Here is a 71,740-nt window from a genome sequence, read left to right as displayed (position 1 = left end):
TCTACCCACCTCCTCTACTTCCCCGGGGGGAAGCAGCAGGGACCCCACCTGCAAGCAGAGCAGGATTTTCTCCTTTCTCTCCTTTCTCTCTAAGGAGAAATACTCAAAATTTCTCTGCAGAAAACAAACAAACAAAACAAACAGAACAAAAATTTCTCTGCAGAGCTGGAGGGACAACACTAGCTCCCACCACTGGGTACAGACACGGGCTCCACCAGCAGTGAACGAGGGAACCTGCCCCTACAAATGGCTGCTGGTGCCTCTGGGAAGTCAAGTGGAGCTCCCATTGTTACGGCTCTGATTGCTGTGATGGATCTGTACAGTTACCGATTCACAATACCAGGTCTGGGGTGGTTGTGCTGATTGGCCAAGCCTGGTCACATGCCCAGCCTTAGCTGCAAGGGAGGCTGGGAAAGGGAGTATCTGGCATACTTAGCCTCAGGAATGGAAGCTGGGCTCTTCCTCATGCGTGAAGAACACCCCACACAAAGGAAGGGGTTTCAGTTGCTGGATGGCCAACAAGAATGACAAATGTCCGATATGCTACCTTATGGGGATGTTGGTGAGAATTAAATGATTGATTCCATGTAGAAGTGTTTAGCAAGGCATCTGGTGTAAAGAACATGCTTGGTAAATGTTAGTTCTCACTCTATTACACTGTAAGCTCCATGGCGGGCAGGAACTGGACCTCGTTTTTGCTTTCTACTGTGTCCCTAGAGCCTAGCATGGTGCCTGGCATGTAGCAGGAGCTTGACAAATGTTTGTTGTATGAATGTCTTGCTCCTCGAAGCTGTGCCCTGTCCAGCCTTTCTCTCCTACCCTTTTTCTCTTCGCTCTGACCGTGACCACAGCATTTTCCAAGGAGGTGGCACATGCCAGAGCGGAAAGAGCACTGTAGCAGGAGTCAGGGACCCACAATCGGCTCACTGTGTGAGGCAAGTCACCATCCCTCCCTTGGTCTGGGTTTCCACACCTGCAAGATGGGTACAGCAACCTTAGCTGCTGTGCCCCATATCTCTGGTGTGAGAGACAAATGAGAAAATGTGAGAGGTTGATTGCAAAGACACAAAAAGCCTTCTGCACCAAAGCGGGGGAGGAAGCTGCTGCTCAAGCCATTCACACAGAAGTGTTAAGACCCCGCCCCAGAGGATCTGCCTTTTGAATAGGGGCCAGGGGAATATGTGTGGGGAAATGGCCTTCCTCTTCCCTCAGTGGAAAGGCCTGGTGCTCATGCATCTGTGAACTGAAGCTATTTTTATGTAGCGCAACTGTGATTATGACAGGGCCTCTTCCGGAAGGGGAAGGGTGGGGAGTAGACCTGATTCATCAGTGGGGCTGCACAGCTGACACAAGTCTGCCATGAAAATCAGCCCTAACCCCAGAAGTGACGTTGCCCTTTTGCCTTCCTCAGGGAGAGGTGCCAAAGAGAGCCGTGCGGTGGACAACCTGCTCCAGGAAGGACTAGGTCAGTCATTGGGCTCAGATCCTGTCAATCATTGTTGATCTTCCAGTGAGCTGTGGGCCGGCGGTATCCCTGGGCAGGAACCTGAGGACCCACTGAAAAGAGCTGGTAGAACAATGGAAACGTGCCTGACACATCCTTCCTGCCCACCGCAGGCTCGGCCGGCGGGACTTGAAGTTTCACGTAGCGTTTATTGGGCACCGATTGTGTGTCCGCACTGTGCTTAGGGGCTTTACATCTCCTTTTCTTGAATTCTTCCAACACCCTCCCCCTTAGGTAGAGGTGACTTGCCTCCATTTTATAGATAATGGCGCGGAGGCTCCGTGAGGGTGTGACTGACTCAGCTCCACAGCACTCCTGACTGTGAGTCCTGGGTTGAGGGAGCCAACAGGAAGGGTGATTATTTTCTTTACTGGAAGGACAGGGAAAGGCTTCCCAGAGAGGGTGACATTTGAGCCTGGCCCTAAACAATGAGCAGGATTTAGCTAGGGGTGGGGGGTGGGGGGCGGGCAGGGAGAGGGGAGAAGGAAAGGCATGTGACGTAGAGGGACAGGGCATGGACAAGGGCATGGAGGTGTGACAGTGCATGGCTTGTTTGGGGGTGTCAGGTAACTCTTCGTGGCTGGGGAGCGGCAGGGACGGAGGGGAGGGCCTCGCATGCCAGGCTAAAGGCTCTTTGGGTTTCCTGCCGAGCTGTGCAGGCACAAGGCATCCTCTCAGCAGTGCGGTCATGCAGAGAGGGGAGGGGAGCTCACACTGGGGGAGCCCACACGGGGAGGAAGGCGGGAGGCTGTCAGGCCCAGAGGAAGCCGGGTAAATTTCCTGCCCTAGAGCCTGAGCTCAGGCAGTGGTGGGCCTGTGCCTTGCAGGGCTGCTGTCCCTCCATCAGAGCCTTGGAGCCTGGCTCCGCTGTGTCCCCCAGGGCTCCTTTCCTCTGCCGTTCTCTGAGTGCCTTCTCTGTGCCAGCGCCTTTGCATACTGTATTCCCTTTAATCCGCACAGCCACCTGCAAGGTGAGTATCACCCCCATTTCATGGGGGAGGAAACAGGTGTAGAGAGGTTAGGGGACTTGACCCAGATCACACAGCTTCTCTGGGTGACCTCATGGGGCCTCCACCATCATCCTTCAACAAAGGGATCCTCTCTGAGCCCTGCTTTTAGTCAGGGCAATGACAGCCTTCTTCCTTCAGTGAAAAGGGGACTCTGAGGCCAACCTAACTGTAACTCATCTGCCTCCCAGGCACCCGCAGTGCAGACTCAGATGTTCAATCCAGAGAGCCCCTTAGAGATCATTTTGTCCATTCTGCATATTACAGATGGGGTAACTGAGGCTCAGAAAGGAACAGACTTGCTTGGAGTCCCACAAATGGCCCTAGAGGTGACTGGCCAGCCTCTTTTGAACAAGAGTCTCTCACTGGAGCTCTAGCCCAGCTGAGAAGTTGAGCAATGAGGGACAAGTGGGTTAGAGCACAGATCTGGCGGGGAGTGGTGGCTTGTGGGACAGGGGATGGCTTGGGGCTTCTTGGAGATCAGAGCCCAAATGCACTCAGCCCCTTCATCCCACTCGGCTCACTTCAGACAGATGCCCCCTCTCAGGAACTTTACTGCCATCTGCCTGAAAAGTGTGCCAATAACTGAAAATTTTGGTGACTTTGACGTGACTGCGTCCCCTAGAGTTGTGCAGTGCACAACTTGTACAACTGTGAGTGGCTGCCCAGCCCTGAAAATGGAGTGAGTTCTCTGGCACCTCTTCCCACTTCTCTATCCCCTCTATGCCCTCTCTTCTTTCCCCTACCCCTTCCCACAGAGCCAGGGAGCAGGGGGCCATGTCCCACCACGGTGGGAGAGGGAAGGAAGGACAGAGACAAGGGAGGAGGAAGGAGAGTAAGGCGGGCAGCAGAGGGAAAGGGCAGGACTCATTTCTGCTCTCAGAAACTGAAACCAAAAGTCCTGGCAGGAGTCAACGTGAACAGCAGATCTGCAGCAAGAGGCTAAGATTGCAAAGTGGCACTGAAAGAGCACAGCCTTCATATCTGACTGGTCAGAGACTCCCTAGCTGCAACCTTGGTGTCACCTAGACCAGACCTTGCCCTTCATGCTGACAAGAAGTGTGCAAGGACAGAGGCTCTTTTCTCTGAGGATTCAAAAGGCCCCTCCAGACATTACGGTGCCTAGCACGGGGGTTAGGATCTTTGCTGAAAGGGGGAAGGGGCACTCCTCAAGCCATGGAGTCACCTAATGCCCCAAGACTGGGTGACCCTTAGCCTTGGCTGGTGTTAGTGTCTTTTGTGGACATGCACACATCCACGAAGCGGGAACAGCTGGCATCTCTGTGCCTGGAATAATGGGGACTCTATTTTCCCAAGTCGAACTCAGGACATGTGAAGTCACATGGAGTTTTGTGACCCATCTAGCCGTGAGAAGTTATTTAGATGCCACAATATTGGATTCTTTGGGGCTCTTGATGCTTTATTCCAACAGTGGGATGGAATATTTGAAACTTGGATTGTCTTTAAAAATTCAGGTTGTATGTTTACCATTTCTTATGACCTTTGTGATTCAGTGGGCCAGTCCTGTATCAGGGACCCAGGTGTCACCCCTCCACAGAGGTTTCTGGATCCTTTATGTAGGATACTATTCCCAGAGTGCTGTGGCTCTTGGCTTCAGAATGGGCAGCCTCTTTTGGGCTTGTGTTTAATTAATCTTTGTATCTCCCATTATGACAGGAGCCTCCCCTCCCCTTGGGGGTTCTCAGAGTGTAAGCTCCTGGCTTCTCCATTTGTGAGCTGACACCTACTCTGTGCTGGCCGTATAGAGGCAGGGAAGAAGGGGACAAGTGCAGGGGCAGGCACAGGGGAATTGGGCTCCACCATTTCCCAGCACTGTGGCCTTGGACAAGTTCCATTCCTCTCTGAGCCTCAGTTTCTTCATCTGGAGATGAGGACAACTTAAACAGCTGACTTTTCTTGAGTACATACTATGGGTCAGGCACTGTGTTAGGCATATTATAGGTAGTGACTTATTCAGAAAGTACTTACAAGGGCTTCCAATGTGCAAGGGACACCACGAGGTCAGCTGAGGAAGTGGGGGCTTGGAGAAGTTAGGTGACTCCCCAAGGTCAAGTGCAGGTGAGTGGCAGAGCTTGTGCCCCAGAACCCACTTTTCTAACCAACCCTCTGTACTAGATGGACCCCAGAGGGCCTGTGAGGATAGGCTTGCAGAGAGCTCAGCATGGAGCTGGCCCAGGGAAAGCGCAGAAGGGTGGTGCTGTTATCTGTGGAGCCCAGGCCCGGCTGTCCCAGAAGGTGCTCAGCCTGACTTCATGGGCTGGGGCAGGGCTTGACCCAGCCAGGTGACCCCACGGGATGCTGTGGGAGGAGGTCCTCCAAGCCAGGATTTGGAAAAACCATGGCCAGCAGGAGGGGCAAAGGCTCAGGGCCCTGAGGAAGGGAGTTGGGCCACCCCTGAGCGGGACCTTTACTCTCCCCTCGCCTTGGATGCCCCCACTGAGGGCTGGAGCCCGAGAGGAAGCCAGCCGAGTGAGTGATGGAAGAAGGAGCAGGTCACATTCAGTTCTGGCTGACCCCCAGAACCCAGGTTGAAGAGCGTGGGTCCCTTAGAGGATAATTTGGCACTCAGCAGTGAATTTAAGAATGTGTGCACCACATGGCTCAATGCAGCATTTGCACATCTGAGTGCATACCTAATAGAACTCTTACACGCGCATACAAAGAGACACACACAAAGAAGCATTTCTCCTTAACAGCAAGATCAAGGGAATAACCTGTGTATGTACAAGTAGAGAAATGGATAAAAACATTCATATGTTAGGCCATGATCTCAGGATGGAGCGTCATAAAGCAGAGAAACTGTGGATACATCTCAAAAATATAATGCCGCAAGAAGTAAAAGGATCTATCTATACATCATCTTTTAATGTGCGGCAGTTAAAACGTACACCAAAAATAATACTCTTGGATTGTTTGTGAATGCGTTCCTCTATGTGTAAAATGGACTAAAATGATAAATACTAAATGTCTGGTATTGGTTGCCTCTGGAGTTGGAAGAAGAATAGGAATGTAGATGTTGGTAAAAGGAAAGGTTAGTCATATCTATAATAGCCAGAGTGTATAATAATAATAATCTCTTTAGATTAAAAAAATCTAGAAGCAAATATGAAGAAATGTCAACCATTATTAACTCTAGGTCTTGGATATATTATTGTTTGTAATTCTGTGTACATTATCTTCCTCAAAAAATAAAAATAGTACCTTCTCTACATTAAAAAAAAAAAAAAAAAAAGAGCGTGGGTCTGGGAGTGCCCCAGAAAGCAGGTCACCGATACGGCAACTCAGTCAGCTCACTCACTGGGGCTGCTTCTGGGGATCTGGCTTAGCTTCCCTTCCCAGCGCCCCAGGGGCTGAATCCACGGCTGACCCTGAACCAGGGACGTACAGAGAGATGGCCCTGAGCAGAGGGGGCTGCGTCTTGCTCAAGGACCCCTCCTGGCCAAGGCTGGCAGACCTCTAAGCCTGCCAGAGGGGAGATGGGTCTGCAGTGTGCAGCCCCAGGGACTGGAGACACGCATGCAAGCATGCGCGCGCACCTGCAGCACTCAGAGGCCCAGGCTGGGTGGATGCAGAGAAGCCACAAGAAATCCAGTAGCCCAGCTAAATCCAACAGGCCAGAATCCTTGGAGCACCTTTGCCTCCGTTGTCTCACACCCCACATCCAGTCGTTAGCAAACCCTGTTGGCTCATTCCTTCCCCACTGCCAACTGAGCCACCATTGTCTCTCCCCTGAGACTCTGCAATAGCCCCCTCACTGGCCTCCCTGTTTCCACGCTAGGCCTCCATAATCTGTTCTCAACACAGTAGCCAGAGTGATAACATTAAAGATCATATCACTCCTCAGACTGAAGCCCGCCGATAGCCCCCTTTCCCAACACATGTCGCTTAGATACCACTTCCTACTGCTCCCCTCACTCTGCTCCGGCCACTCTGGCCTTTCTTCAAAAAAGTCAAGCATACCATCCTATCTCCAGTCCTTTGCATGGGCAGTTCCCTCTGCCTAGGACACTCTTCCCTTGGATATCAGCATGGCTTGATACTCAGCCTGCTCAAATGTCACTGTATTTCTCAGCGTTTCAGCAGAATACAGCACTTAAGTTAGGATTACTTGAGGACTATCTGCAGAAGTGTGGATGGGACGTAAGGAAACCCCAAGGGAGAGTGCAGCGCAGCGTGGGGCACCTTTGCTACTCCTTGGCCTGAGCGGGAGGGAAAGCAGTGGCTGCTAGAATCGGAAAGGAGAGCTTGGGGGCGAGGGCCACCTGGCCAGAGCTGTGACCCTCCCAGGGAAAGGCCCTCCTCTCCTCTCCTTCCTGCCTCCCCTGCACAGGCTGCATCCAGCTGGAGGGCAAATGCACGTCCCCCAGTAACCTCTGCTCCTCTGCCCCCAACTCCCAAGTCCTCTTACTTGGCCCTGTTTTCTTCCAGGGTACTTCTCCTAACATATTTACATTTTCACTCTGGTTATTTTTATTGTCTGTAAGCTCCAGGAGGGCAGGAATTTTGATCTCTTTTATTCTCTACTGTATCCCAAGAACACTGACTGGCACATAGTGGTCATCAATAAATAATCCCTGAATAAATGAATGCCCACTCAGTCTCCCTAGGCACCTGGGGGAAGGCCTTTGGGTCCCTTGGGCCCTGCCTGGTGAAGGAGTGGGTGGAGAACGCTATTGTCTGGGGCTCAGGATCGGCCCGGCCGGCGGAGCCTGACTGGGGTGGGAGGCAAGCCTGAAGGCCTGTGTTCAGAGCAGCCTCCCCTATCTCTGGTTCCCAGAGCAGATCCCTGCCTCTCCCCAAGGTTGTGATGTTGAGACCAGAGGATTGTCCTTGGCAAAGGCATTACTGTGTTTGATCTCCTGAACAAGGCACCACTCTGTGAAATCTCCTACCTTGTGAATCAGCTCTCTGAGGGCACATCTGGCCCCTCTCCTGGGCCTGTAAGGAATGTTTCTTTCAAGGAGGCCTGAGTTCACCCTGCAGTGGAGGTCTAGGAGTTATGGCCAGGCCTCAGGTTCCCACAGAGAGGGCTGTGGGGAGCCTGTCTGACCCCAGGGCTGCCCTTTGGGCTCTTGGGTTCTTTCTCGATAGGTACCCAGAGTGCTGGGGCTCCCCGACATGGCACTGCCACCCCCTCATTAAGCCTCGATGTCCTATGGAAGAGAAGATTCAAAACAAGGTGACTTCCAGCCCCGCCCTCCAATTGTAAAGTTGTGCGTTTTCTTTACAGGGTCTGTCAACTGAAAGCTATTTCAATCCAAGCACCAATAGGTGCTTCTGAGAGGAAGCCTCAGAAAATGATACGAATCTTCTTCTGGAAAAATAAACATTTGAAACTAGCAGGAAAATTCTGAAAAAGGAAAGGAACGCTCCACATAAAACTCAGAAGTCTTAAAGTAAAAGATTGATAAATTGAACATGTAAAAACATTGAAAAACCTGAATGGAGAAAATTACAAAAAAAGGCAAAAGGCTATAAAAACTATTTGTAACACAATGTCAGATAAAGAGCTAATCTCCTTAATATACACATTTCAGAAATCAATATAAAAAAAAAAACCAAATTTAAAAATGGGGGCTTCCCTGGTGGCGCAGTGGTTGAGAGTCCGCCTGCCGATGCAGGGGACGTGGGTTCGTGCCCCGGTCCGGGAGGATCCCACATGCCGCGGAGCGGCTGGGCCCGTGAGCCATGGCCGCTGGGCCTGCACGTCCAGAGCCCGTGCTCCGCGACGGGAGAGGCCACAACAGTGAGAGGCCCGCGTACCGCAAAAAAAAAAAAATGGGCGAAGTATGTAAACAGACAATTCACAAGGAAAGAAAAAATTTTAATGAACAGTTATTACATGAAAAGATACCCATCTTCACTCAAAATTAAAGAAATGCATAATGAAACAGCAATTAAATATACCATTTTCAACTGCCAGATTGGCACCAATTAAAATGTTTTACAATGGATAGTGTCAGTGAGGTTGTCGGGAAAGTCAGACTTGGACATTTTTGGTGGAAATGTAAATTGACCAACATTTTGGAGGGCGATTTGGAAATAGCTACTGTGGTGAAGTAAAGGTATCCACAAATTCTTTGACACTTCTCCCACAGAGAGATGGGGTCTAGGTCCCCTTCCCTTGAACTTGGGCTAGTCTATGAGTTCTCTGACTAATAACCCTAAATCGAAGTGTATTCCCTTAACTTGTCCAGTGGGTTCCACTTCTTACCTCTTACTTAAACTGTGATTACCTGACATCACCTGCTCGTATGAAGGTCAAACCATGTGGCAAAGCCCTGGAGGATATAACAGCATGTGGAGAGAGAGGGGTCAATGAGCACTGAGCCTCAGTTATGTAAGTGATGAAACCAGCTCGGAAGAGAATAAAAGATGAGCCATCCAACTGAGCCCTTTCTGACCTACCAAATCATGAGTAAGATAAAATGGTGCCATTAAACACTGAGTTTTGGGGTAGTGTGTTATACAGCCATAGGCACCTGGAACAGCATCCAGATTTAAAGGTATTCTTTGAGCAATTGCACTTCTATGAATCTGACCTACTGAGATGTTTGCACAAGTGCACAAAAACACCTGACTGAAGAAATTCATCGCAGCATTGTTTGTGATAGCACAAGACTGGAAAAATCTATCTGCCCATCATTAGGGGAATGGCTAAATCAATTCTAATATATCTAGTTATACACTGTGCCCGCTGAAATCCTGAGACAAGAAAAAGTCTCATTCATGGTCCTGTGAGCTTCAGGTGACATAACAGAATAGTTAAGAGCATAGATTCTGGAGCCATAGACCCTGTCTCTGCCATAATTTATGATCTGTGTGACTTTGGGAAAAATTGTTTAATCTCTCTACACCACATTGTCCTCATCTGTAAAATGGGGATGATAATCATCGTACCTACTTGATGGCTGTGGTGAGAAATAAGCGAGTTAAAATGACAAGCCTGGTATGTATCGTGCTTTGAAGATGCAAAGAACTTGGAATTTAACTTGGGTTGGACAAGACTGTCAATATCCTAAAGGGATTGCATAGCAAAGGATCTGCCAGATTGCCATCCTAGGACAGGGAAGGGAGAGTCAACAAATAAAGGCTTGAAGGCAGTGGTGGGAGAATGTTTTTCAAGAAGTGGACTCATCCTGGGACTTCCCTGGTGGCGCAGTGGTTAAGAATCTGCCTGCCAATGCAGGGGACACAGGTTTGATCCCTGGTCTGGGAAGATCCCACATGACGCAGAGCGACTAAGCCCGTGCACCACAACTACTGAACTTGTCTAGAGCCCTTGAGCCACAACTACTGAGCCTGCATGCCACAACTACTGGAGCCCCCGCACCTAGAGCCCGTGCTCCGCAACAAGAGAAGCCACCGCAATGAGAAGCCCGCGCACCGCAATGAAGAGTAGCCCCCGCTCACCACAACTAGAGAAAGCCTGCGCGCAGCAACGAAGACCCAACACAGCCAAAAATAAATAAATAAATAAAAATTTAAAAAAAAGAAATGGACTCATCCTGTACTTTCTATTCTGCATCTTGCTATCTTTCGGAGATTCTTCCTACCTCAGTTCTTTTCAACAACTGCTCAGCATTCCATTGAATGGCTGCACCTCAATTTATTTCACCATCCTCTGTTGATGGACTCTTGGGTTGGTTCCAGCTCTTTGCTATCATTACAGACAATACTGCAGCAGACATCCTTGCACATTTATCTCTGCCCTCTCACTGCTATTACTTTTGTGGTGTAGATTCTTACAAATGGAGGTGTTCAGCATAAAGTCTACGTACATTTTTAAAAATTCTGATAACTCCTGTCAAATTGTTTCACTATCTGGTCCCAGTTTCCTTCCACTGCTTTTGTTTCCATACCTTTACTGTCTGTTTTCACATGTTTGTTTTTTTAAGTGAACTTTAGTATCGTTTTGCCAAGTATTATCAGGCCTTGTTTTCGAATGAGTTTAGGGATGAATCAGCCACCATGCATGCCTTGAAAAGTTCACCGTCTGGCAAGGAATGGAGTGGAGAGAGCAGTGTAGTGGGGGATGGTAGCTGCAAACATTTATTTCCATCAAGGCCAGGGCTGGCACCAAAGGCTGGACCATGGGCTCTGGGAACCCCCAAGAAAGAGTAGCATTTTGGGTCTGGGGCAATAAGGGAAGTCCCCACTGAGAAGGTGTCCTGCCTAACCTTTGCCCTGGTTACAGTGCACTTTTAGAACACTGACTCATTAAGTTCTCACAATAGCCCTTTGCATTAAGTAGTAGTATTATCTCCACCTTTCAGATGAGGAAACTGAGTCCTGGAGAATGAAGGTCTTGCCCAGCTCCATCCTCCCAGCTCTTAAATGCCTTTCCCTTTCTCTTTGCTGTGCTTCCCCCATCACCTCTACCCCCAGCCTCCTGCCCCACATCCTGTGCCATGCTGGCTGGGCTGACAGAGCCCTGGGCTGTGGGCACTTGCCTATGGACTCTGCCCAGGGCTGGGTATCCTCCTTCCAGAGGCCTTGGACCCAGACCCCACTGTCCAGGTGGACTGGGCTTTCACAGCAGGCTCGCCCCTGCCACTGCTCTGAGGCCCAGACCACACGAAGCTGCCTCATTTCCCAACCCAGGAATGCTAGGTCATCCTATCCCATCCCTTCTCCAGGCAAACATCTCCTTCAGAAATTAGGCCTTCAGAAGTTCTTTTGGGTTAAGCATTTGCCACATTCTACATTTTTCTAAATGCACATCACCCTGACAGGAACCCACAGTAATTCCCCAAAGTTCTGTGTGAATAAAGTCATTCTGTCTTTTCCCTCGGGTTAAGAAAGGCCTGAGGCTCTCTGACAGGTCCTTGTGAAGTGGGAAATAAGGGGAGTGGGAATTAAACCGGCAGTTAACCCCACATTACTAACATCTCTGCCGCAACTCTTTCTCCCTCACCCCGGCCTCACCCAAGTACTTAGCCTGGCGTTCAAGGACCTTCACTGGGAATTCTGGGGAAAGCCTCATAAAGCAGAGCAGCAGGAAGCCCGGAGTGGAGGACCCAGCAGGGAGAGCCTCCTCCTTCACTGGAGGACATGGCCAACCTCAGGTCAGACTACAGCCTGTGTCCATCAGCCTCTCTGGTGATGGGAACAGATTACGTACGCGCACACTGGAGGGCATTACGGTATTTCCTGACTGCGGCTCTTTGCCGGCTCTGGCTCCCCAGTGTGTCCAAAACAGGAACTGCAGTCGAGCCAAACCGGCTCCGCCCACTTCCGGCGGAGTTCCTGGAGGAGGCGCCGCTTCTGGAAGCCGGGCCGTCACGCGCGAGGTAACTCTCTCGTCTGTTTCCTCCGTACAGGGGGACTTGCTTGCGCTGTTTTCTGAGGTTTCCCCCCAAGTCGCTTTCCTTCCTGACGACAGAGCTGCCCCCTAGAGTTGGGGTGCCCAGCGGAAGCTGGCCCGAAAGACGTCCTCGGGCTTCACCTGTAGCCGCTCCCGCGGCCCTGCCCGGGACCAGCACTGGCTGCGGCGCCTTGGGGACCACTGAGTTCGCCTTTGGAGAAGCCCACTCTGAACTCTTCAGTTGCTTGCAGTGTGTCTCTGGGCGAGTCATTAACCTTTCTGAACTTCACCTGTCTCCTCTGTAAAATGGAGCTTAGATTTACTAGCCCTTGGGTTGTAAGGTAACTCAGTGGGATGATCCAGGTGGCAGGTGGAGAGCAAGATAGTAATCACCACCATAATGGGACACTCACTGTGTGCAAGGGACTGCTCTAGGCATTTTGAAATGGCCCTATAAAAAGGTATCATCCACAGATGAAGAAATTGAGGGAAGAAACTGAGATTTAGTGATTTTCCCAGAGTCAGACGTCCAGAGAGGCAGAGCTGGGACTGGACTCAGGTAGACATGGGTACACAAGTGCTGGGGGTGTGGGTGGTGGTCCAAGGTGTGTGAGTTTAGGGGTGTGCTCAGAGGCCTGAAGAATATCCAGCTTTGCCTCCTTTTGTGTCGTTAATCAATGCTGGCTTATAATGAATTATTCATGCCTTATTGATATAATGCCTCAGTGGGCAGGGACCTAAAAGACCATCCATGGGCTTCCCTGGTGGCGCAGTGGTTGAGAGTCCGCCTGCCGATGCAGGGGACGCGGGTTCGTGCGCCGGTCCGGGAAGATCCCACATCCCGCGGAGCGGCTGGGAACCGTGAGCCATGGCCGCTGAGCCTGTACGTCCGGAGCCTGCGCTCCGCAACAGGAGAGGCCACAACAATGAGAGGCCCGCGTACCGCAAAAAAAAAAAAAAAAAAAAAAAAAAAGACCATCCATGCCTATTTCCTTATGAAGAGCCAGGGAGAGACTTGTCCAGGGTCACATGGTCCGGCAGCTCAGAACTGGACTGGAGCTCGGTTCTGTCCCTGTGCTCCTGCTCTTCCACCCATCCTCCTGATTTGGGGGGAGCAATTCTAGGAGAGGGGGAATGCTCCTTCCCACCCACAATCAAACTGCCCACTCAGTACAGGCTCCTCTCCAGGGGCTGCCCACTGGCCACTCCTGTCCCCACTTGTCAGGACCTTCTGCCACTCCCTTCTTCTCCCTCCTGCACACACTCTGGGCCTCTCTCCCCTCACAGGGGTAATGCTCTAAGCAGAGAGGAAACCAGTGCAGCCTCTGGCTCTCAAGGGCTGGCACAAGATCAGCCAATATTTTACCACTGTGTGTGCTTGTGTGCCTGCGTGTGCACTTGTTGTCAGAAAGGGGCTAACATATATAGCAAGTGACTGACAGTGGCATCTTTGGGTAGATGAATTGTGGGTGTTTTTTTCCTTCTTTGCATTTTAAATTTTCTTTAGTAATAAACAAACATTATTAATAAGACAAGAAATAAAAGTTGCTCTAAAATTCTGTTAAGAAAAAGGCTGGGACTTCCCTGGTGGCGCAGTGGTTAAGAATCCGCCTGCCAATGCAGGGGACACGGATTCAATCCTTGGTCCGGGAAGATCCCACATGCAGGGGAGCAAGACTGCGCAGCAACGAAGACCCAACACAGCCAAAAGTAAATTAATAAAAATTTGAAGAAAAAAAGGCCAACAATCATAAAAATGAGCTAGAGGTAAGAACAGATTGTTCGCTGAAAAAAAGAAAATGTTTCTTAAACATAGAAAAAGACTGCTCATAATGATAGAAATGCAAATTAAAATTACACCGCGTTAGCATTTCTTACCTATCAGATTGGCAAAAATCCAAGTTGGACAAGTTCTGTTGGGAAGGCTGTGAGGAAACACTTTCATACATTGCTGACGGGAGTGCAAAATAGTCTAGATCCTACGTAGGGCATCTGGCAATAGCTAGCAAAATTGCGTGTGTAGTGTGTATTGACCCTTTGACCCAGAAATCCACTTCTAAGAATAGATCCTTTAGATGCACTGGTTAAAAAATTACCAAATGATGCTTGCAAGAGGCTAGTCACCATAACGCTATTGTAATAGCAAAAGACTGGAAACAGGGCAAACATCCATCAGCAGGAACTGGTTGAATAAGCCACATGCTGGAGGACTCTGAGGCTGCAAAAGGCATAAGAAAGCTTGTACGACTGCAGAGAGATGGCTGAGGTGAGCTGTTCTGTAAATAAAGCAAGGTAGGTGTCCAGAATAGGCAAATCTGTAGAGACAGAAAGTAGATTAGTGGTTGCCTGGGGCTATGGGAGGATGGGAATACTGGGGAGGGGAAGGAAAACTGTAGGGTATGTGGGTATGAGGTTTCTTTTGGGTGATGAAAATGTTCTAAAATTTACTGGTGATGATTACACATGAAAACCATTGCATTGTACACTTAAATGAGTGAATTGTACAATATGTAGCTTATATCTCCATAAAGCTGTTACTAAGAAAAGACAATGTGAGAAAAGTGTGTATAGTATGCTACTGTAGGAAAGGGAGAAAAAATTATGTACATATGATTGAATTAAACAATATAAGGGTAAGCAACAACAACAATAAAGGTTTTATCAGTCAGGATTCAGTTGGGGAACAGAATCACTTTGAGGTTGTGGTATGGAGGCTTTTTAAAAAAATTTAATTTATTTATTTGGGCTGTGCTGGATCTTCATTGCTGTGCACAGGCTTCCTCTAGTTGCGGTGAGCAGGGGCTACTCTTCGTTGCAGAGCGTGGGCTTCTCATTGCGGTGGCTTCTCTTGTTGTGGAGCACGGTCTCTAGGCGTGCATGCTTCAGTAGTTGCGGTGAGTGGGCTTAGTAGTTGTGGCTCACGGGCTCCAGAGCGCAGGCTCAGTAGTTCTGGCGCATGGGCTTAGTTGCCCCATGGCATGTGGGATCTTCCTGGACCAGGGCTTGAACCCATCTCCCCTGTATTAGTAGGCAGATTCTTAACCACTGGACCACCAGGGAAGTCTGGGATGGAGGCTTTTTGATGGTAATTCGCTTTGCACAATTGTGGAAGAGCTGGGGAAGACAGAGACCAGAAGGGGAGTAAGAGCATCAGAGGAGGCACTAGCCACTCTGAGAAACCAAGTTGGTCCAGCTGTGAAATGCAACCAGAGGTGAAGCTGCAGGAGGTCTGTGGGAAGCTGTTTCCTCTGTGTAGAGGATGCCACTGGGTCTGCCGCTGAGCATCTGTGGTGGCAGGAGGCCACTATTGGTCAACTGTGTCATCAGCTGGGAATAAAAGCTGGATATGGAGTGAAGGAGAGAGAGAATAAGGTGGAAGCTGCAGGTCTTAGACAACTGACTATGACAACCTTCAGAGACCTGACTTTGAAACTTGTAAACATTTTACATAATTCTAAAACAAAATTTATGTTAAAAAATATCTAAAGGGCTTCCCTGGTGGCGCAGTGGTTGAGAGTCCGCCTGCCGATGCACGGGACGCAGGTTCGTGCCCCGGTCCGGGAAGATCCGCGGCTGGGCCCGTGAGCCATGGCCGCTGAGCCTGCGCATCCAGAGCCTGTGCTCCGCAACGGGAGAAGCCACAACAGTGAGAGGCCCGCGTGCCGCAAAAAAAAAAAAAAAAAAATCTAAAGAGTCACTGCTGTATGTTATATATCGTAAGACTTCTCATCACAGGGAAAAAAAATTTTTTTTCTATTTCTTTAATGTTGTATCTACTTGAGATGATGGATGTTCACTAAACTTATTATGGTGATCACTTCATAATGTATGTAAGTCACATCATTATGCCATACACCTTAAAGCTACACAGTGCTGTATGTCAATTATAGCACAATTACAGCTCAATAAAACTGGAAGGAAAAAAAATCTAAACAGCAAAATGAAACAAATAAGCCTATGCCTGTTGAGTTAGTAGCATAATCACATAGAGAGGAACTGTTCCAAGTGGTTTTAAAACAGTAGTGTGACTATACAGTTATCCCTCGGTATCCTGGAAGGATTGGTTCCAGGACACCTGATACCAAAATCTGCAGATGCTCAAGTTCCTTATAGAGTGGCATAGTGAAACAGGAGGGAAGGGGACAGGGCACGACCTTTAAAAGAATGACACAGCCATAGGACATGACAAAAACTTGTTAGAACCGATTAGGTCCAAGATGGCAGAAGATTCAACTTCCAGTGGACCTTGAGCCTCATTACATGCTCCTTGTAATATGTTAGCATGTAAATAACATACCCACCAGCGCCATGACAGTTCTGAGGCTGACCATAAAAGGCCAAAACGTGGGCAGTGGTCCAATTTCTGGAAATCCCTGCCCCTTCCTCAAAATAGTTGTAATAATCCTCCCACTCATTAGCCTATGAAATTACCCAGTCCATAAAAACTAACCACGCCATATTTCAGGGCCTCTTGCCTTCTGAGATGGCCCACGCTGTCTATGGAGTGTGTTTCTCTCTAAATAAATCCACTTCTTATCTATCCCTTTGTCTCTCACGGAATTCTTTCTTCGAGGAGACATCAAGAAGCTGAGCTTCATTAAGTCCTGAAACCAGATGTGTGATCTCAATTAAAAGACCTACAAGGAGTAGGTCAAGTCCCAATCTGGGTTTTGGCAGGGTTCGAGTCCAGGTACGTGGGTTCAAGTCCCAATAGGAATTGCACGGTTTCAATAGTATTTGCATATAGCCTACCCACATCCTCCCACATACTTTAAATCATCTCTAGATTACTTGTAATACCTAATACAGTGTAATGCTATGTAGATAGTTGCCAGTATGCAGCAAATTCAAGTTTTTTTTTTTTGAAATTTTCTGGAAGTTTTTTCCAAATATTTTCGATCTGGGGTTGATTGAATCCTTGGATGCAGGTCTTGCAGATATGAGGGCCAACTGTATGCCCCTAGTGGGATATATCCAAATGACCAGACAAACTTTAAAAACAGTTTTCAGGAATCATGTTATTGGTTATTATGTTGAAATTGTTATTCCGAGACTGCTGTGAGTAGATTATAGGGTAAAGTGAATGCAGGATTTCCAACATGGGAGAAGGAAAACACAGATGTAATTTTGATGATGTTAGGTAAAACCCTGTTGTCTTGAATTTGAGTTGATAGTCATGAATATGAATTCATGATGCATTTTATCAGAAGAAAAACAAATGAACAAACATTTCCTAGCCCTATCCACTGAAAGGTCCCAGAAATAAGACCAACCCAGTAGCAGTTATCATCCCTATGTTTACCAATGTATTATAAAAGGATATAACCCAGGAACAGCCAGAGGGAAGAGATGCACAGGGCAAGTATGGGAAGAGGGTGTGGAGCTTCCCCATCCACTCTGGGTCGTTGCTCTCCTGGAATTTCCACGTGTTCACCAACCTGGAAGCTCTCCGAACGCCCTCCTTTTGGATTTTTATGGAGGCTTCATTACATAGGAATGATTGATGAAATAATTGAATACTGTTGACTGATTCAAACTCCAGCCCCTCTCCCCTCCTCAGAGGCTGGGGAGGGAAGAGGACTGAAAGTTCCCACTGTCTAATCTCAATTGGTTCCCCAGGCAACCAGACCCCAATCTTAGGTCACCTAGAGGCTTCCCAAATCACCTCACTAGCATAACAAAAGACACCTTTCTCGCTCTCCACACGTGGGAGATTCCTAGGGTTTTAGGAGCTCTGCTCCAGGAACAGGGAAAAAGACCAAATGTATATTTCTTATTATGAATCACAATATCAGAGTGGTTAAAAAAATGGATTTAGGAAATCATCAACGGCCGCTAACATCACACAAAGAGGGACAAGACGTTGTGTATTTTCTGATAGAAAGGAGCCTCTCCAAAACTCCGTTTACAAAGCTTTGATCAATCTACCAGTTTATAGGAGACACAGGCGACAGAGGAACGTGTTAAATGACATCCTAGGGAAGTCATCAGCAAAACAGACTGTGGGAATCTCTACAGGTTACACGACCCAGTACAGTGAATCAACAAATAAATTGTGAGAGGGAGGGAGGGAGGGTGGGAAGGAGAGAGAAAGAGAGGGCGGGAGAGGGAGGGAGAGAAAGGGAGTGGAGTGGAACTTGTAGACTAAGAGACAAATCAGCCAATTTCCGTGTATGGAGCTTGTTGGAATTCTGATTCGAATAAACTGTAGTAATTGGAGAAAGTTGAACACCGACTGAATAGTTGATGATATTAAGGAATTACTGTTAGTTTTTAGGTGTGAAAATGGTATTTTTATTATGTTTTAAAATGAGGCTTTACTTACAGAGATACTCACCTTTATGGATAAAATGGTATTTATGAATATGCTTCACAATAATTCAGGAGGAGGAGAAAGTTCGTCATGGATTGTTAATTGTTGAAACTGGATGGTAGATAGGTATGTGGGGTTCATTATATTATTCTCTCTATCTGAGTATATTTAAAAATTTCCGTAGTATTTACAAGACTTATATCTCTTAGATAAGATAAATATGGCAAAATATTAATATGTGGTACTATTCTTTCAACTTTTGTGTAGGTTTAAATTTTTCTAAACAAAACATTAGGAGAAAAGAAATAGTTGCTTTGTCTTGATCCTTTTGCCCCAGCAGGAGTCCTCACAGCCCAGACCTTGTGCCCCCAGGGGCCCTTCTGAACAGTCCTTTGGGCTTGGAAGAAGTCTTATGGTCACAGGATACCACCTGGAGCAGCCTCCCGACCCAGCAAGGTCAGAGCTAGGAATAAAATCCAGGCATTTCTGGACTCCTCCCAAGTGTTGCCTGGGGCACCTGGAACTTCAGACCTTCTCGTTCAGGGCTCCCATCAACTTAGAGAGTCCTGTACAGTTGAGACTTGCCCTCCACTGTCCCTCCCAGTGATTTAATGGTGAACAAAAGTGCTTAAAGGGAAGTAGGGGAGGTAGCTAACAAGCCAGTAAACAAACATTCACGTGACATATTCAAAAGTATTAAGCTGGGAGTCTTCACAGCCTCTGAAGGAGGAGACTGGCTGCTTGGGGGTACCCCACAGGGCTGTTGGGGCAGTGGAGGAGATCCCAGTGGCAGGAAGAGGTGCGCGGTGCGCGGGCCTCTCACTATCGCGGCCTCTCCTTGCGGAGCACAGGCTCCAGACGCGCAGGCTCAGTACTTGTGGCTCACGGGCCTAGTTGCTCCGCGGCATGTGGGATCCTCCCAGACCAGGGCTTGAACCCGTGTCCCCTGCATTAACAGGCAGACTCTCAACCACTGCGCCACCAGGGAAGCCCGGCTTTTTTTTTTATAAAACATCTTTATTGGAGTATAATTGCTTTACAATGGTGTGTTACTTTCTGCTTTATAACAAAGTGAATCAGCTATACATATACATATATCGCCATGTCTTCTCCCTCTTGCGTCTCCCTCCCACCCTCCTTATCCCACCCCTCTAGGTGGTCGCAAGACACTGAGCTGATCTCCCTGTGCTATGCGGCTACTTCCCATTAGCTATCTATTTTACATTTGGTAGTATATATAAGTCCATGCTACTCTCTCACTTTGTCCCAGTTTACCCTTCCCCCTCCCTGGGTCCTCAAGTCCATTCTCTAGTAGGTCTGCGTCTTTATTCCTGTCTTGCCCCTAGGTTCTTCAGAACCTTTTTTTTTTTTTTTTTAGATTCCATATATATGTGTTAGCGTACAGTATTTGTTTTTCTCTTTTGGACTTACTTCACTCTGTATGACAGACTCTAGGTCCATCCACCTCACTACAAATAACTCAATTTCATTTCTTTTTATGGCTGAGTAATATTCCATTGTATATATGTGCCACATCTTCTTTATCCATTCATCTGTCAGTGGACACTTAGGTTACTTCCATGTCCTGGCTGTTGTAAATAGAGCTGCAATAAACACTGTGGTACATGACTCTTTTTGAATTATGGTTTTCTCAGGGTATATGCCCAGTAGTGGGATTGCTGGGTCATATGGTAGTTCTATTTTTAGTTGTTTAAGGAACCTCCATACTGTTCTCCATAGTGGCTGTATTAATTTACATTCCCACCAGCAGTGCAAGAGGGTTCCCTTTTCTCCACACTCTCTCCAGCATTTATTGTTTGTAGAATTTTTGATGATGGCCATTCTGATAGTTGTGAGATGGTACCTCATTGTAGTTTTGATTTGCATTTCTCTAATGATTAGTGAAGTTGAGCACTCTTTCATATGTGTGTTGGCTATCTGTTGTATATCTTCTTTGGAGAAATGTCTATTTAGTTTTTCTGCCCATTTTTGGATTGGGTTGTTTGTTTTTTTGATATTGAGCTGCATGAGCTGCTTGTAAATTTTGGAGATTAATCCTTTGTCAGTTGCTTCATTTGCAAGTATTTTCTCCCATTCTGAGGGTTGTCTTTTCGCCTTGTTTATGGTTTCCTTTGCTGTGCAAAAGTTTTAAGTTTCATTAGGTCCCATTTGTTTATTTTTGTTTTTATCTCCATTACTCTAGGAGGTGGGTCAAAAAGGATCTTGCTGTGGTTTATGTCATAGAGTGTTCTGCCTATGTTTTCCTCTAAGAGTTTGATAGTGTCTGGCCTTACATTTAGGTCTTTAATCCATTTTGAGTTTATATTTGTGTATGGTGTTAGGGAGTGTTCTAATTTCATTCTTTTACATGTAGCTGTCCAGTTTCCTGCACCACTTATTGAAGAGGCTGTCTTTTCTCCACTGTACATTCCTGCCTCCTTTATCAAAGATAAGGTGACCATATGTGCGTGGGTTTATCTCTGGGCTTTCTATCCTGTTCCATTGATGTATCTTTCTGTTTTTGTGCCAGTACCATACTGTCTTGATTACTGTAGCTTTGTAGTATAGTCTGAAGTCAGGGAGCCTGATTCCTCCAGCTCTGTTTTTCTTTCTCAGGATTGCTTTGGCTTTTTGGGGTCTTTTGTGTCTCCATACAAATCTTAAGATTTTTTTGTTCTAGTTCTGTAGAAAATACCATTGGTAATTTGATAGGGATTGCACTGAATCCCTATCAATTTAGGGATTAGCAATTTGTAGATTGCTTTGGGTAGTGTAGTCATTTTCACAATGTTGATTCTTCCAATCCAAGAACATGGTATATCTCTCCATGTGTTTGTATCATCTTTAATTTCTTTCATCGGTGTCTTATCGTTTTCTGCATACAGGTCTTTTGTCTCCTTAGGTAGGTTTATTCCTAGGTATTTTATTCTTTTTGCTGCAATGGTAAATGGGAGTGTTTCCTTAATTTCTCTATCAGATTTTTCATCATTAGTGTATAGGAATGTAAGAGATTTCCGTGCATTAATTTTGTATCCTGCTACTTTACCAAATTCATTGATTAGCTCTAGTAGTTTTCTGGTAGCATCTTTAGGATTTATGTATAGTATCATGTCATCTGCAAACAGTGACATCTTTACTTCTTCTTTTCTGATTTGGATTCCTTTTATTTCTTTTTCTTCTCTGATTGTTGTGGCTAAAACTTTCAAAGCTATGTTGAATAATAGTGGTGAGAGTGGGCAACCTTGTCTTGTTCCTGATCTTAGAGGAAATGGTTTCAGTTTTTCACCATTGAGAACAATGTTGGCTGTGGGTTTGTCATATATGGTGTTTATTATGTTGAGATAAGTTCCCTCTATGCCTACTTTCTGGAGGGTTTTTATCATAAATGTGTGTTGAATATGTCGAAAGCTTTTTCTTTATCTATTGAGATGATTATATGGTTTTTCTCCTTCAATTTGTTAATATGGTGTATCACATTGATTGATTTGCATATACTGAAGAATCCTTGCATCCCTGGGATAAACCCCACTTGATCATAGTGTATGATCCTTTTAATGTGCTGTTGGATTCTGTTTGCTAGTATTTTGTTGAGGATTTTTGCATCTATGTTCATCAGTGATATTGGCCTATAGTTTTCTTTCTTTGTGACATCTTTGTCTGGTTTTGGTATCAGGGTGATGGTGGCCTCATAGAATGAGTTTGGGAGTGTTCCTCCCTCTGCTATATTTTGGAAGAGTTTGAGAAGGGTAGGTGTTAGCTCTTCTCTAAATGTTTCATAGATTTCGCCTGTGAAGCCATCTGGTCCTGGGCTTTTGTTTGTTGGAAGATTTTTAATCACAGTCTCAATTTCAGTGCTTGTGATTGGTCTGTTTATATTTTCTAGTTCTTCCTGGTTAGTCTCGGAAGGTTGTGTTTTTCTAAGAATGTGTCCATTTCTTCCATGTTGTCCATTTTATTGGCATATAGTTGCTTGTATTAATCTCTCATGATCCTTTATATTTCTGCAGTGTCAGTTGTTACTTATCCTTTTTCATTTCTGATTCTATTGATTTGAGTCTTCTCCCTTTTTTTCTTGATGAGTCTGGCTGATGGCTTATCAATTTTTTTTATCTTCTCAAAGAACCAGCTTTTAGTTTTATTGATCTTTGCTATTGTTTCCTTCATTTCTTTTTCATTTATTTCTGATCTGATCTTAATGATTTCTTTCCATCTGCTAACTTTCGGGGTTTTTTGTTCTTTCTCTAACTGCTTTAGGTATAAGGTTAGGATTTTTATTTGAGATGTTTCTTGTTTCTTGAGATAGGATTGTATTGCTATAAACTTCCCTCTTAGAACTCCTTTTGTTGCATCCCATAGGTTTTGGGTCGTCGTGTTTTCATTGTCATTTGTTTCTAGGTATTTTTTGATTTTCTCTTTGATTTCTTTAGTGATCTCTTGGTTATTAAATAGTGTATTGTTTAGCCTCAATGTGTTTGTATTTTTTATAGCTTTTTTCCTGTAATTGATATCCAATCTCATAGCGTTGTGGTCAGAAAAGATACTGGATATGATTTCAGTTTTAAATTTACTGACGCTTGATTTGTGACCCAAGATATGATCTATCCTGGAGAATGTTCCATGAGCACTTGAGAAGAAAGTGTATTCTGTTGTTTTTGGATGGAATGTCCTATAAATACCAGGTAAGTCCATCTTGTTTAAAGTATCATTTAAAGCTTGTGTTTCCTTATTTATTTTCATTCTGTATGATCTGTCCATTGGTGAAAGTGGGGTGTTAAAGTCCCCTACTATGAATGTGTTACTGTCGATTTCCCCTTTTATTGCTGTTAGTATTTGCCTTATGTATTGAGGTACTCCTATGCTGGGTGCATAAATATTTACAACTGTTATATCTTCTTCTTGGATTGATCCCTTGATCATTATGTAGTGTCCTCCTTTGTCTCTTGTAATAGTCTTTATTTTAAAGTCTATTTTGTCTGATATGAGAATTACTACTCCAGCTTTCTTTTGATTTCCATTTGCATGGAATATCTTTTTCCATCCCCTCATTTTCAGTCTGTGTGTGTCCCTAGGTCTGAAGTGGGTTTCTTGTACACAGCATGTATACGGGTCTTGTTTTTGTATCCATTCAGCCAGTCTGTGTCTTTTGGTTGGAGCATTTAATCCATTTACATTTAAGGTAGTTATTGATATGTATGTTCCTATTACCATTTTCTTAACTGTTTTGGGTTTGTTATTGTAGGTCTTTTCCTTCTCTTGTGTTTCCTGCCTAGAGAAGTTCCTTTAGCATTTGTTGTAAAGCTGGTTTGGTGGTGCTGAATTCTCCTAGCTTTTGCTTCTCTGTAAAGGTTTTAATTCCTCCATTGAATCTGAATGAGACCCTTACTGGGTAGAGTAATCTTCGTTGTAGGTTTTTCCCTTTCATCACTTTAAATATGTCCTGTCACTCCCTTCTGGCTTGCAGAGTTTCTGCTGAAAGATCAGCTGTTAACCTTATGGGGATTCCCTTGTGTGTTATTTGTTGTTTTTCCCTTGCTGCTTTTTTGTTGTTTTTGTTGTGGTACGCGGGCCTCTCACTGTCGTGGCCTCTCCCGTTGAGGAGCACAGGCTCTGGACATGCAGGCCCAGCAGCCACAGCTCACGGGCCTAGCTGCTCTGCAGCATGTGGGATCTTCCCGGACCGGGGCATGAACCCGCGTCTCCTGCATCGGCAGGTGGACCCCCAACCACTGTGCCACCAGGGAAGCCCTCCCTTGCTGCTTTTAATATTTTTTCTTTGTATTTAATTTTTGATAGTTTGATTAATACGTGTCTTGGTGTGTTTCTCCTTGGATTTATCCTGTATGGGACTCTCTGTGCTTCCTGGATTTGATTGACTATTTCCTTTCCCATAGTGGGGAAATTCTCAACTATAATCTCTTTAAATATTTTCTCAGTCCCTTTCTTTCTCTCTTCTTCTTCTGGGACCTGTATAGTTCGAATGTTGGTGTGTTTACTGTTGTCCCAGAGGTCTCTGAGACAGTCCTCAATTCTTTTCATTCTTTTTTCTTTATTCTACTCTGCAGTAGTTATTTCCACTGTTTTATCTTCCAGGTCACTTATCCATTCTTCTGCCTCAGTTATTCTGCTATTGATTCCTTCTAGAATTTTAAATTTCATGTATTGTGTTGTTCATCATTGTTTGCTGTTTAATTCTTCTAGGTCCTTGTTAAACGTTTCTTGTATTTTCTCCATTCTATTTCTAAGATTTTGGATCATGTTTACTACCATTACTCTGAATTCTTTTTCAGGTAGACTGCCTATTTCCTCTTCATTTGTTTGGTCTGGTGAGTTTTTACCTTACTCCTTCATCTGCTGTGTGTTCCTCTGTCTTCTCATTTTGCTTAACTTACTGTGTTTGGGGTCTCCTTTTCGCAGGCTGCAAGTTCATAGTTCCCGTTGTTTTGGGTGTCTGCCCCCAGTGTCTAAGGTTGGTTCAGTGGGTTGTGTAGGCTTCCTGGTGGGGGGGACTGGTGCCTGTGTTCTGGAGGATGAGGCTGGATCTTGTCTTTCTGGTGGGCAGGACCATGTCTGGTGGTGTGTTTTGGGGTGTCTGTGACCTTATTATGATTTTAGGTGGCCTCTCTGGTAATGGGTGGGGTTGTGTTCTTGTCTTTCTAGTTGTTTGGCGTAGGGTGTCCAGCACTGTAGCTTGGGTCGTTGAATGGAGCTGGGTCTTAGTGTTGAGATGGAGATCTCTGGGAGAGCTTTTGCTGTTTAATATTATGTGGAGCTAGGAGGTCTCTGGTGGACCAATTTCCTGAAGTCGGCTCTCCCACCTCAGAGGCACAGGCCTGACACCTGGCCAGAGCACCAAGACCCTTTTAGCCACACGGCTGGAACAGGAAACTGTTTCTGTTCAATTGTAGAACAAAGTGGGGCTGGAAAGGGGACTTGATTGGGGTTTTCTTTTCAAAATCCTCTTTAATGAAGCAGGAGTGGGTGAACTAATCCAAAGTGAAGTCTGTTATATCTTGCTGGGGCTTGGAGCTGACATCCTCAGGCTTCTCTTGGTGCCTGCAGAACCAGTAGATCTCTGCACCCACCCACGAGATTCTTAAGAATTTATATAGAGGCCTGAACTGGGTTCATGTAGACCATCCAGATGGTCTCAACAATGCACTTCTGTCTCAATGCTGTATTCTTGAAAATGGCTCCCTCTTTATTGGCTTTTTAAGAGACATTATCCTGTATGCTAATAGCTTGTGAAATTATTATGATTTCTGCAGTGAGCCTATGTTAAATAAACTGTTGACAAAGACAATATCGCTTGTATTCCTTTTCTTTTTTTTTCTTTAAAAAATATTTATTTATTTATTTATTTTGGCTGTGCCAGGTCTTAGTTGCGGCACACGGGATCTTCGTTGTGGCATGTGGGATCTTTAGTTGCAGCATGTGGACTCTTAGTTACAACATGCATGCGGGATCTAGTTCTCTGGCCAGGGATCGAACCCAAGACCCCTGCATTGGGAGCACGGAGTGTTACCCACTGGATCAACAGGGAAGTCCCCTGCATTATTTTTCAAGGCTTTGGAACCATGCTAGTGATTCTTTTGAGTATGAAATGAAAGGGCATTGGGCTCTGAGTGGGAATAGGTGGACCCAGTGTTATTTGTGTGTTCCAAAATTACAAATTGTGACCTCTCTCTGGAAGAAAAGGCATCATAGGGAGGTTGGGAAGAGTACAGGGAATAATGCTGATAAAGAACTGATACAGTGGCTGGTACACAGCTGTTGCTCAAGAAATGACGACAGCTCAAAGAGATTGATTAGACCTGCTTGGGAAAATAGGCATAAAAGCCCGAAAACGACGGATTGGAATGAAGTAGCGTTGACAACTTAGAGCAGTGCTTCTCATATTTTGATGTACACAGGAATCACCAGAGGTCTTGTGGAAATGCAGGTTCTGATTCAGTCAGTCTGGGGTGGGGCCTGGGATTCTGTCTTTCTAACGGAATGTCACCCAAATAACAAAGGAGCATGAAATCAACTAGGTAGATTGTGAAACACAAGTCACAGTTCTATTTTGTAAAACAAAGAAACCCTCTCTAATTTCTTAAGATACGAGGTAAGAACAAAGAAAAACCAGGAGGGCCATCTTGTGGAGAAACCTGTCACCAGTGCTAGAGGCCCTCAACCCACTTGAGTGATCTTAGGAAAGATCACTGTGCCTTGTCCAACCATGGACCATCAGGGCTGGATGGCTCACAGGCCCCACCTCCAACCCAGTGGTTTTAGGAGACCGAGGCCCACAGAGGGGAAGGGACTGACCTAGATCACCAGCTAGTTATGGCATCTACAAGGGAGCCTTCCTGGGAGGGGTGGGTGCTGTGCAGTTGAACTTGAAGGATGAAAAGAGGTTGGATAATGGGCCAGTTTGGTCCAGACCGAAATGGAAGTGTGCAGTGAGTTTGAATCCAGCCTCTACTATTTGTTGCTGTGACCTTGAAAAGTTATTGGACCCTTCTGAGCCTCAGTTTCCTCATCCATTAAATAGGGGTGACAATGTCTGTTTTGTAGAATTGCTGTGAGGATTAAGTGGGATAATGAATTTAAAAATCCCTGGCCAGAATGTGGGATCATTGAAGGCTGGGGAGGCCTCCTAGAGGAAGCCCATAGAAACCTCTGGGTTTACCTGGAAGCACTGGATGGGTGTGGCCTAGCCTGGGTCAGGGCGGCTGGTCTGGTGGGGACAGCCAGGCTTCTGTCAGTCACCCACTTCCCAAGGGTTTCTCTAATACTGACTCATGGTCACTTGGGTCTCACCTCCAGGTGCCCCAGGGAAGGTGTGGAGACAGACTATCTCCAGACAGCAGTGGCTGCAGGAGGAAGATGATAAAGCAGCAGTCACTTCATTCTGCTGGTTCAGGACCATGGACATCAAGGATGGCAGCTGGGCAGCTGTGCCAGCCAACTGCTCCCTGGCACCTCTGCATCCATCAGGGAGGCCAGGGCTTGGAGAGTGACCAACTACCAGCTGTCTGCAGGTTTGGCTCCATCAGTGTCCTTTCCACCTACCAGATGTTCATGCTGTGGCTCTTAAATCCGACCAGCTGGGTTAGAACCCTGGCTTCACCACTTACTGTGGGGGTAGGAAGAGTTATTTACCCTCCCTGTGCTTCAGTTCCACCCCCATAATCTGGTGGTGATAATGTCCATTTCATAGGGTGGTTTGGGGGACAAAATGAGATAATCCACACAAAATCTTACCGTGGGGCTCATTAACTGTTAGCTATTATCATTATGTTATTTTTCAAAGGCCATTCCAAGTACTTCCTCCTCCAGGAAGCCTTTCTGATCTACACTAATGACTGAAAGATATTTGTCCTCCTCTGATCCCACAAGAAATAGCAATGACTTCTTGCCTTGGGATAGAGATGTGTGGGACCCCACTATCCCCAAATCTAAAGAGGCTGTAAATGCCTAAAAGGCAAAGAAGAGAAGACATGGACATCCCCCAGGGTCTGAAGTACAACCCATTCTGATATGTTTAATGTGTATCTTTTTGTTTGTACTGTATGTACCTTTGCAAATCTGTGTTGTTTTGTGTGCAAGCATTTTTATTGGTATCGTGTTTTAGGTCTCATTTGGTTGTTTTACTCTTTCTGCTCAGCACTTGGTGTTTCAGTCCATGTTGCTGTAAATACACGTGGTCCTTGCATCTGTAGTTGCGTAGTAGTACCACATTTTACCTATCCATCTACTCCCCCAGTGTGGACACTTAGGTTGTTTCCAGCTCCCAGTAACCACAAAACAACCCAGCAACAAAATCCTCTTACATGTCTCCTGATGAGCCTGCAAGAGAAGGAACTGGCTTTTAGGGTCAGAGTTCGCTGTGTTTAGTTTCCCTCATTACTGCCAAGACTCTTTGCCGGAATGGCTGTCCCAGGCTACCCCCACCAGCAGTGCACCTGGCCATGACACCCCTCATTCCCCACCACCATTTGGCATTATCCAGTTTTTCTAATTTTTGCCAGTCTAATCGGTGTAAGTGGTATCTCACTGTCATTTTAATTTGTATTTTTCTGATCATGAACAAATCCGACCATCTCTTCATATGCCTGCAGGCTTGCTGAGGTTACTGTTCCTTAAATGCCCACCCAAGTGCTTGGGGTCTGACTTTCAGCGCCTGGGGGCGCCAGACCAGGCTCCCGAGTCGCGAGCCACGGGCCTGCGGGAGGTCGTGCATCCGGGACCGGGAGGCTGGGACAGCTCGCAGAGGAGACATTCCCAGGGGGACCTGCGGAGCCCCAAGTGGCTCCGAACCGCTGGGCCGTGGGCTGGTCGAGGGAGCCCGTAGAGAGACCCGCAGTCTGGCCCGGGAGGGGAGGCGGTCGGGAGGTCGGAGCAGCTGCGCCCGCATCGTACCCAAGAGCCGAGGAGGGGCGAGGGCTCTGGAGGAGTGGCTGCCGCCTGCACTCCGACGCTCCCGGGAGCCTCGTCCTCACCCCCGGCTCAGCTCCTCCTCCCTCAGCTCCTGGGCCCGGTCGGGCCGACGGGCCGCTCGCGACCAGGCAGAACACAGAGGAGCTCCGGAGCGGCGGCATGGAGGAGGAGCTGGCGTGGGAGACCCAGGGCCGTGAGTCCGCGGGGCGGGGGCCGGGACAGGGGCGGATAGAGGCCGAGAGGATGCGCCGCAACCCAGCGGGGGCGACCGAGCCTGAGATCTGCGCGGTCCGCGTGGCCACCTGCGTCTTGGGCTTCTTTGTGGCCCCGAGAGGAACTCGCACCTGGCGGAGGGGACATTGGCTGCTCACCCGGGACTGGGGGTGCTGCCCGCCCTGGAGCGGGGAGCTTGGGTGGAGGAGACATTAGCTCGAAAGAAGATGGGAATACGATCCTTTATTGGGTGCTTACGTTGTGTACCGGACTGAGCCGGGCTGGCACTTCATTTGATCTCCACGGCAGCCTTCTGGGTAGGACCTACTGTTATCTCCATTTTGCGGAAGAGAAAGCTGAGGCACAAAGTGGTTAAACAAGTTGCCCAAGGTCACACAGCCTTAAAGTGGTAGAAATGCTGAGGGTCCCAGCTCCCTTAGAATGTCAGGACTGGATGGGGAGTGGAGGAGGTATGGTGTGCTGCAGGGGGGATCAGGGCACCTCAGAGGCCCCTCCAGGAGTGTGCCTGGCTGCTAGGGCCTCTGGGCCAGGCAGTGGCATCCCTGTGGACATCAGCCAGCTTGGGGGACCTTTGGCTGCACTGCCTGGTAAAGGGAGAGAAGGACTGTGCCATTTTCCTCACTGGGATGCAGATGGGAGTGGGGGTTCTATCAGGTGCTAAGCCTTTCAGACAGGTACAGGGTCCTGCTTGGGGCAGGCATCACTTGAGCAGGCCCTTAAAGAATGTGCAGCAATGGATCATTGGGGTGCGTGGGAGGGAATTCTGCGCAGAGGACCCAGCATAGGCAAAGGCTCAGAGGCCAGAGTGCCGTGTGTGTCTGTTGTGGCCAGAAAGAGGATGCATGGATTGAGATGCATGGAAGAGATGAGACTGAAGTTGATTTCACTGGCACTCTCCAGGGCCTCCATGCTCTTCTTCAGGCTCTTGGCTGTTTGCCAACACAAACCAGGCCACTCTCCCGGCTTCCGTCAAGAGAAAGGGAGTCAGAGCTGGTAGGAATCTCTACAGATCACTTTTTCACCCTCCCCTGATTCTACAGTGGAACTGAGTTCCCCAAGGGGGATGTTTCCTGCTGTTAGAAGGTAGCAGTGCGGGAACTAAACCCCAGCTTCCCTAAGCTTACGCCTGAACTACCAGATCTTTTGCTGAACCTGGATCATGGTGGTTTTCGTCCAAGAGTTTAAGGAAAGGAATGCTCAGGACACAGTTGCTTCCCGGAGGTGTTTGAGATCTGAGAGGGATTCTTCCAGAAGGGCCCTCTCCTCCCCTATAGGAAAGGCAGACCCTTTTAGGGGTGAGGAAGAGTGGCGCCATCAATGGGGACCACACTTGGAAGGAGATGTTTCCCCCTTTCCCCTGAAGTATTGACATGAAGCTCTCCCTGTCCGCATACACCTCTTTCCTGCCATTTACCTGAGCTTGTGGTTTGGTTTTCCAGGGAGCAAATGAGTCTCAGCTGGGGCCACATCTTATATAGTTCAAAAGCCCTGAAGAGACTTAATGACTTGTGTGTCACTTATTCATTCAGCAAATATATGCCAGGGCCTGAATTTAGGGATATAGTAGTTAACAAGTCAGACAAAAATCTCTCCCTTCATGGGCTTATATTATAATGGAGGAAGCAGACAGTAAAGCTAATAAATATGTAAATATAGCATAGGCAAGTGGCGAGGGGTGGTGTGGAGAAAAGCAGTGCAGGGAGGTGGGTAGGGAGGGTGTTTCCTTGGTTGGGGCTTCACTGGCTCAGAGAGCCCTGAACGAAGGAAGCCCCACCAACCCCCAGGTCTCTGGCCGCCAGAATTTATTCTCTGACCCTTTGTTTTGGAGGAATAATAGTGATGATGACGATGGTACTATTTGCCAGATACCATGCTAGGAGCTTTTCACATACTTACATCCAATCATTACAATAACCCTGCAGGGCAGCTCATGTCCCCATTTTGCAGATGAGGAAACTGAGGCACAGAAAAATTAAGTAACCTAAGTCACACAGCCAGGAAATGGCTCAGCCACAGGGCAGCAGCTCTGAGGTCCATAGGTTGCATCTGTGAGGCCTCAGAAAGCCCCAAACCCTCTCCTGTATTTGGAAAGCCACGTGGAATTTATCTGGAAAAAACAAATTGATGGCAGTCTTCTCTGTCACTTTAATGTGACAGCCTTCCCTGCCAAGACACTGGCGACCTGTCCCTGGATACACAGAGGGGCTGGGTCTGGACATTTGTAGTGGACCAAATGTGCAGGATGTAGGCTCAGCCGCAGTAAAACCTCAAATTACATGCCCTGTACTGATTGTGCAAAGGGCCAGCCAATATTGGGTTGGCCAAAGAGTTCATTCGAGTTTTTCTGTAAGATGTTATGGGGAAACCCAAACGAACTTTTCGGCCAACCCAATATTTGTCCCTTGTGCTTGTGTATCTAAGCCTTTCTGAAGTGGGGACAGGCATCTGTCAGCTTGGGGATTATCAGTGTCGCTCATGGAAGCAGAGTTTTGTGGATTCCTCCATGTGCTCAGCTTTGGGCCCACTGTGAAGTGTGGGTGGGTTGGCAAGTGTCAGGTGTGGCCAGAGCCCCCAAGGAGCTTGAGGTCCAGCCAAAGAGACAGGACATCCTTATAAGCCAAGAGCAGTCAGGATGACAGCAGCATGGGGTTCTGGTGAGATAAGCCCTGGACTACGTCATCAGGCCTGAGTCCCCCTGGCCTGGCCACCAACCCTCTGAGCCCACCGCTGGCCATGGCAAGGGGCTGGAAGCGGGGCTTGGAGGTTCCTTCTAGTCTGAGACTGAGATGAAGGTGCAGTGACAAGGATGAGAGGAGTGCAGAGACCACAGAGAAGGCAATCAGAGAGGGCCCCACAACCAGGAGGCAAAAGCTGGTTAGGATTAGGGGATGAGGAGAGAAGAGGTGGAGGGACGAGGACAAAGAAGCCGGGTGAACACGCGCCTCTGGCCTCGCCCGGGCCTGACGCAGTGGGTGGCTCGGTAAATCCTGGCTGCCTTCTTCACTGATGGAGCCATGGGAAAGGTGGTTATCGACTCCAGTGGGAATGAATTGCATTTCCTTCCTCAAGAACAGCAATAGCAGTCAGGACAACTGGATGACAGGGCACCTCTGAGAGGGGAGGGGCACACACCTGGCTCCTGTGGATGGTCTTGCCCACGGTCTCCCAGCTTTAGGGTTCTGCCGAGTCCTGGTCACGTGGACATGAGGTGCGCTGGAAGGAGAAGCAGCCTGTCTGGGGAAGTCTCCAACATTAAGAAAGAGGAGAAGCATCCACCCACCATTCTGAGCTGGAAGACCCCCTGCCCAGGAGATATTCAAGCCAGGAAGGGGCTGTTCCCTGGGAGGGAGGATGAAGGAGCCGATCGGGAGGAGAGTACACATCAGGGCCAGAAATCACGTGTGTAAAGGGGCTCCGGCTGGGAATAATGCTATAGTGTCACCTCCACACAGGAGGGACAGTTCCCGGAGCCTGGGGCAGGCACATCGGCACGTGTTAACTTGGGGGAGGCTCAGGCCCTGGCCTCCTTGACCACTTTGTCTCAAAATCTCTGAGGCCCAAAGTCAGGGTCAGGATTCCAGCGCTCTTAACTCTTAATCCTTGTGACCCATCCAGAAGGCTCCTCCAAGAAACAGATTTAGAGTCAGGAGGCATGGGGGTCAAAGGTCAGGAGTCGGAGGCTGGCAGATAGGGACAGGCACCTGGAGAGACAAACGTGGCCTGGTGCCTCTGGTCAGAAGTCCAGGGGTTCTGGACCAAGGGAGGCTGATGTGTCAGTTGCAATTTTTTTTTTTTTTTTTTACAGTGTTTTGTTTTAAAATCTTTATTGAATTTGTTACAATATGGCTTCTGTTTTATGCTTTGGTTTTTTGGCCACAAGGCATGTGAAATCTTAACTCCCTGACCAGGGATCCAACCTGCACTCCCTGCACTGGAAGGCGAAGTCTTAACCACTGGACCACCAGGTCCCTGAGGCATCCTCCCAACGTGGTTCCGGCGGGCAGCCTCATGGAGCTGCCTCTCCAGAGGACGCACGGTGTGGACAAAAAGGGGTGCAGGACCCCCGACACTGTGTAAGGAGGATTGGGGAACAGCCCCTCCCTGGCCTGAATGTCTCCTAGGCAGTTCAGTTCTCTGAGGGCCTGCTGTGCCTACTGAGTGTGTAAAACTGTTGTGGGCCCAGGCCTGCCCTTGGCCTGGTGAGGAGGCAGACCAGGCCTCAGGGAAGGGTGCAGGTGGGGTGGTTTGCAGCCCTGCTGGAGAAGGGGGCAGAGGGAAAAGCCATTCTTCTGGTTGGGGACACTGGGGATGGGCCTGGGTACCACGTGGGGTAGCCTCTCCATGTGTTGGGGCTTCTAGCTGTCAGGAGCATCTTAGAGGAGATGCCAGGGCCTGGGTGAGAGGTCAGTGGAGGCTGAAAGGGTTGGATGCAGGATTCCTGACTGCAGCAGTTATCCTCTGTCTGGTTTGATGTGACAGGGGTACAACTTGGGTCTTCACAGCCTGCCTAGGGCTCAGTAATAGTAGCAGGAATTCTAGGGTGTGTCTGGTGTATTTTGGTTTTCAGAGCACTCATCTACCTGTTTCCTGGTGGTTCTCACTCACCCCTGGAGAGGGGAGGAGAGCAGGAAGGATTGGTCCTATTTATAGATGGAGGCAGGTACAGAGGAGGGCAGCAAGTCACCTTAGGTCACACAGCACATTATTGGTGACTGGAGCCTTGGTCTCATCTCCTGGACAAGCACTTGCAAGGAAACATGGACTTGCAAGTTGAACTTGCATCTTATGGATGATAGGATGCTAATGCCAGATTCAGTCATTCATTTACTCGTTGAATGATTCATTTGTTCAATAAGTATTAAGGGCTTACTCTGTGCTGGCACTGTGGTAGGTGATGGGGACAGCAGAACCCATGGCAGACATGGTCCCAGCCCTCTTGGAGCTGATAGTCTTGTGGGGGAAAACAGACATTAAATAGAGTATCTCACAAATAGTTCATTCCCACTGTCACAATTTGAGAGCATGTGGGCGTCAGAGGGGCCCTCTCGGCCAGAAGTCCTCCCAAGGAAGTGGCATTTTTGTGGGAGCCAGTGAAAAAGGGCAGTGTTTTCAGGCAGAGGGGACAGAATGGGAAAGGAAGGGACAACTCGTCCCCAGAGATACCACACAGAAAATTAGTGTTTTCTTTTGTTGCCCCATCACATGCTGAAAACTGTGGAGGGAAGTGGGTTCATGGGTTGGAGGCTGGCTTCCCCCAGGCCTGCTCAGATGTGCTGAGGGCCAGAGACCAGGGTGAACTGCCAGTGCAGTCTGACAGTGAGTTTGAGGGTGGGGGGTAGGTCAGAACCCTTCAACCCTGTTCTGAAGGAAGGAGGGGACAGAACCCAGGCACTCAGGATTCCTCAGGGACTTGGAAAATAATCCTCAGACACAGGTGGCTGCCCAGCAGAGGGAGCAACAGGAACAGACTTAGAGACAGGATGTTGTCTGGCATTTCTGAGAAGCAGTGCCAGGCTATGCAGGGCCTCATAGGCCCAAGGTTTAGGCGTTTGATCCAAGAGCAGTGGGAAGCTGGGAAAAGTTTTAGGTGGGGGACAGACGGATCTAGACATGGTGTTTTACTATGTTCATTTCAGCAGCTGCAGAGTGGAAGAGGAGGGGGTCAGAGTGGGGCTGTGGCCCCAGCCGACTGGTCACCAGAGCCAGCAAAGGTCCTTCCACCCCGCAGACCAGCTGTCCTGGCCGGGAGGTAGGGAGGCTGTGCGAGGTGGGCCGGGCAGCCAGCTGGTGCCTCACAGGTTTCCTCTCCCTCCTGGCGGGTGGGCAGGGTGGCCCTGCACCGGGCTGCGGGCGCAGGGCACAAGCAGGCTGTGCGGCTGCTCTTGGAACACGAGGCTGCTGTGGATGATGAGGATCTGGTACGGGTCCCCTCACGCAGGCATGTCTGTGTGCGCATGTCCGTCTTCCTGTCTGTCTCAGGGTGGGGCAGGGGCATCAGAACTCATTCTGGGTCTATGAGCCAGCTGTCATTGCCGAGGTTGTCACTGATACACGGACGAACAGGTGCAGGCTGGGCAGTGGGTGAGTCTTCAGGGGCCAGTGACAGTGTACCAATCCTATTTTCCCTTTGCACAGTCATAAAGATGTCTTCATTTTCAAGGGCCTTTCAGTTCTCAGCCTTTTCAGTCCCTCGTGATGTCATGTGAACAGGGAGAAACATGGGCTATAGAACAGGTAATTGGGTGGGTTGACAAAGGCCTCATTAGTAAAGTCATCGGGAGGGAGGTCTCTCATGATATGCCACAGGGCTCTGCCCTGACAAACACTAACCCACAACCTGGATAAAGACTAACAGTCTTACTTAACAAATTGGCAGGGAGCACACTGCTAAGAGAGAGAGCAGAATAGTAACAAGGTCTACAAATTTATCTCTACGGGTCTGGATAAAGAGTTGAATCTGACAACAGCATTTGACAGGGATACATTTTTAAAAAATTATAAACTTCTCTGCAGAAACTTAGCTTCCATGGAAATACTTTTCTTTGTCCTGACTTCTCTTTGCTCTGAGGACCCACCATGAAGGGGGCTTGATTACAAATCAGGGCTGGGGGTGGGGCAGCAACACCTACCTCCCCACTCCCTCACCCCATCTCCTCCCTGCTCCTGCTTAGACCTCATTTAGAGATGACCCTGGAAGGACAGTGTCTGGTTTCCTTAGTCTGAGTGTCCCAATAAACCACTGGAACTTCTTGCATCAGCCTTTTGCCCACAAAGACCCTCACTGTTGGGACTTCCCTGGTGGCATAGTGGTTAAGAATCCACCTGCCAATGCAGGGGACACAGGTTTGAGCCCTGGTCCAGGAAGATCCCACATGCCGCGGAGCAACTAAGCCCATGCGCCACAACTACTGAGCCTGCGCTCTATAGCCCGTGAGCCACAACTACTGAGCCTATGTGCCACAACTACTGAAGCCCGTGCGCCTGGAGCCTGTGCTCCACAACAAGAGAAGCCACAGCAACGAGAAGCCCGCACTCCGCAACGAAGAGTAGCCCCCGCTCACCGCAACCAGAGAAAACCTGCGTGCAGCAAGGAAGACCCAACGCAGCCAAAAATAAATAAATAAATAAAAATTTTAAAAAAGACCCTTACTATCACCACCATGCTCTGTTATTTCTTCCTTGAGGGACTGAGTGAGAAAAGAAGATATGAGGGAGAATAGTAAGAGAGGGTGCTTACAAATCTTCTCTGTTTCCTTTGCAAACAGCAATAAATACGTTTTGAAAAATAAGAAGGCTGGTAAGCGTGCCTGCTTTAATAACAGGAGGGTAGAGGAGACACTGGAGAAGGGAAATCCTGTTGTTGGGGGGAAGGTCTCTAGTGAAAAGCCACAGGGCTCTGTCCTAGATAGTTCCTGGAACTAGGACAGTGAGATATCTTGGGGTTCGAACTGGCAAGAGGCTCTGTCTCCCATGACTCTCCTCCCCCAGCCTTGAGCCTTGACCCTTTTCATTCCCAAGCTCCTGTGGGCTTCTCCCCTTGGACTCTGTCCTTTGTCAGCCAGCAAGCCCACAGTTACTGATATTCTACCAGTAGCTGAGCTCTGAGCCAGTGCTGGGTCTCCTGGCCTCTTTGGTTCTAGCTGAGACCAACTCTAGTCCCCATTTGAGGTGCTATGGTGGATCCAGCAGCTTCCCAAGGTTTCAGGAGGAAGGGCTTAAATTCTTGTGGTCACTCTTGACTCTCACTTCCAGCTTCTGCTCGGTTTTCGCCGTCCTCTTGAAATTTTGCACATAGTCCTTTGTCTCTACCTTGGCATCACCCCTAACATGGATCACAGTCCTTCTCCCCACTTTCCATTCACACACTTTGATGTGGGGCAGGCTTTCCAAAATAAGAGATGGAGGGGATTTACATTACACACAAAAACAATGTAAAAATCCTAAAATCCTGTCTTTGACATTCCTGTTCTTTATTATTTTCTTTCCTTTACCATATGCTTTCTTTTTTTCTTTATTTTAAATTTATTTTTTAAATTGAAGTATAGTTGATTTACAATGTTGTGTTAATTCTGCTGTACAGCAAAGTAACTCAGTTATACATATAAATACATTCTTTTTTATACTATTTTCCATTATGGTTTATCCCAGGACACTAAATATAGTTCCCTGTGCTATATATACAGTAGGACCTTGTCCATCTATTCTATATGTAACAGTTTGCATCTACTGACCCCAGACTCCCAGCCCATCCCTCCCTCCTCCCCCCCTCCCCCTTGGCAACCACAATTTTGTTCTCTGTGCCATTCCTGTTCTTTAAAGTCCCTTGGTCCTTTCCTTGTCTTGGACTTGGCCTCTTCCCCTGCCCCACTTTCAATGCTGTCATTGTCTGCACTGTCCCCGCCCTGCCTCCAAATTCCTGCCATCATGCCCAGTCAGTCCTTTCTGGGTTTCACCTTTCATCCCAACCACTTGTCACAGCTTTTACCCAAACCCAGTTCTGTCCCTAAGAGGGATTCTGGTGCCAGCCACTAAGACCCCTTTTCCTGGTGCTCCCCCAGAAGCTCTTTGTGGAGCCAAGTGGGGAAGTGGTTGTGACTAGGATGCTCTGTGCAGGTGCTGGGGTGAGGCACCCTTTCCCCCAGAGGTCCAGACTGTGAAATTGAGGCGGATTCAGGACTAGGCCAACCCTGTTCTTCTGGCAGCTTAGAGTGTGCTGGGGATGAGGACACATCAGGGGACACTGATCCGTTAGCCCTTCCTGAGGTGGGCTCTGCATTTCTGCTCCCAGCTGGACTTGGGAGCATTTTCCCACTGCAAGCCTGCTTATGCTTGTGGGGAGATTCTGTGGCCCATCAGTACCAGGTCACCCTGTGGGCTCATTCTATGAATGACAGGCTGTTGGCCTCACCAGGGGACCCAGAGCCACACATGACCCTGTTTCTGTGGGAAAATATGTTCTGGTCTTTGAACGCCCAACTTGGAGACAAACTTTGGGGCTGCCCAAAGCTGAAGGAGGCCAGTGCAGTCTGTAGGCAGAAGGTGGTGATGATCTCCCAGACCTCTGTTCTGCTCAGACCCTGCCACATCCCACCACACTCGAGGAAAGACAGAGAGAAACCACTTCTAAGAGGGCGGCTGGCTGTCAGTGCATCCTGGGAGGTGAGTTTGGAGGCCTGGGGGTGCTCTTCACAGAGAAGGAAAGACTCAGTAGAGGTGGGGATGAAGCCTGCCCTCAGATGCAGAACCCCACGAAGGTGGAGGGCAGTGCAGGGGCTCTGGTGACCTGGAAACACTTCGCAGATGTTGAGGAAGAGCATCCTGCAAATAGGATCTGGGCTGCCATCAGAAGAAGGCCTAGATGTATTTTCAGTTGCTCCAAAGGGCCAGTAGGGTGGAAAGCACAGGGATGCAGATTTCAGTTCCGCATGAGGAGGGACTTTTCACGGTGAGAAGTGTTTGACGGTGCAGTGGTTGTCTTGTGCAGCGGCGAGATGCCGTCCCTTCATGTGCACAGACCTAAGCCATCTGCCTGGTGGATGTTTTGCAGGAGATTCAAACAGTTGATTCTCAAATGCCAGTCCAGGGTGAGGTCTTCACCAGTCACAGCAAATCAGAAAATTAGAACAATGGAGTGTATGTTTCATGAAGCTGTATTTGGAAAGAGTATACTCTGAGATCAGCTCCTTCCAAACTTTTTTGTGGTAAAACGGTTCATCTTTGTGAACTGGTGGTGAGAGGAGATGGCAGCTCTTTTATTTTTAAGGTTTATTCGGTATCCCCACAAAAGTTTGCAGTTGTTGGGAGAGTAAATCCTCAGAGTTATCACAGGGAGAAAATCTTTTTCCCTTTTTTCTTTTCTTTCTTTTTATTGTATCTATGTGAGAAGATGGCTGTTAGCTGAACCTACTGTGGTGATCATTTCACAATATATGTAAATCAAACGATCATGCTGTATGCCTTAAACTTATACTGTGATGTATGTCAATTATTTGTCAATAAAACTGGGGGGTGGAAATGTTTGCAATAGTATATCAGCCTCTGTTTAAAACAATTTCCTGGACTCTAAATTCCTAAAGCCCAGAGCTCCCCAGCCTGGGTGAAACTTAAGGTCCCTTATGGTTACACGATTGTGCAAAACACACTTGGGCCCAGGTGGCACAGCCACGCCCCTTCATAGTCTCCTCCCTTCCCCCCCCATGTCCTCTCCCCTAGTTTGGGATGAATGCGCTTCTCCTTTCTGCCTGGTGCAGTCACTTACGGATCCTCCAGATCCTGGTCAACTCCGGGGCCAAGATCCACTGTAAGAACAAGGTAAGGCCTCAGCTGGCAGCCCACTTGCCCCCTCTCTACCTCCTGCTGCACAGGGCTGCCCCCACCTCTGCTGCCTGTCCCCATCACTGCCCCCTCTGTCCCCTCATGTGTCTCTGTCTGCCCCAGCTTGCCTCGACCCTCTGAGAAGTGTCCTGAACCCCCACCTGAGCTCAGCCTTGTGAAGCTGGAACCCTCACTACTTCCACTGGGGCTGGGAGAAGGGCCTGGGGATGCCTCGTTCATCAGCATTGAAAGCCCCTGGCTTCTGATCCCCCTACTCTTTACCACTCTGTGATGTTGGGACAGTCCCCAGTCCTCTGGCCAGCCTCTTGTTCACAAAGGGGAATTAAAGAAACACTCTCAGAAGATTAAATGAGAAGGAGGTAGGACCTTCTCCCTCCCATGGGGCCCCGGCTCCCCTGTGGTCAGTATGGCCAGGTAGAAGGAGCAAAGCACCATTTACCAAACTCTGGGACCTTGGGCAAATTGTTTTACCACCCTGAGCCTCACTTTTCCCATTTGGAAATAGGGGTGCTAGTACCCATCTCTGAGCTGAGGCAGAAGTAATTGCAGTTCTGTGTCTAAAGTACCTGACCCAGTGCCTGGCATGTTAGCGACCCTGGCAGTCCCCCGTTGCTCACTGGTGTGTGCTATGGTTTGAGGGAGGAGAGCCCCAGGGAGTCAAGAGTGCCCAGAATCCCTGAACTGGTGTCTCAACTTTTAGGGGGTTGGTGGCCCTTATGAAAATGCAAACATTTCTGGGCCAAATACGTTCAGCCAGGAGTTCTCAACCTTGGTCCTTAGAGAGACAGAATTTGGGGATCCATGAACTTTGAAGGGAAAACAAGGACCTTTTTTTTTTAAACTGCCCTCTGCTTAAAATTTTAGCATTTCTTTCCATGATGAATGCAGGTAGAATTAATATTACCTGTGACATTGTCTCTAAGACAAAATGTAGCTCTTTTCATATCACATTACAGTTTTTGCATATCTCAAAATACTGTTTACGCTCATCATTACCTTGAAATCATGGCGGTAGTTATTAGACCTTTCCTAGATCTTGTTGTTTAATGGATCAATAAAGCACATATGCTACTAGATAAAAAATTTGGGTTTTAATATTTTGATAATTCTATTTCAATATCATTGTTTTTCTTTTCTGGTAGGCAGAATACTGTCTGCCCCAAGATGTCCATATCCCTATCCCTAGAACCTGTGAACTCTAGAACCTAACATGGCAAAAGGAATTTTTCTGATGTGATTAAGTTAAGGACCTTGAGATGGGGAGACTATTCTGGATTATCCACATGTGCCCACATGTCCTTTTAGGGGAAAGAAGGAGGGAGGCAGAAGAGTCAGAGAAGGAGATGTGATTGAAGGAAGCAGAGGTTGGAGTAATGTGACCCACAAGCCAAGGAATGCAGGTAGGCTCTAGAAGCTGGAAAGGCCAGGAAATGGATTCTCCCAGAAACTCCAGATGAGAAGCAGCCCTCCCAGCCCATTTTAGACTTTTGACCTCCAGAACTGTAAGATAATAGATGGGTGTTCACCAGACACCAAAAAGGGCCATGGCACACAGGAGGTCTGCCCTATACCATTGTTAGGATCTTGTTGGCAGTGGTAGAAATGTCTGACAGCTCTCAGTGAAGGATACCCCTAGGCTATGGGCCACAAGATCCAAGCCCAGAGTGTGGGATCCAAGCCCAGTTTCAAGCTGAGGGCCCTCCTGTCCAGTCCTGCCTGTCTGGCTTAGCCTTAGAGAGAGTCTCAGTGGTCTTGCAGAATCCAGTAGCTGTTGGCGATGAAATTTGCTATCAACACAGAATGAGCCTCAGTGTTCTAGAATGAGGGAGGTGAGGTCTTAAGTATGTGTGGAGGGCAGGGCTCTGAGTAGTGGATCTTCTAGTTAAGCAGGTCCACTGCATATTAGTTTTCTGTTTTTGGTAACAAACCACTCTAAAATGTAGTGGCTTAAAGTAACATTATGATTTTTCATAATATCATTGGCTGGTCAGTTCCTCCGGCCTTGCCTGGGCTCACTTATGAGGACACAGTCAGCACATGTCTGGGGCCTCTGCAGGAAGAGGGAACGTCGCGGATGGTGTGGCCAGTGTCTCCAGGTGGTAGCTGACATTCATGGAGACTTCCTTCTGTGACAGCCCCAGGACATCAAAAGAGCAAGAGTAGAAGTAGCAAGGTTTCTTGAGATATTACTTCTATCGCATTCTACTGGTCAAAGCCCATCATAGGGTCAGCCTCGTTTCAGGGGGAGGAAAATATCGGATTCCTCCTCTTGATGTGAAGAGTAGCACAGTCCTGTTGCTTGATCTTGGGACAGTTTCTCAGTCCATCCTGTTTTTCATGACCTTGCCACTTTTGAAGAGTACTGGTCAAGTATTTTGTAGAATATCCTTCAATTTGGTTTTGTCTGATGTTTTTCTCATGATTAGATTGGGGTTATGGAATTTGGGGAAGAAGACCCCACAGGTCAAATGCCCTTCTCATTACCTCCTATCAGGGGGCATGTGATACCATTGTGATTCGTCACTGGTGATGGTCTCTTGATCCAGTTCTGACACCAATTCTGATGCGTGTTTTTTCCACGTCACCAAGCAGTTAACTCAGTTCCCCGTGGACACTGACCGGGAGTCCACAAATTTAACTCATTTCTGAGACTACTTGGAGATAGTGTCAGATTCTGCCGGTTAAGGGTTCAGTCCTACAAGACTGCCCACGCTTTGGATGTTAATCACAAGCCCAGGTGGTTGCCTAGCTATATAATTGCTTGTAAATCAGAAGTTCCCAGAACCCCCTCCCCAGGTTCGATTAATTGCTAGAGCGGCTCTCAGAACTCAGGTAACCGGTTTACTTACTATATTTCTGGTTTATTACAAAGGATATTAAGGATATGAATCATCAATGGCCAGATGAAGAGATGCATAGGTCAAGGTCCTGAACAGCAGGTGCTTGTGTCCCCATGGAGTTTGGGATCTGGCACATGGATGTGATCTGATTCACCAACCTGGAAGTTCTCCAAGCCCTGTCCTTTTGGGGTTTTAATGGAGGCTTCATTACATAGACTTGATAGATTAAATTCTCAGCCCTTGGTCACTGACTGAACCTCCATCCCCTCTCCTCTCCTCAGAGGTGGAGAGGTGGGACTGGAAGTTCCAACCCTCTAATCACTGTTGGCTCCCCCGGCAACCAGCCCCCATCCTTTATTTACTTAGGGGCTTCAAGTCACCTCGTTAACATCATAAAAGACACCTTTATCACTGTTACCATTTAGGAGATTCCTAGGGTTTTAGGAACTCTGTGCCAGGAGCCAGGACAAAGACCGAATATATATTTCTTATTATAAATCATAATATCAAGCTTGATCACTTGGTTAAAGTGGTGTCGGCCAGGTTTCTCCACTGGTATGTTAGCATTTTTCCCTTTCCATACTCTATTGTTAGAAACTCTTTGTCGTTTTAATTTGCATTTCAATAATGACTAATGATGTCATATATTTTTTCATGTGCTTATTTGCCATTCCATATATCTTCTTTGGTGTGCAGATTATTTTTTAATTGGGGTAATTTCTTATTGATGAATTTTTAGGGTTCTCTGTAGATTTTGGATGCATTTCAAAATAAATTGCATACATCAGTGTACTTCCCTCTAAATATGTCAGCATGCATACTAGTAACTAGAGTTCAAATTCTTTGTATACAATGAAATACAAGCTGAGTCTTTTTTTTTTTTTTTTTTTTTTGCGGTACGCGGGCCTCTCACTGTTGTGGCCTCTCCCATTGCGGAGCACAGGCTCCGGACGCGCAGGCTCAGCGGCCATGGCTCACAGGCCTAGCCGCTCCGCGGCATGTGGGATCTTCCCGGACCGGGACACGAACCCGTGTCCCCTGCATTGGCAGGCGGACTCTCAACCACTGTGCCACCAGGGAAGCCCAAGCTGAGTCTTTAAAAAAAAAAAAATTATATATATATTTTTTTTATTTGGTTGCACCAGGTCTTAGTTGTGGCTTGCGGGCTCCTTAGTTGCGGCTCCAGGGCTCCTCATTTTAGCTGCAACTTGCCAGCTCCTTCGTTGTGGCATGTAAACTCTTAGTTGTGGCGTGCATGTGGGATCTAGTTTCCTGACCAGGGATGGAATCTAGGCCCCCTGCATTGGGAGTGTGGAGTCTTATCCACTACACCACCAGGGAAGTCCCTACACACTGAAATTTGGCAAGTGCTACTCCTCTGTAACCCAAACCACTGTCAAGATGTAGAAGACTGTTCCATTGATTTTTATGACCCATTGATGGTTACAGTCTATTTGGAAAAGTACTCCAAATAATCTAGCTGTAATGCAAGGCCAGGGTAGAAGCTCTGGACTATAAACATAGGATTTGCAAACCTCCCTCACTTAAATATTGCTTCTGGGGCTAAGAGACCTTCAATAAAGCGAAGCACAATAAGCCTGTATTATCCTAACTTGACCTATGAGGAAATGGGGGCTCAGAGAGGCATAGGTAACTTGCCGAAGACCCCAGAGCTGATAAATGCTGGAGCTGGGATTTGAACTCTGGCATCCTGAGTCCCACCAGACCCCGCGAGACTAAGTGGGTCCTGCGGATGTCCCAGGGGCCTATCCCCATTTTCAGTGTGGTTTCCTTTGGAAAGCTGTTCTGATCCTAAACACTCATTGTCTGGGAGACAGCTAGTGCGTGAGCAGGGCCTCCCTTCGCAGACTGCAGGGATCACCCTGGCCTTGTTTCCAGGACAGCCTGACCTTACTGCACTGTGCAGCCCAAAAAGGCCATGTGCCAGTGCTGGCGTTCATAACAGAGGACCTGGAGGACGTGGCCCTGGACCACGCTGACAAGGTGAGTGTGGCCTCAAGGCTGTGTGTCCTTCCCATCGGGCTTGGGATTCCTGGGGCCTCTCCTGTACATTCCTTGAGTGCATCCCTTGAGCCATGGGTAGTGCAGACTGGACCCCACCTCAGGGAGTTGCTGGTCTAGAAGGGGCATTAGGGCACAAATGAGCAGGACGCCAGCAGCACATGGTCAGATCCCTCAGAGAGACTCTCATATGGACTAGCCAGGTTAGAGAAGGGAGACAGTGCTTTCTGCTTCCTGGAGGAGGTGGAATTTGGTAAATGAATAGATTTCATCAGTAAGATTAGAAAGCAAAGGACATTCCAGATGGAGAGACAATTGCTAGAGCTTTAGAGGAAAAGGGCTTTTGCTGTGTGAATTCAGATGGGTTAGAATCTTGGGAATGAAGGCCTGAGAGGTTGTTAGGGGCCTTCATGGAGCTCTCAACCCCCAGCCTCAGAAATGGGTCCTTTATTCAGGAGACACAGGAGGATTTCAGTGGGGGAGGGACCCACCAAGTGGGGTCTTGTTGGGAAGATGTTCTGGGCTTTCCAGGCAGGGTGTATAAGGCAAGGTGGGGGAGAGTGTCTGGAGCACTGCAAGCCCAGTGTGGTTGGGAAACTGAGGCCAGGTGGGCAGGGCGAGGAAGATTCACTTTGTTCTCCTCCCCCACCAGCTGGGAAGGACAGCATTTCATTGGGCTGCAGAGCACGGGCAGCTGGATTCTCTGGACTTCCTTGTGGGTTCTGGCTGTGACCACAGTGTCAAAGACAAGGTACTGTGACCATGGGTCCCAGGGGGAGGGCCGGGCTCTGGGCTGCTGACCGGGGTGGTCACGGGCAGCTCACCTGTGTCTACTGCCACCTGCAGCGTGCTAGAGGGGCTGGTGGCCCAAAGAGCAGCGTGTGTCTGGTGCTCATGCAGCAGGCATTTTTTGAGCACACACTATGGGCCAGCCGTGTGCTATGGGTGAAGAGCACAAAGATGCCCAAGACACAGTTTCTTAATCAAGGAATTCAACCACAATCCTAGGAAAGAGCTGTGAGCCAATGTGGGGAGCCAGGATGGCAAATCTGATAGGTTGGTAGTGATGCCTGGAGTGGGTTTGAGCAGGGCTGTGATTCCACTGGGGATGTCTGTTGCTGGGGGGAATGGGGAGGAGTTGGGGGACGGTAGCCACATGCCTGCTGGTTATTTGCTTTCTTTGTGTTTTAGTAATCTACTATGATTATGGCAAAAGTAGGATGAGACCGCTGAGGAGGGAGCAGTTCATTCAGGGTAGAGAGCTTATAAGCAGGAATTCACCTATCTGAGAATAGATGAGGGGTTGGGACCCAAGGGGACTACCCTACAAATGACTTGTATCAATGGACCATTGCGAATCATTAGGCAAATGTGTTGCAGCAAATTCTAAACAGTGCTTCCAACAAAGGGAAGAATTCCACTGTTAATTTTCTGATTAATATGCTTGGCTAGGATACAAGGAGTTCTGTTTACAAAGCTAGTGACAGAGCTCACAGACCAATGAATCACAGGATCTTAGATCAAGGGCCAGTTCAACCTTCTCGTTTTACAGATGTGGAAGCTGAGGCCCAGAGAAGGGGATACTGTAGCCAAGGTCACACAGCAAGACAGAGGTCGAGCTGGGTTTGGAGCCAGCATCCTGATGCCCCCCTGTGCTCCTCCTTCATCAGGCTGCCTCCTGCGGCCCTGAGCCCTGGGGGTCTGCACCAAATCTGTCCACCCACACTCAGCCTTTCAGGATGAAAAGGCTAAGTTAGGTTCTGAGATTCAGATCAGGCTGATTTCCTTCATTTCAGAAACACGGGCGGAGCAGGTTGTGCTCTGTGCCAGGCCCTGAGCCAGGAACTGGGAGTACGGACAGGGGTAAAGCATGACCCTTGCCAGGACACATCTACCCAGGAGGCAAAAAAAAAAAAAAAAAAAAAAGATGTACTCAGGGCCCCAAGAGAGCAGAAGCACCAAACTAGAAAGCAAGAAAAGTTCAGCTTTGGTGAACTCACCCAGAATCTTGCAATCAGAAATGCTAGGAAGAAGCTTTTAAAATTACATGTCCCTGTTAAGTGTTGTATTTTCCAATGAGGAATGTTTTCATTTTGAATTTCATCTGGGGAGAGGGCACAGTACGCTTTTCAAGGCTTTGGGCCACTGAAGGCCTGACTCGTGCTAGGACCCGCCAGCCCGTGTAGGGGGACAGACCTGTCAGAACAGATGACAACATACCTCACACTGCAGGTGCTATGGTAGGGAGGCATTGAGAGCCCGGAGAGAGTGATTAATTCCTTCGGAAATGTCAAGGAGAGGCTGACAGGGCCCCACCGAGGTGGAGAGGCTGGATGTCCCCACGGGTGGAGGGGAGAGGCCAGGCCCAAGGCCAAGGCCTCCTTCCACCCAGCCCCCTGTCCTGCCTGGGCAGAGTGTGAGGACCCTGGCAGGGGGTCCGTGCCATCTGCAGCTTCAAAGGGTAGGAAGTAGATATTTATAATCCAGAAGGAAGAGGGAAGCCCTGCCCTGTTTCCACAGCTCTGCTAACTGGGGGCACGTGCCAAACCCCAATGTTCACACACTTCCTTCCGGTCTCTTTGAACACAGAGACTTCAGGCTGTGGCTACACCGCCCACAGCCTGACCCTTGCCTGCTGTGGCGAGCCGACCACGGAGCGGGTGGGAGAAGAGCCGAAAAAAGTTGTTGAGGGGATTTTTTAAACTTAATTTTATTTATTAATATAATATAATGATGATCATAAAGGAAATGTAGATGCTTCCTCCTTGACCCTGTAAGATAGTTATAGCTGTTTATGTGTGTGTGTTTATCTATCATGGGGGCAGGGTATGTTTTTAACTACTTTAAGTACTGCTTTGGCTTCTGTATGTGTTCACATCCTCATTGGGCCCTTTATAGATATCTGTGCCTAAACTGAACGTCTTCTGGGGAAGGTACTGAGACAGGCCAGGGCAGAGGAAAGCACTGGTTCAGCTCGATCGTCCCCATGGCCTTCTGGGCATGATACATGGCTGAAGCTGGGTCCTCCCTTCTGGGTGCTTTTGTGGATCCCTCCAGGGTCCTTGTCCTGGTCCCCCATCTGTGGTTCCTCTGTAGGGACATACCTTTTCTCGGGCTGGCCACGTCCAGCTGCCACTTCTTCCCTGGGGCCCCTTATCCTCCTGCAGCAAGTTCCCTTTAAAGACGATCCCAAATAGGCTGCCCTCTGTGGGACCACTTCCAACACAAAGAACACTGTGCCCTTTGCCCGCCCAGTGGAGCCCCCTCTCTTGGCTCTGTCACTGTCACCTTTAGACTTCTCAAGGGTGAGGCTGCTCCCAATCCTCTGGTTCTCGAGTTCCAGGAGACACAGGTCAAGCTCTCCATCACATTATGTATTATCATTGAGCAAATATCTACTGAGTGTCTGTCACATGCCCAGGCCCTATTCTAGGCACTTGGGGAAATTTCAGAGAACAAAATGGACAAAAATCCTTGCCCTTGTGATGCTTATTTCCAGCCAATAAACAACAAGCATAGTATACAAGTGGATTGTAGAGGGTGTTAGGTGGTCAGTGCTATGGGGGGACAGGAAAAGCGGAGCAGGGTAAGGGGAACAGGAGGTGGGAGTTGTGGTTTTCAGTATTGTGGTCACGGTGGGCTGCACTATTCAATGAGAAGCTGACATCTTGGGCAAAGGCGCAGGAGGCGAGCGATTGGGCCGTGTGGCTGCTGGGCACAGCCTGAGCACAAGGAGAGTCTCTGGGGCTGTGGCCTGAGCAGAGAGAGGGGATGCATCCAGGGTCACCGAGTTGGGACTGGCTTTAGACTGGAGCATGGAAAAATAGGGATTTAAAAAAAAATTTTTTTAAAGTAATATGTCCGTCTTAAAGTGTACGAAAAGAGACCAGAACTTGGCCCTTGAAAGTGCCCCTGGTTTTTGGTAGTTTTTGGCACAGTTCTCAGAGCAGGGTGGCATTGGCCCAGCGTGCAGGGCTGCAGCTCGTCACCAACTTGCTCTATAACCCTGGACATGTCTCCCCTCTCTGGATCTCAGCTCCAGCGGGTTCCCAGGGCCTGCAAGGGTCTATGATTCCACTGACCCCTCAGGAGCCCTTCTCCCTGCAGGAGGGGAACACAGCCCTTCACCCGGCCGCCCGCTGGGGCCACCTGGCAGTGCTGCAGCGACTCATGGACGTCAGGCTGGACCTGGAGGAGAGGAATGTGGTGAGTCACCACCTGGAGGATGCAGAGATGTGTGACACTGGCTTGCCCCCTGCCTTCCAGGAGCCCGCAGCCTGTGGTGCAGCCTGATTTCCCCTGGTAGGGGCTCTGAAGCCAGGAGCGAGGACGTGTTCTCAAACAGCCCACGGGGAAAAGATGAGCAGCAGCACAAAACTCCAGGCTCGGTGGGGCACCGGGCCTGAGGGATCACGGAGCAGTCATACGCACAGTGTGCGTTCAAAGAAGGGAGAGGTCACTGTGGCCAGGATGGAGTAGGAGGGAATAGACAGAGCAGGGATGAGGCAGCTTGGAGGGCAAGGAGAACACGAGCAGAGCTGTGGCGGAGGGAGTGAATGCACCATATGCCCCTCAAGGTGAGAATCAGGGGCGGGGCTCAGGGAACCACAGATCACCAGGTCATGTCTGCAGTAGCAGGGAGGGGAGAGCTCAAAGAGCCCTGGAGCCCTGGCAGAAGGGGTGTCCTCCGGTCTTGGGCTCTGGCCTCAGCCTCCTGCCATCCTCACACCGCTCCCCTGTGTTTCAGGAAGGTGTGACTGCCCTGCACGCAGCTGCTGAAGGGATCCACCCCGACTGTGTGCAACTCCTCCTCGGGGCCGGGAGTAGCGCGAACGCCCTCACCCAGGTAGCCGGGCCTCCTCACGACTGGTGTGTGCCCTCGGCTGCCTGCAGAGACGTGACTGTGTCAACTGTAGGAGCCACGATGATTCCTGAACATTGTGTGAACAAGGCTGTGAGGGAACAAGCTCAGCTGTTGAACTCTGTGACTTTGGGCAAGTTACTTAATCTCTCTGAGCCTCGTTTCTCAACTATAAATTGGAGGTGATATATACTATTTTATATTGCTATGAAGGCTAAATACCTAGCATATTGCCTGGGACATAATAGGAGCTCAGTACCCATTAGTGTCTTATTGCTGTGCACATGACAGTTCACAAAGCCCTTTCATAACTATTACCTCAGAAAAATTCCCCCCATTTTACAGATGAGAGAGGTTCAGTGACTTTCCCAGGTCACAAGTTGGTAAGAAGCAAAGCTGAGTCTGAAAAGCCTATTCCCCTGACTCCAGAGTTCATGGCCTGAAACGTTTGCCTTGCCCATCAGGGGTAGGGGTGGGGTGTCCGCAACATGAGGCCCACACCGCAATTAGAGCCGGAGCCTGGGTGTGACTCTGGCCTCTTTCTCCCTTACCATTGCACTCTGTGAGTTGGCCATTAGAAATTCTCTGTGTCCTTGAAAAGGGGGTTGTGGCCTTTCTTTAGGTAGGAAGTTGGTGTTTTTGTTTTGTTTTGCTTTTTATTTTTAGATCAGTGACAAATACTCTTTCTTGGCTGGTTGAACAGCTGCAGAGTCTGGAATTCTCTTTTTGTTCTAAATTTCAATAATGTAGCAAAAATAATATTAATAGTGAATAATATAAATAATAGCAAAAATAGTTTAAAAACAGGAATGAAAATGATATGCTAAAAATATTTAACACAAAAGAAGGTAGTCAAGGGGAAACAGAACAAGAAAAAGCAAGAGACATTCAGAAAAAAATAGCAAAGGGAATTCCCTGGTGGTTCAGTGGTTAGGACTTTGCACTTTCACTGCCGAGTCAGGGAACTAAGATTGACAAGCTGCGTAGCTCGGCCGGAAAAAGAAAAGAAAAGAAAAGAAAAGAAATAGCAAAATGGCAAATGTAAATATAATAATAATATAAATCGTAAATTCCCTTAAATGTGAATAATGCTTTATAAACCACAAAACATTTAATTTGCTCCCCTGGAAGGTGTGGAGACTACTACCCCAGGGACATAGCGGGGGACATTACAGCCAAGAGGGGGAAAGTAGCTGTCCCAGGGCACCAGCCGTGTCCTTCTGTTGCTGGTGAATTTAAGGTTCTTTCTTCATTGCAAAAGAATTTGGAGACGAAGTGATAGGTAAGAATCAGATTTATTTAGAGAGGAACACACTCCACAGACAGAGTGTGGACTATCTCGGAAGGCAAGAGGCAAGAGGCTTCGAAATATGGCGTGGTTAGTTTTTATGGACTGGGTAATTTCATAGGCTAATGAGTGGGAGGATTATTCCAACTATTTTGAGGAAGGGGCAGGGATTTCCAGAAATTGGGCCACTGCCCACTTTTTGGCCTTTTACGGTTAGCCTCAGAACTGTCATGGCGCTGGTGGGTGTGTCATTTAGCATGCTAAGGTATTACGGTGAGCATATAATGAGGCTCAAGGTCTACTGGAGGTCGAATCTTCTGCCATCTTGGACCTAGTTGGTTCTCATTAGTTTTCATCATGTACTGTGGCTATGTCATTCTTTTTTTTTTTTTGCTGTACGCAGCCCTCTCACTGTTGTGGCCTCTCCCGTTGCGGAGCGCAGGCTCCGGACGCGCAGGCTCAGCGGCCATAGCTCACGGGCCCAGCCACTCCGCGGCATGCGGGATCCTCCCGGACCGGGGCACGAACCCGTGTCCCCTGCATCGGCAGGTGGACTCTCAACCACTGTGCCACCAGGGAAGCCCATATGTCATTCTTTTAAAGGTTGTGCCCTGCCCCCTTCGCTCCTGTTTCACTTCCATCAGCAAGGTGTTGCTCCTTAGTCAGAAAGGCCCTTTCTCTGTGCCCAGCACTAGGCACTGGGAGGGGGCACAGACAGGTCATGCCATGGCCACCTCCCCGGCAGTAACAGTACAGGAGCTTAGAGACTCAGGGGGTTAGATCCAGCTGGTGGTCGTTGGTGGCTTGGAGCTGCCCACCTCACCGGCTCTCGTGCTCCAGCCTTGACTTGAGGTTTCTGGCAGAGGCCACGGTCTATTCCGACACTCCCACCTCTGGCAGTGTCGTGCAGCAGGGTCTCTGAGGAGGGGGCAAACCCAAAGTGATTGCATTTCCCACGGGGAGGTGGATGGATTCCCACCCACCCTGTAAACTTGCTCAGACTCAACTTTGGGAGGGTGACCAACTCATCCTGGTCTGCCCATACTGCCTGATTTTAAAACAGAAAGTCTCACATCCAGGGAACCTTCAGTCCCAGGCAATCTGGGACAGTTGGTTACCTAGTGGGTCCTGCCTGAGATGAAGTCTCATCCAGGAGGAAGCCCTCCCTCTGGCCCTGCCAGGCTCCTCTGTGGATGTGCTTAGACCAGCTCCAGCTGGACAGTACATGCTGGGTGGGATTTGCCCTGTACAGGTAAATCTTATTGGTCCCCCTCCTTGAAAACCATCTCCTCAGCATCTATACTCCACGTGTCTTTACTGGCTAAGGAACTGTGAAGGCTTTGGCCTTTGTTCCGGAGTCTGTGACTGGAGGTGAGGAAAATCCTGAGACCATAGTGAACTCCTTTTACTAGTCACCAGGCCTGGGCAAGTCATTGATTTCTCCTGCCTCAGGGTTTAATGGGGATAATAGTCCCATGGGGGTTGTGAGCTGTGAATGGGATGATGAATCTCAAAGTGCTTTGTAAACCCTGCTGTGAGGGGTCCTTAGGATACTGCACTGATGCCTGTTTCCCTCTAGAAAAAGCAGAGCTGCTTCCACTACGCAGCCCTCGGTGGCTCTGAGGACATGGCCTGGTCCCTCGTCCATGCAGGAGGAAGCACTAACGTGGCTGATCATGTACGTGTGGGGCCTGGATGGAAGGGGGGGAGGCAGGGGATACACTGCCGAGTCTCTCAGGACCTCACTTCTCAAAATAGAAATGGAGAACAGATTAGTGGTGGTGGGGGCTAGGGATGGGGGCGTGGGGCAGAGAAGGGAGGAGAGTGTGGTTATAAAAGGACTACACGAGGGACCCTTATGGTGATGGAACTGTGCTGCATCTTGACTATGTAAGGGATACACGAACCTACACGTGTGATAAAATTACATAGAACACACATGTATACAAATGACTACAAGTGAAACTGGGGACATCTGAGTAAGATGGTGGGTATTATCAATGTCAGTGTTCTGGTTGGGATATTGTACTGTGGCTTTGTAAGATGTTACCATTGGAGTGGGGAGAACAGAGCAGATGGGTGTTGAGGGTGGGAAGAAGGCTTTTCACCAGATACCTTTGTTCTTTCTGGTTCTTTAGGTTTCTATAAATAAAATGTAAACCAATGAAAAGCAGTACTTGCTCTCTTTCCACTCCCCCTTCCTACCACATTCCCACAGACCTATTTCCAGGACGATGGAGGCCATATCCAGCCTCCTTGGTTATTTTATCTCCATGGCCTGCTGCTTCCTGGAGAGCCACCATTAGAGCTCTGATAAGTTTCCTAGCTCATCCGCGTTGTGCACTTGAAACAGTTTCCAGTGTCTGCCAATTCACTCTCACAGGAGACCTTCTTTTGGCCTGATTTTGATTTCACAGTTATCTAGCAATGATCTGAGGACACTGCTGAAATTCTGTGGTAGTTTTACCTAGGTTTTTAAATTTTTTTCTAGATATGTTTCAGAATACTTTTTGTCATTTATTGCTATTTGGGTTTGGGATTACGTTAAGCCTGTAAATAATATAAGAGAAAATGGTCATCTTTGTAATATTTTATTTTTTCACTACAAACGTGTCTTGCCATTTCTTTATGTCTTCTTTTGAATCCCTCAGTGATGTTCTATGGTTTTTGTTTGCCTTTGTAATAGCCATTTCCAATTATACTCTTCATAGGTACTTTATATATGTTGACCGTCATTGCAAATAGACTGTCTTTTTAAAATATGTCATTTCTTGTGGGCATTCAATACAGGAATGCTACTGACTTTGGTATTTTTATCTTCTATATGACTTTTCATTGATTTTGCTAGAGGTTTTTTTTTTTTTTGGTGGGGGTATAATAACTATTTTGACCTGTGTAGATATACAGTCACGTTGCCTACAAGTAATCATATAGTTTAAATCTTCTTTTCCAATATCCATAAACTGTTTTTTTCTGGCCTAAACTAGTAATGGCAGTCATGGGCATTTTTGTGGTATGTGTGCGTGTTCTGTTCTGTCACCTTTTGGTACTCAACATGTGAGGCTGTTTTTCCACAGTTAAGTATAGATCTATCCCATTGATTTTTCTGGCTTTGTACTGTTCTACTAGATGTGTGTCACCATACACGTAGACAGAAGTTTGCTGTGGCAGTATCTCCACTTTGTCATGTAGTCAGTGCTCACAGGGAACCACTGGAGATGGAGTCCTCCAGCCTTGAGTGAGGCCTTGGGTGAATGTTGGGTTTGGGTGAGACCTCTGTTCTGGTCCCGGCTGGCTCTCTCATTCATTCATTTCATACATAAATAGTTGTTGAGCACCTACCTAGATGCCGGGGGTAGAAAGTCCAGTAACACAGGGTCTCTATTAGTTACGTGTCCTTGGGTGTGTCATGTAAGTTTTATGAACTTATTAAGTGTTCTCATTTGTAAGGTGAAAGTACGAATAAGAATACCATTCCTATATACTTGCTAGGTTCATGTGTGGAGTAAATGAGATAGCAGAGAATCTTAAGGTGCTGTTGCTAGAAAGACCTCAGCAAGCATCACTTGCCAGATGAAGATGACTTGCCCAAGTCACGTAGTGAGTTCCTGGCATGGCAAGGTCTCAAACTTGGGATTTCAGGCTCCCACCCACCATGAGGATCAATTGTGGCCCAAGGGATTCAGGCTGTGGGCTGTAAATTCCTCAGGCCACTCATGTCATCCGAGATGTGAGAAGGTCCAAACTCAGAAGCACTATCTATACAGTAAGTGCCCTACACATGAACCAGTTCCATTCCGAGAGCACGTTCGTAAGTCCAATTTGTTCACAAGTCCAACAACGTTTGCTTGGATACCCAACTAACACAATTGGCTGTATAGTACTGTACTGCAATATGTTTATAATACTTTTCACACAAATAATACATAAAAAACAAACACACAAAATAAAGAAAACATTTTAAATCTTACAGTCCAGTACCTTGAAAAGTACAGCAGTGTACAGTCCAACAGCTGGCATCCAGGGGCTGGCACTGAGTGGACAGGCAAGAAGAGTCACTGACTGGAGGGGGGAGAGGAGGTGGGAGATGGTAGAGCTGAAGGATCGTCAGCAATAAGAGACAGAGAGCAAGCTGCAATTTCACTCATGCCTGACTTTGACGGCAGAGGTTCTGGTTCCTTGCTGGATTCAATTCTATCTACCCTCTTTAAAAAATGATTCAGTGATGTCTGGGTAGTAGCTCTTTTTTTCTCATCATACATGACACAGCAGCACTGGATTGCATTCGGAACGGCTGCTGCAACTTTCGTGTACCTTTCTGTGTTCGGGTCCTGTGCCTCAAAAACTAACAGTGGGGCTTCCCTGGTGGCACAGTGGTTGAGAGTCCGCCTGCCGATGCAGGGGACGTGGGTTCATGCCCCGGCCAGGAAGATCCCACGTGCCACGGAGCAGCTGGGCCCTGTGAGCCATGGCCGCTGAGCCTGCGCGTCCGGAGCCTGTGCTCCGCAACGGGAGAGGCCACAACAGTGAGAGGCCCACGTACCGCAAAAAAAAAAAAAAAAAAAAAAAAGATACAAGTTGTCAAGTGAAAAAAAAAAAAAACTGACAGTGCCTCCTCAAATGAAGAAAATCCCCTCGCCATTTCCTGTGTCGTGAATCACTTCGTTTCTTCAGTTACTTCTTCTTCCTCTTGTGTCTCTTTGTCCTTTCTCTGAGCCTCCAGTTCCATCAGGTCTTCATCAGTAAGCTCCTCGTGTTGCACAGCAAAAGTACTGTACAGTAAAGTACACAAAAGCACGACTAGTAGAGGATGCACGCATGTGACGATGTACGCCAGACATGTGAATTAATTTATGTGATCGGACACGCGCACGCACGCTCTCATCTTTGAAAGTTCGCAACTTGAAGGTTCATACGTAGGGAACTTACTGTACTCCTCCCAACTCCCATCTTCTAGCACCAGCCTGCAGCTGGGCAGTCCTGGGAGGGACCCATCAACTGATCTGTGCCTCTCCACCGCCCCCAGCAGGGCGCCTCTCCTGTGCACATCGCCGTGAGGCACAACTTCCTCATCCTGGTGCAGCTCCTCATCGACACTGGCAGTGACCTGGATGCCGTTGACAATGTAAGTGGCTGCAGAAACCATCTGGGCCCCATGGAGCCTCTGGGCACCCTCCCAGGTTGGCAGGGCTTGACTGTGGTCTACTAGCCTGGCCCAGAATTGAGGAATCACTCTTTCAGCTTGTCAAAAGTTGTTTGAATATTTGTTGAAGGTAGCATTATTTTATCAACCATTCCTCTATTTTGAACATTTGAGTATTTCCAAGTTTCTGTCATGATGTATAGAACACTGTGGTAAACATTTTGCTACATGCAACCTTTTCCTTTCATTGATTTTTTTTTTCCCTTAGGGAAAATTCCCAGGGCAGGGGTGACTGGGTTAATTTCGTATAACAAGAGGGCTCTGAGTCCTGAAGTTGTGATCAATCAGGAGCGTTTTAAAATCCCCATCCCCACAATCCACCCCCCAACCATACAATCCTCAGGGCCGCCACACACAACCACTAGTGGTGGAAAGCAATTTGACAGAATATAACATATACCTTTGAAATGGTCAGTATTTGCACGTCTGAGAATTGAGCCTCAAGAAATATATTAAGAGCTCATGCACCAAGATATCTGTTGTAGCAGTCTATCAGTTTTCATTTCAAAAAGGACCCCAAATACTTAATGAGAGAAGTGCTCGGTTAAATTATGGTATAGGCGTAGATAGGCTCTTATGGAGTTATAAAAAATGGTGTTTATAGAGTTTATAATATGCAGGAAGTTATACAGATGCAAAATGTGTACACAGGGTGAACTCAAATATGTAAAACCATAAAACTAAAAACATTCTGCATTAAAGAAAATACTAGAAGAAATGTACTAAGACCGTTATCAGAGGTTGACTTAGGTGGGATAGCGAGTGGTATTTTTTCTTTGTTCTTTCTACTTTTTTGTTATTTACTAAGTTTGCTGAGTATTATGTTTATGATTAAATCCAGTTTACCCTCCCACATAACTTCTTTTTTTAATATAACTTTATTTTATTATTATTATTATTTTTTTTTTGACTGAGTTGGGTCTTCGTTGCTGCACGCGGGCTTTTCTCTGGTTGTGGCAAGCGGGGGCTACTCTTCGTTGTGGTGTGCAGGCTTCTCATTGCGGTGGCTTCTCTTGTTGGGAGCATGGGCTCTAGGCACCTGGGCTTCAGTAGTTGCGGCTCATGGGCTCTAGAGCACAGGCTCAGTAGTTGTGGCACACGGGCTTAGTTGCTCTGCAGCATGTGGGATCTTCCCGGACCAGGGCTCGAACCTGTGTCTCCTACATTGGCAGGTGGATTCTTAACCAGTGCGCAACCGGGGAAGCCCCACATAACTTCTTAGAGAAACTCTGTTAAGGCCCAGTTGGGAGTGTACCCACCTTAGTCCTGTCCTGGCTTTGAGCCACAGACCATCTCTACATGCTTTTCTGCTCTCTGTCCTCTTGTTTTCTTTTCCAGAGGCAGCAGACACCCCTCACCTTGCCGCCAAGCACGCCTGGCAGGACATAGTAGGTATTCTCCTCATTGCTGGGGTTAACTTAAACCTGAGAGATAAGGTACCTCTGCTCACAACCAGCCTCCCTTGCAAGCTTTCATGACTCCCTCTTTGCCAGAGATCCTGATGCAAATGCCTCCTGCTCCCAGAATGTTCAAGGCTTCCCATCTGTTATATATCAGCTCAAAGGCAACCTCCTCCAGGAAGCCTTCCTGCCCCTCCATCACCTTCCCCTGCGTCCTCTGAGGTCCCTCAGCACTTGGCCCACCCCTCTCCTGGTCCTTGCCTGTGATATGTTTGTCTTCTGTTTCATGGCCCCCATCAGACTTTGAGCTCCTTGAGTCATCTGCTGGGGAGAGGGGAAGAGAGCTAGAGGAACAGCATGTCACCATCCCACAACTCCGTACATGTGAAACAGGGTTGGGGGAAGCTTCCTGGGTCATGGTGCTTCTGGGGTGGCCACCTCCTCAGGTGGCCAGAAGTTTGAGAAGAGTTGAAGGCTTAGTATGAGGCTGAAGAGGTCACAGGCTCATGAGGCGAAGGGCCCTTGCACACGTGGCCCAGCCCTTGGGATGGTGTGGGAAAGAGATGGGGGCAGGGAACAGGCCCTGAGGCTGGACCTGGGAAGGGCTTCCTGCTTCCTGGGAGGGAAGCTGGGGCCCAGGGCAGCTGGCCAAGCTTGAAGAGGAGCTTCCCATCTCCCCGCAGGTCCCTGGAGGTGGTGGAGGCCAGCACTGTGCCAGAGGCCTGGAGCAAAGGGCTGGAAACCTGAGGGGAGGCAGCAAACTTGACACAGGAGCCCAAGCCCCTTCTCTGGGTTCTGGTTTCATCTGAGACATGAGGCTGGTAACATCTATCTCACAGGTGACCTTGAAGACTTATGCAGGCTGAGTTTTATAAGCTTTAAGTCCTCCTATTCTAGAAGAACACAAGAGGTGGTTGTTGGAATTATTTTCTTATTCTACCTGTGACTTTTCCACACCCAGAGTTACTCCCAGAAAACCTTCTGCTCTCCAGTGTAGACTGCTGGAAACCACTTTCTTTGGGCAGGAGGGTCTGTAGTCAGTGCTAGAGGCCATCCTACACCCTCTTATAGGAGCTCTGGCTTCCCTTCTCCCTTCTTACCCGCAGCAAGGAAAAACTGCCTTGCCAGTGGCCACCCACATCAACCATGTCAGCCTGGTGGACATGATCATAAAAGCCGATCGCTTCTACAGATGGGAGAAGGTACTGAGACCCTGTGCTTGGTCTCTCCGTGTTGGAAAGGGAGTGGCCATGGCTTCAGGTGGAGTTGGCTTTGAACCCCATCCCTGACCAATTCAGGGACCCCTCAGTTTCCAAGCGAGTGATAATCCCTGCCTTACCTAACACTAGGGTTCTTTGAGGGCATCCAGAGATGGGTGAGCACCCAAACCACACTGAAATAAGGCTGACTGAGGTCCGTGCCAGTGTGGAGATACTAGTAGACCCTGCTCTAGCTCCTGGTTCATGGATGAATGCATCCATGCATGAATAAAGAAATGGCAAATTGGTTCCAGCTCACTGTCAGCTCCAGGTGATTGGAATTGTGTCTTGGGGTGTTCTACTCAGGCAACTTTCTGAGCCCAGAAGGAAAGTGTGCTGGGATTGATTAGTGATATCTGCTGTGGATTTGGGAAAGAGGAGTGGCAGTTGTAAGGTCCTGCATTTACAGCTCCAGTGTCAGCAAATGGGGGTGGGTTGAGAGATTTTTTCTTGTCCTTAATGGTTGCTTTTATACACAGAAAATAAAATTTTGCATTTATTTCAGTTTTAGAAATTAATACTAAATTGTTTACAAAATTTAAATCCTACTTTTCCTCAAACTTTTAAATTTATTTTTACAATCTTCTTATTACATTTATACAACTAGTAAATTTTAACAGTCACTTTCAAGGAAGCCTTTTGATTAAAGTTTGGTCCCATGTTTAAGCTTAATTAAACTACCTTAAAGGTTTTAAACTGAAAGAATAAATTTAATATAATAGGTTTTCTTTTTAAGCACTTCAAATGCTTCCTAAATTCTTAAATTATCCCATTAAATGCAATAAATTAAACCTATAAAGTGAATCTCAAATACCATAAACATTCTGATATTGTTTACAAATTTAGTAAATTTCTCTTACACTTCTCAAAAAAATCACTGTCCAAAAATCAATCAATTGATAAATTTCCATAGGAATCATAAGATTTTCTCTTTCACTGACGTGCTGGATTCTCGTAAATATTACAACCCCTTTACATACAACAGATTACTCCTAAATATTAATACCAACGGTTTGATGAACTGATTCATCTCTATGCTTAATTTTAAACCACCTCAGGCTTTAAAAGTTTTCAACACTAAGGCAGTGGTGCAGTTAGAATCACAAATCCCTCCTTCCTGCCCCTAGACCAATTCAATCAGAATCTAAGGGATAAGGGCCAAGCTTCTGTGGTTCTTAAAGCTCCCAGATGATCCCAATGTAAGATGCAGCTCAGAACACAGCTCGAAACAGTTTTTACCACCCAAGGAGAGAGCCAGGCTCCCAGGTCGTCACCTCCCAGGTGACTGGCCAGACACAGTTAACCAGGATGTAAGATTCAGAGCTGCAGATGCTAGAACTCACCTGAGCTTTTTTTTTTTTCACACACACACACACTGTATTTTATTTTTACAAGAGATAAATAAACTGACACCAAGCATTGTAAATGGATGACCACAACAAAAGCAACAATGATTGCAATTAACAAACACGAAACACACTCATACTATGTCATAATATTGACATTCTGTCCAGTAATCCTCCACTGTAACAGCTGCTTTACTTTGCAGTGGTCACCTGAGCTTTTTAACAACTAGAAATCTGCATCCACATCCTTTCGAGGGGCTTTTGTGGCTTTTTTTTTTTGAATTTTATTTTTTATACAGCAGGTTCTTTTTTTTTTTTGCATCTTTATTGGAGTACAACTGCTTTACAATGGTGTGCTAGTTTCTGCTTTATAACAAAGTGAATCAGTTATACCTATACATATGTTCCCATCTCTCTTCCCTCTTGCGCCTCCCTCCCTCACACCCTCCCTATCCCACCCCTCTAGGTGGTCACAAAGCACCGAGCTGATCTCCCTGTGCTATGCGGCTGCTTCCCACTAACTATCTACCTTACGTTTGGTAGTGTATATATGTCCATGCCACTCTCTCGCTTTGTCACAGCTTACCCTTCCCCCCGCCCCATATCCTCAAGTCCATTCTCTAGTAGGTCTGTGTCTTTATTCCTGTCTTACCCCTAGTTTCTTCATGACATTTTTTTTTCTTAAATTCCATATATATGTGTTAGCATACGGTATTTGTCTTTCTCTTTCTGACTTACTTCACTCTGTACGACAGACTCTAGGTCCATCCACCTCATTACAAATAGCTCAATTTCGTTTCTTTTTATGGCTGAGTAATACTTTTGTGGGTTTAACTTAAGCTATTACATAATTTTTGGTAACCTCTCATTTTATCACCTGCTTTGCATAGAAAGAATTCTGTAATGCAGACCTTCTCTACTTGTTGTCGTTTGGCAAGTTTAGTTCGTGCCTGATTCTTGGCTTGCCTGGTTTTAGCCACAGCTGCTGAGTCATTCTACTGACACTCGTGCTATAAGAACACAAAGAAAAGAGAGAAATGGGAAGGCTTCCTGGAAGAGGTGGCACCCAGGTGGTCTTTTGACTGTGGCAATGGGATTGAGAGACAGGGAGGTGAGAAAAGGAATTCTGGATGAAGAAACAGTGTCAGCAACTCAGTTTCCAACACTCAAAGCAAGGCACAGAGTCAGAAACCAGAGTAATGGACACTATTCTCCAGGCCTGTGATGACACCAGTTCTGTGTCCAGGCTCACAAGGGAGAGCCTGGCAGGGATTTCCCCCAGACAGCTGCTGCACTTCTGGGATCTGCCCCACAGGACCAGCTCTCATGCAGGGACCTCTGTGACCCCTCTGGGAAGAGCTTGACCTTTAAGCAGGACCATCGGCAGGAAACACAGCAGCTCCGCTCTGTGCTGTGGTGACTGGCCTCCAGGTACCTGCAGCCCCACGAGTGGAAGAGGCTGGCGTATTGCTGGGAGTTCACCGAGGCCCACGTCCACGCCATCGAGCAACAGTGGACAGGTACCACCTTGCCTTGGTGCCCCAGAGCAACCGGGTGGAGGGGTGGGGGCACGTGGGGTGTGTTCAGTTTTCTGTGCTTCTGGGGGAAAAGCCTCAGCAAGCCACACGCCACTTCCAACACATCACGTGCTCTTCCCCTCTCCAGGCCTTTACACAGACTGGGCCCTCTGCTCCTCCCTCCACATTGACCTGTGAACTTCACATTCTTCACGAATCAGCTTGAGCTGAAACCCATCATTCACACACGAAACTAAAGGTGCTCCATGTAAAAAGGAGAGGAGCTGCTGTTGCCACTATTATTTAACAACTATTTGGAAATTCGGGCCCTGGTATTAAGGCATGAGACAGAAATTTGAGTGTAAATACTGGAAAGGAAGAGAGAGATTTATTAATTTCAGATAAGATACACACACACACACAGGAAGTCCAGAAGAATCAACGGAAAAACTCTTAGAATAAAATAATTCAATGAAATGGCTAAACATGATGAAATATACGAACACCATAGTATTCCTCTGTACCATCATAAGTGGGCAAAATATATAGAGGTATATATATGTAAAAAATATATATATATATGTAAAAATGTATATTTTAAATATATTAAAATATTTTTAAAAAATATATATAATATATATTTAAAATGTATGTAAAAATATACTCCATTTACAATAGTGTGTGTTTCTAAGAAGAAATATGAATGACATATGAGTAAGACAATACAAATTATTTTTTTTTTTTATTTTTTTTTTTTTAGCTTCGTACCCAATACAAATTATTTGAACTATAAAAGAAGACTTGGGTAAGTAGAATGACATTCTGTATTTCCAGCTAAAAGAAGTGTCATGTAGATATTGATTTCCCCCATATTAAAGCTTTGATCCAATTTTAATCAAATCAAAATAGGAGGTTTTTGAAACTTGACTAAAGGATTCTACAGTTCGTCTGAAAGAAGAAACAGGGAATATATAAATGAATATTCTGGAGGAAAAAAGCGAAGAGGGTCTAACTCAACCAGACTCAACGTTAGAAAGCTAGAATATTTAACACAGAGAGATACCTGACAGAAACATATGCAAATCAGGTAGTGGACTAGAGTGGGGAGTCCACAAGCAGAACTCTATTACCGATGTGGATTTCATAGACCATAAAGGAGCACTGGTAAATTACAGGGCTGGGGACAAGGGGTAGTGAATAAACGGGTCAAATGAAACTGCTACATCACGAGCAGCACCAGGAGGAAGTGCCTGCTGGGGGCCCACGGACACCAGAACATCAGGGACGCAGTGGCTGACTGACTGGGACCTGATGGCTGTGGCCCCATGGCTGTGCCAGACCATCTGTCCCCAGCTGGGAGAGCTGACCTGGTCACAGTTGAATAACAAGTTAACCCCACCACCAGCACTGAAGAGCATGGGCACTTATTTTCCGAACATTGTAATCACCTGGGAAGGCTTAACACTGATCTGTTGCCTAGGCCACACCCAGACTCAAGTACTAGGAATCTCAGAACGGGGAGGGGGACCCAGGTGTCAGTGTTTGCTAAAGCCTCCCAGGTGTCTCCAATGAGCACTTAATGGCTGAGAATCACTGGTTCAGGGGAAAGAACAGGGCCACTAGCTTGCAAGTCACAGGTTATTGTGAGCCGCCAGAGAGATGAACTGTATAGTCGTGTGTGCATCGTGGTACCACAGTGAATGCCAGTTCTTTCTCTCTTCCCAGTGACATCAATAGGATACATGGTGGATGCTCAGGGGAAAGCCTGGCACTGGGGAGATCCAGGTGTCTCTGACACGAAACTCCACCCCCATCTCATCTGAGGCTGCTCCTCCCCTTCCTCCCATGCCCTCCCCATATCTGGGCTGAGTTCTGCTGGCGCTTAGAGGAGGGTCTGATGTTCCGGTGGTGAGGGGTGTGCTCAGGCCTGGCTCTGGTACGGCAGGCGGGCTTGGCGCCTTCTCTCTCTCTCTTTCTCCCCTCATGATCTTCAGGCACCAAGAGCTACCGGGAGCACGGGCACCGGTCACAGCCAGTGAGAAGCCCAGCAGAGTGCTATTCAAAGGCCTCGTCGCCATTGGCAGGAGGGACCTGGCTGGTAAGTGTCTCCCCTGCCCACCTGCTGCTCAGGGCAGCACCGGGCGTAGAGTCAGAGTTGCATGGCCCCACTGGAATGCAGCAGGGCCCTCCAAGGCTGCTCAGACCACGGCGCTGTGGCGCTGGCTCTGAACCTTTCAGGTTGATGGTCCTAGCCCTGCCTCCTCCTGGAACCCAGACGGAGACTTGGGCAACTCACAGTACCTCCTGGCCCCAGTCTCCCCATCTGTGCCATGAGGGTGACCCAGACGATCCCTATCACCTTCACAGCCCCAAGGCCACTGAAGCTACAATCTCTTCCTATCCAGCTCTCTATACTACATTGATTTTTTTTTTTCTTTCTCCAGTTTGGAATAAGGTGGGAACAGCCTGCAGGGTTGTTTTTCACAAACATTAAGACCTATGGGCCAAAACTGGCTTAAGAGGAGTTGAACCACTAAGATCTGGTCAAATAAAGTTTCTGAGGCCGTCACAACCTATTTGAGTCTGTCAATCCCAAAAGCGTTTTTTGGGATTTGCGATTCAGGGCACCATGTAGAACCATCAGGCAAGCGGAGTAACAGGTTCTAGTAATGATCCCTCATTAAAAACAAAATTGGTTCATGATGAAAAAGGCTTAAACTCTGTAACCTCCATTGCCATGGTGCATTACAGGGCAACCACAGGATGGGGTACTAGGCAGCCATCCATAGTAATGAAGGTACATCGGTCACTTGGCAACAAGGAAAAGCGTCGATAGCACGTTATCAAGGGGCAAGAGGAAAGTCCCCTGTGTGGTCGGTCTCCCCTAGCTGCCACACACAAGGTGTGAAAACAGTCATTTCAGAGGGGAGGAATTAGGGATGACTTGGTTCTTCTTCCAGCATGTTCTTAAAAGAAGATGCAGAATAATATTTAACACAAACTCTTGCAGGCCATTAAAACATCAAACTAGCCTTGTGAGGCAGCGCTCAGGCAACAGGATTCTTGTCTTTGGCAGAAAGCATCAGGAAGAAAGCAAACGATGACTCTAGCGCCCCGAGGAGGTGCACAGCCATGTAACTGGAGGGCCTGGACCTTCAGGAGCATGGAACCTCAGAGTGGGGGCCACTGAACAGAGGAGGACCACCGTTTAAGGGCTTAAAAAACAACTACTGTAAACAGACTTCCAGCTGCTTCCACTGAAACCCATATTAGGCAGGACCAGCAGGCAAATGTTTGTGATCTTTTTCACGGGGGCCTGTCTCAGGTTTTGCAGGTAATCCCTTCCCAGAGGTATGGTCCTTTGCAGCTCTCAGTTTACTTTCATCTCCTGCATCTCACTGGAGCCTCGCAGCAGCCCCCTGTGGTGCAAGGGATGTCTTTTCAGAGAGGACTCTGGGCACAGGGTGGATAAGCAGCTCATCAGGTGGTGAGGTCAGGGGCCAAACTGAGCATTCCTGTCTCCCCAACCTGGTGAAGGGCTCCATCCATCCCTTATGAGAAGGTCCGCCCTTAATTCAATCCCTGACTTTTATGAATGCTGTGCTTACTCCACAACTGTTTCTATTCTCAGCTTATTTGTACATTTTGACAGTTCCAGGAGGCACACACTCGCATTTTTTCCCTCTTTTTCAAAATACCTTTTAAAGTTTTAAACTCTTAATTTTAAAATCATTTCAGACTTAGGAAAAAGCTGCAGAAATAGTTCAAAGAATTTCCAAATACTCTTCACTCAGCTTCCCCAAATGTTAACATCTTACATAACCAGGAAATTAACACTGCTAGGATACTATTTTTTTTAAACCTTTTTGTTTTTTAGATGTTGGGGGTAGGAGTTTATTAATTAATTTATTTTTGCTGTGTTGGGTCTTCGTTTCTGTGCGAGGGCTTTCTCTAGTTGTGGTGAGCAGGGGCCACTCTTCATCGCGGTGCGCGGGCCTCTCACTATTGCGGCCTCTCTTGTTGCGGAGCACAGGCTCCAGATGCGCAGGCTCAGTACTTGTGGCTCACGGGCCTAGCTGCTCCGCGGCATGTGGGATCCTCCCAGACCAGAGCTCGAACCCGCGTCCCCTGCATTAGCAGGCAGATTCTCAACCACTGCACCACCAGGGAAGCCTGCTAGGATACTATTAACTCACCTTCACACCTTATTCAAATTTTGTCATTTGAGCCTGGAAGTTCTGCCTGAAAGCCGTTTCTGTCTAATGTGAGCGCTCCTGCATGTGGCACAGCTGGCTGTGGCCAGTTTCGGAGCCCATATCTTAGAAAAGCTCCCCACAAAGTTAGCCTTTGGGCCTGCGTCCTGGGAAGAAGATAGAATAAAAACTGCTAGAGCTGAAAGGGGCTCTAGTTCTCACACATGGCTGGTGGGAGTTCACAGTGGTACAATCCTCTGAAAGGCAGTTTGGCATTATCCACGAAACTACAAATACATTTACCCTTTGACGTAGCAGTCCCACATCTAGGCATTTATCCTACAGAGAAACCTGCAAACATTATATAATACTAACACACATGCAAGTGAACAAAGGTGAAACTATGCTGTGAGATGGATGTATGGGAACTGTGTACTATCTGCTCAGTTTTCTTTAACCGTTTTTTAAAAAATAGTCTATTTTTAAAAATAACTGAAACTAAAACTTACAAAAAGAAAGAAAATGAGGCTTTGAAACCAACCCACCAGGTTGATGATTTGAGAGGTGTGTCTGGCCTGAGGCCTCACAGTTTGCAGTGGGATTCACTCCCCAGCACAGTGCACAGCCTCCCTGCCATTGTGGCACCCTTCATCTGCACATGCTGTGTTGAGATGCAGAACCTTCTTCAACCATCTATTCCATATGAGAAAGGTATTTCATACCACATGGGACTTGGATCACTTACCTGGATGAATTTTGTTTTTTGTTTTATTTGGTTTTGGCTGCATTGGGTCTTTGTTGCTGCACACGGGCTTTCTCTAGTTGCGGCGAGTGGGGGCTGCTCTTTGTTGCAGTGCATGGGCTTCTCATTGTGGTGGCTTCTCTTGTTGCAGAGCACGGGCTCTAGGCACAAGGGCTTCAGTAGTTGTGGCATGCAGGCTCAGTAGTTGTGGCTCACGGGCTCTAGAGCACAGGCTCAGTAGTTGCGGTGTGCAGGCTTAAGTGCTCTGTGGCATGTGGGATCTTCCCGGGCCAGGGCTTGAACCCATGTCCCCTGCATTGGCAGGCAGATTCTTAACCATGGCGCCACCAGGGAAGCCCTGTTGTTTGTTTTTTGAGATAAAGAAGCAAGTCCATAAATAAAGTTTAAACGTTGAAATATATGTCTCAAGTTCAATACTTATTTCTTTTGTTTGGGAAATCAATAGCAAAATTTCAAACAAGCTATTGTGGATTTTTTTTTTTTAAACAGGACTTACAAGATTGATTTATAGGGTTCTCATGAATGATCTCTTGTTGCCTACTCAATCAACCTGTAAACAATTTTTTTAAACTTAAAAAAATTTTTTTAACTTTTAAAAATATTTAGATCAATAATTTTTTATTGAATTATAGTTGATTACCAATATTGTGTTAGCTTCAAGTGTACATCATAGTGATTCAGTTTTTTTCTGATTATATTCCATTATAGGTATTTATGAGATACTAAATGTAGTTCCCTGTGCTATACAGTAAACCCTTGTTGCTTATCTATTTTATGTATAGTACTTTATACATGTTAATCCCATATTTCTTTTTTTTTTTTTTTTAATCCCATATTTCTAATTTGTCCCTCCCCACCTCCCTCACTCCTTTGGTAACCGTAGGGTTTTTTCTATGTCTGTACGTCTGTTTCTGTTTTGTAAATAAGTTCATTGGTACTATTTTTTAGATTCCACATATAAGTGATATTATATAGTATTTCTCTGTTTGACTTACTTCACTAAATATAATATTCTCTAGGTCTATCCATGTTGCTGCAAATGGCAATATTTCATTATTTTTTATGGCTGAGTAAGATTCCATTGTATATATATACCCCATCTTCTTAAGCTGCTCACCTGTTGATGGACATTTGGGTTATTTCCATGTCCTGGCTATTGTAAATAGTGCTGCTGTGAACAGCACTATTCGTAGTGCATGTGTCTTTTTGAATTAGAATTTTCGTCTTTTCTGGATACATACTCAGGAGTGGATTGCTGGATCATATAGCTGCTCTGTTTTTAGTTTCTAAAAAATATTTATTTATTTATTTGGGCTGTGCCAGGGATCTTAGCTGAAGCATGTAGGATCTAATTCCCTGACCAGGGATTGAACCCAGGCCCCCTGTCTTGGGAGCCCGGAGTCTTCACCACTGGACCACCAGGGAAGTCCATATTTTTAGTTTTTTAAGGAACCTCCATACTGTTTTCCATAGTGGCTGAAAAATGTACATTCCCAACAGTGTATTAGGGTTCACTTTTCTCCACATCCTCTCCAACATTTGCTATTTGTGGACTTTTTGATGATAGCTATTATAACAGGTGTAAGGTGATATCTCATTGTGGTTTTGATTTGCATTTCTCTAATCATTAATGATGTTGGCCATCTTTTCATGTGCCTATTGGTCATCTGTATGTCTTCTTTGGAGAAATGTCTATTTAGATCTTCTGCCCGTTTTCTGATTGGGTTGTTTGTTTTTTGATATTGAGTTGAATGAGCTGTTTGTATATTTTGGATATTAACCCCTTGTATGTTGCATCATTTGCAAATATTTTCTCCCATTCCGTAGGTTGTCTTTTTGTTTTGTCGATGGCTTCCTTTTTTTTCCCACACACACACACACACACACACACACACACACACACACACACTGTATTTTATTTTTACAAGAGATAAATAAACGGACACCAAGCATTGTAAATGGATGATCACAACAAAAAGCAACAATGACTGGAATTACCAAACACGAAACACACTCATACTATGTCATAATACTGACATTCAGCCCAGGAATCCTCCACTGTAACAGCTCCTTTACTTTGCAGTGAAAATTGATTTGTATATTTTTTACCTCTGAGTCCTTGTGGGATTTTTTTTTTATTCAAACAAAGTCACAAAAATTATAATCATCCTCATCAGTTCACTCAGTCCCATGTAATAAATTTTTTTTTCATCTTGATCTTTTGTTAGCACTTGTATGAATTCATCAGTTTTCCATTAGAGTTCTGAAAATGCTTATTCATTCAGTTCAGCAGCATAGTCAGTTACCAGAAACCTGTACTTGTCAGAGTCTTTTCCATGAATTCCTTGAGATGAAACCCTTTTATAGGAACATTTTTGCAGAAGCATCAGAGTACACCCAGAACTGTCTGTAAATGACAAGACATAAAAATGACCATGGTTAAAGATTTGATGAAAGTCCATAATAATGCAAATGACAAGGTAATTTAGTTATTTCTGAGATATACTTTTTAAGGTAATAACTAGAATTATGACTTATAACATACTAGAACATATAAGATTTTTAGAAATTTCATGTAATGTCTGAAACATTTATATTAACATATTTCCATACAAATAAACCAAAGAAAGTTCAGTATTAGTTTTTTTTTGTTGGTTTTTTATATTGCAGGTTCTTATTAGTCATCAATTTTATACACATCAGTGTATACATGTCAATCCCAATCGCCCAATTCAGCACACCACTATCCCCACCCCACCGTGGTTTTCCCCCCTTGGCGTCCATACGTTTGTTCTCCACATCTGTGTCTCAACTTCTGCCCTGCAAACCGGTTCATCTGTACCATTTTTCTAGGTTCCACATACATGCATTAATATACGATATTTGTTGTTCTCTTTCTGACTTACTTCACTCTGTATGACAGTCTCGAGGTCCATCCACGTCTCAACAAATGACTCAATTTCCTTCCGTTTTATGGCTGAGTAATATTCCATTGTATATATGTACCAAATCTTCTTTATCCATTTGTCTGTCGATGGGCATTTAGGTTGCTTCCATGACCTGGCTAGTGTAAATAGTGCTGCAATGAACATTGGGGTGCAATGTGTCTTTTTGAATTATGATTTTCTCTGGGTATATGCCCAGTAGTGGGATTGCTGGATCATATGGTAATTATATTTTTAGTTTTTTAAGGAACCTCCATACTGTTCTCCATTCAGGCTGTATCAATTTACATTCCCACCAACAGTGCAAGAGCGTTCCCTTTTCTCCACACCTTCTCCAGCATTTGTTGTTTGTAGATTTTCTGATGATACCCATTCTAACTGGTGTTAGGTGATACCTCATTGTAGTTTTGATTTGCATTTCTCTAATAATTAGTGATGTTGAGCAGCTTTTCATGTGCTTCTTGGCCATCTGTATGTCTTCTTTGGAGAAATGTCTATTTAGGTCTTCTGCCCGTTTTTGGATTGGGTTGTTTGTTTCTTTGTTATTGAGCTGCATGAGCTGTTTATATATTTTGGAGATTAATCCTTTGTCCGTTGATTCGTTTGCAAATATTTTCTCCTATTCTGAGGGTTGTCTTTTGGTCTTGTTTATGGTTTCCTTTGCTGTGCAAAAGCTTTGAAGTTTCATTAGGTCCCATTTGTTTATTTTTGGTTTTATTTCCATTACTCTAGGAGGTGGATCAAAAAAGATCTTGCTGTGATTTATGTCAAAGAGTGTTCTTCCTATGTTTTCCTCTAGAGTTTGATAGTGTCCGGTCTTACATTTAGGTCTCTAATCCATTTTAAGTTTATTTTTGTGTATGGTGTTAGGGAGTGTTCTAATTTCATTCTTTTACATGTAGCTGTCCAGTTTTCCCAGCACCACTTATTGAAGAGGCTGTCCTTTCTCGACTGTATATCTTTGCCTCCTTTGTCATAGATTAGTTGACCATAGGTGTGTGAGTTTATCTCTGGGCTTTCTATCCTGTTCCATTGGTCTATATTTCTGTTTTTGTGCCAGTACCGTATTGTCTTGATGACTCTAGCTTTGTATATAGTCTGAAGTCAGGGAGTCTGATTCCTCCAGCTCCATTTTTTTCCCCTCAAGACTGCTTTGGCTATTCGGGGTCTTTTGTGTCTCCATACAAATTTTAAGATGATTAGTTCTAGTTCCGTAAAAAAATGCATTGGTAATTTGATAGGGATTGCACTGAATCTGTAGAGTGCTTTGGGTAGTACAGTCATTTTCACAATATTGATTCTTCTAATCCAAGAACATGGTATATCTCTCCATCTGTTGGTATCATCTTTAATTTCTTTCATCAGTGTCTTATAGTTTTCTACATAAAGGTCTTTTGTCTCCCTAGGTAGGGTTATTCCTAGGTATTTTATTCTTTTTGTTGCAGTGGTAAATGGGAATGTTCTTATAATTTCTCCTTCAGATTTTTCATCATTAGTGTATAAGAATGCAGGAGATTTATGTGCATTAATTTTGTATCCTGCAACTTTACCACATTCATTGATTAGCTCTAGTAGTTTTCTGGTGGCATTTTTAGGATTCTCTATGTATAGTATCATGTCATCTGCAAACAGTGACAGTTTTACTTCTTTTCCAATTTGTATTCCTTTTATTTCTTTTTCTTCTCTGATTGACAGGGCTAGGACTTCCAAAACTATGTTGAATAATAGTGGTGAGAGTGGACATCCTTCTCTCGTTCCTGATCTTAGAGGGAATCCTTCAGTTTTTTACCATTGAGAATGATGTTTGTGTGGGTTTGTCGTATATGGCCTTTATTATGTTGAGGTAGGTTCGCTCTATGCCTACTTTGTGGAGAGTTTTTATAATAATTGGGTGTTGAATTTTGTCAAAAGCTTTTTCTGCATCTGTTGAGATGATCATACGGTTTTTCTTCTTCAGTTTGTTAATATGGTGTGTCACATTGATTGATTTGTGTATATTGAAGAATCCTTGCATCCCTGGGATAAATCCCACTTGATCATGGTGTATGATCCTTTTTTTTTTTTAACATCTTTATTGGGGTATAATTGCTTTACAGTGGTGTGTTAGTTTCTGCTTTATAACAAAGTGAATCAGTTATACATATACATATGTTCCCATATCTCTTCCCTCTTGCGTCTCCCTCCCTTCCACCCTCCCTATCCCACCCCTCCAGGCAGTCACAAAGCACCGAGTTGATATCCCTGTGCCATGCGGCTGCTTCACACTAGCTATCTACCTTACGTTTGTTAGTGTGTATATGTCCATGCATCTCTCTCGCCCTGTCACAGCTCACCCTTCCCCCTCCCCATATCCTCAAGTACGTTCTCCAGTAGGTCTGTCTTTATTCCTCTTACCCCTAGGCTCTTCATGACATTTTTTTTCTTAAGTTCCACATATATGTGTTAGCATACGGTATTTGTCTTTCTCTTTCTGACTTACTTCACTCTGTATGACAGACTCTAGGTCTATCCACCTCATTACAAATAGCTCAATTTCGTTTCTTTTTATGGCTGAGTAATATTCCATTGTATATATGTGCCACATCTTCTTTATCCATTCATCCGATGATGGGCACTTAGGTTGTTTCCATCTCTGGGCTATTGTAAATAGAGCTGCAGTGAACATTTTGGTACATGACTCTTTTTGAATTTTGGTTTTCTCAGGGTATATGCCCAGTAGTGGGATTGCTGGGTCATATGCTAGTTCTATTTGTAGTTTTTTAAGGAACCTCCATACTGTTCTCCATAGTGGCTGAACCAATTCACATTCCCACCAGCAGTGCCAGAGTGTTCCCTTTTCTCCACACCCTCTCCAGCATTTATTGTTTCTAGATTTTTTGATGATGGCCATTCTGACTGGTGTGAGATGATATCTCATTGTAGTTTTGATTTGCATTTCTCTAATGATTAATGATGTTGAG

At 46.8% G+C, this 71,740-nt stretch overlaps 1 protein-coding gene across 1 annotated transcript; it reads left to right on the top strand.

Annotated features, from left to right (window-relative positions):
- The first annotated feature begins 12,812 nt into the window (after nt 1-12,812).
- On the top strand, nt 12,813-64,017 carry ANKDD1A (ankyrin repeat and death domain containing 1A). The gene is given in 17 exon segments (XM_032624557.1): nt 12,813-14,131; nt 26,961-28,771; nt 32,105-32,207; nt 34,607-34,756; nt 39,021-39,119; nt 43,883-43,987; nt 44,658-44,756; nt 48,113-48,211; nt 48,753-48,851; nt 51,734-51,832; nt 55,181-55,279; nt 56,698-56,793; nt 57,864-57,959; nt 60,678-60,882; nt 62,874-62,903; nt 62,906-62,977; nt 63,956-64,017. Coding segments are annotated over 16 exon segments (1,551 nt in total). The 5' UTR covers nt 12,813-14,131; nt 26,961-28,733.
- Nucleotides 64,018-71,740: the final 7,723 nt, after the last annotated feature.

The sequence above is a fragment of the Phocoena sinus genome, chromosome 2 (genome assembly GCF_008692025.1).
Source record: "Phocoena sinus isolate mPhoSin1 chromosome 2, mPhoSin1.pri, whole genome shotgun sequence".
NCBI lineage: Eukaryota > Metazoa > Chordata > Mammalia > Artiodactyla > Phocoenidae > Phocoena > Phocoena sinus.
The sequence above is the reverse complement of the archived record's forward strand: the minus strand, read 5'-3'. Positions and strand labels throughout refer to the sequence as shown.